At 44.8% G+C, this 72,089-nt stretch overlaps 2 protein-coding genes across 2 annotated transcripts; one reads left to right on the plus strand and one right to left on the minus strand.

The window, feature by feature from the left end:
• Nucleotides 1–9,447: 9,447 nt before the first annotated feature.
• LOC139532650 (putative methyltransferase DDB_G0268948) lies at nucleotides 9,448–12,776 on the plus strand. The gene is made up of 6 exons (XM_071330554.1): nucleotides 9,448–9,604; nucleotides 9,994–10,154; nucleotides 10,529–10,742; nucleotides 10,987–11,090; nucleotides 11,923–12,060; nucleotides 12,388–12,776. The coding sequence occupies exons 1-6, from the start codon at nucleotides 9,494–9,496 to the stop codon at nucleotides 12,482–12,484; spliced, it is 825 nt and encodes a 274-aa protein (XP_071186655.1). The 5' UTR covers nucleotides 9,448–9,493; the 3' UTR covers nucleotides 12,485–12,776.
• A 7,687-nt stretch (nucleotides 12,777–20,463) lies between these two features.
• On the minus strand, nucleotides 20,464–46,184 carry LOC139532651 (receptor activity-modifying protein 1-like). The gene is made up of 3 exons (XM_071330555.1): nucleotides 45,899–46,184; nucleotides 42,668–42,848; nucleotides 20,464–21,344 (listed from the first exon to the last, which is right to left on the minus strand). The coding sequence occupies exons 1-3, from the start codon at nucleotides 45,951–45,953 to the stop codon at nucleotides 21,089–21,091; spliced, it is 492 nt and encodes a 163-aa protein (XP_071186656.1). The 5' UTR covers nucleotides 45,954–46,184; the 3' UTR covers nucleotides 20,464–21,088.
• Nucleotides 46,185–72,089: the final 25,905 nt, after the last annotated feature.

The raw sequence follows: 72,089 nt of genomic DNA on the forward strand, positions 1-72,089 counted from the left end.
GTTATCTACCCAGGGTCTGTGTTGGCTGTCTACCCAGGGTCTGTGTTGGCTGTCTACCCAGGGTCTGTGTTGGCTGTCTACCCAGGGTCTGTGTTGGCTGTCTACCCAGGGTCTGTGTTGGTTATCTACCCAGGGTCTGTGTTGGCTGTCTACCCAGGGTCTGTGTTGGCTGTCTACCCAGGGTCTGTGTTGGCTGTCTACCCAGGGTCTGTGTTGGCTGTCTACCCAGGGTCTGTGTTGGCTATCCACCCAGGGTCTGTGTTGGCTATCTACCCAGGGTCTGTGTTGGTTATCTACCCAGGGTCTGTGTTGGCTGTCTACCCAGGGTCTGTGTTGGCTGTCTACCCAGGGTCTGTGTTGGCTGTCTACCCAGGGTCTGTGTTGGCTGTCTACCCAGGGTCTGTGTTGGCTGTCTACCCAGGGTCTGTGTTGGCTGTCTACCCAGGGTCTGTGTTGGTTATCTACCCAGGGTCTGTGTTGGCTGTCTACCCAGGGTCTGTGTTGGCTGTCTACCCAGGGTCTGTGTTGGCTGTCTACCCAGGGTCTGTGTTGGCTGTCTACCCAGGGTCTGTGTTGGCTATCTACCCAGGGTCTGTGTTGGCTATCCACCCAGAGTCTGTGTTGGCTGTCTACCCAGGGTCTGTGTTGGCTGTCTACCCAGGGTCTGTGTTGGCTGTCTACCCAGGGTCTGTGTTGGCTGTCTACCCAGGGTCTGTGTTGGCTATCTACCCAGGGTCTGTGTTGGCTGTCTACCCAGGGTCTGTGTTGGCTATCTACCCAGGGTCTGTGTTGGCTGTCTACCCAGGGTCTGTGTTGGCTGTCTACCCAGGGTCTGTGTTGGCTGTCTACCCAGGGTCTGTGTTGGCTGTCTACCCAGGGTCTGTGTTGGCTATCCACCCAGGGTCTGTGTTGGCTATCTACCCAGGGTCTGTGTTGGTTATCTACCCAGGGTCTGTGTTGGCTGTCTACCCAGGGTCTGTGTTGGTTATCTACCCAGGGTCTGTGTTGGCTGTCTACCCAGGGTGTGTGTTGGCTGTCTACCCAGGGTCTGTGTTGGCTGTCTACCCAGGGTCTGTGTTGGCTGTCTACCCAGGGTCTGTGTTGGTTGTCTACCCAGGGTCTGTGTTGGCTGTCTACCCAGGGTCTGTGTTGGCTGTCTACCCAGGGTCTGTGTTGGCTGTCTACCCAGGGTCTGTGTTGGTTATCTACCCAGGGTCTGTGTTGGCTGTCTACCCAGGGTCTGTGTTGGCTGTCTACCCAGGGTCTGTGTTGGCTGTCTACCCAGGGTCTGTGTTGGCTGTCTACCCAGGGTCTGTGTTGGCTGTCCACCCAGGGTCTGTGTTGGCTATCTACCCAGGGTCTGTGTTGGTTATCTACCCAGGGTCTGTGTTGGCTGTCTACCCAGGGTCTGTGTTGGCTGTCTACCCAGGGTCTGTGTTGGCTGTCTACCCAGGGTCTGTGTTGGCTGTCTACCCAGGGTCTGTGTTGGCTGTCTACCCAGGGTCTGTGTTGGCTGTCTACCCAGGGTCTGTGTTGGTTATCTACCCAGGGTCTGTGTTGGCTGTCTACCCAGGGTCTGTGTTGGCTGTCTACCCAGGGTCTGTGTTGGCTGTCTACCCAGGGTCTGTGTTGGCTGTCTACCCAGGGTCTGTGTTGGCTATCTACCCAGGGTCTGTGTTGGCTATCCACCCAGAGTCTGTGTTGGCTGTCTACCCAGGGTCTGTGTTGGCTGTCTACCCAGGGTCTGTGTTGGCTGTCTACCCAGGGTCTGTGTTGGCTGTCTACCCAGGGTCTGTGTTGGCTATCTACCCAGGGTCTGTGTTGGCTGTCTACCCAGGGTCTGTGTTGGCTATCTACCCAGGGTCTGTGTTGGCTGTCTACCCAGGGTCTGTGTTGGCTGTCTACCCAGGGTCTGTGTTGGCTGTCTACCCAGGGTCTGTGTTGGCTATCCACCCAGGGTCTGTGTTGGCTATCTACCCAGGGTCTGTGTTGGTTATCTACCCAGGGTCTGTGTTGGCTGTCTACCCAGGGTCTGTGTTGGTTATCTACCCAGGGTCTGTGTTGGCTGTCTACCCAGGGTCTGTGTTGGCTGTCTACCCAGGGTCTGTGTTGGCTGTCTACCCAGGGTCTGTGTTGGCTGTCTACCCAGGGTCTGTGTTGGTTATCTACCCAGGGTCTGTGTTGGCTGTCTACCCAGGGTCTGTGTTGGCTGTCTACCCAGGGTCTGTGTTGGCTGTCTACCCAGGGTCTGTGTTGGCTGTCTACCCAGGGTCTGTGTTGGCTATCCACCCAGGGTCTGTGTTGGCTATCTACCCAGGGTCTGTGTTGGTTATCTACCCAGGGTCTGTGTTGGCTGTCTACCCAGGGTCTGTGTTGGCTGTCTACCCAGGGTCTGTGTTGGCTGTCTACCCAGGGTCTGTGTTGGCTGTCTACCCAGGGTCTGTGTTGGCTGTCTACCCAGGGTCTGTGTTGGCTATCTACCCAGGGTCTGTGTTGGCTGTCTACCCAGGGTCTGTGTTGGCTATCTACCCAGGGTCTGTGTTGGCTGTCTACCCAGGGTCTGTGTTGGCTGTCTACCCAGGGTCTGTGTTGGCTGTCTACCCAGGGTCTGTGTTGGCTATCCACCCAGGGTCTGTGTTGGCTATCTACCCAGGGTCTGTGTTGGTTATCTACCCAGGGTCTGTGTTGGCTGTCTACCCAGGGTCTGTGTTGGTTATCTACCCAGGGTCTGTGTTGGCTGTCTACCCAGGGTCTGTGTTGGCTGTCTACCCAGGGTCTGTGTTGGCTGTCTACCCAGGGTCTGTGTTGGTTATCTACCCAGGGTCTGTGTTGGCTGTCTACCCAGGGTCTGTGTTGGCTGTCTACCCAGGGTCTGTGTTGGCTGTCTACCCAGGGTCTGTGTTGGCTGTCTACCCAGGGTCTGTGTTGGCTATCCACCCAGGGTCTGTGTTGGCTATCTACCCAGGGTCTGTGTTGGTTATCTACCCAGGGTCTGTGTTGGCTGTCTACCCAGGGTCTGTGTTGGCTGTCTACCCAGGGTCTGTGTTGGCTGTCTACCCAGGGTCTGTGTTGGCTGTCTACCCAGGGTCTGTGTTGGCTGTCTACCCAGGGTCTGTGTTGGCTGTCTACCCAGGGTCTGTGTTGGTTATCTACCCAGGGTCTGTGTTGGCTGTCTACCCAGGGTCTGTGTTGGCTGTCTACCCAGGGTCTGTGTTGGCTGTCTACCCAGGGTCTGTGTTGGCTGTCTACCCAGGGTCTGTGTTGGCTATCTACCCAGGGTCTGTGTTGGCTATCCACCCAGAGTCTGTGTTGGCTGTCTACCCAGGGTCTGTGTTGGCTGTCTACCCAGGGTCTGTGTTGGCTGTCTACCCAGGGTCTGTGTTGGCTGTCTACCCAGGGTCTGTGTTGGCTATCTACCCAGGGTCTGTGTTGGCTGTCTACCCAGGGTCTGTGTTGGCTATCTACCCAGGGTCTGTGTTGGTTATCTACCCAGGGTCTGTGTTGGCTATCTACCCAGGGTCTGTGTTGGCTATCTACCCAGGGTCTGTGTTGGCTATCTACCCAGGGTCTGTGTTGGCTATCTACCCAGGGTCTGTGTTGGCTATCTACCCAGGGTCTGTGTTGGCTATCTACCCAGGGTCTGTGTTGGCTGTCTGCCTGTCTCCCTGTGAAGCCTGTTGAGAGGTAGACTACCTGTACCAGGAGCTCTCAGAGAAGCTCTCTCCATCTCGCTTCACAGAACAGTCTGCCCTCACCGTTGCTGTGACTACCGGCAATCGTCATGGCAACCTGCGGTGGATGAGCGAGGAGGGAGAGGAATGTCTAAAAGCACCGGGTGAAAAGACTCTATTTAGTGATATTTAGTGGTACTTAATGGTATTTAGTGGTATTTAATGGTATTTATTGGTACTTAATGGTGTTTAGGGATACTTAATGGTATTTAGGGGTATTATTGGTCTTTTGTGGTTTTTAGTGGCTTTTTAATGCCAAATGAATGGTATAGACTACAGTCTATTATTTTTTGTTGAATACCTATTACCAAACTAGCTGTTTTGATGGAGGTCCCTGTCCCTGTCAGAGTGTATGAGCGAGGAGATGTGGGAATGTGGCTCTCTGTTTTGGATGCCTCTCCTTAAGATGTATAGCAAACAATGAAACAGAATGGATTTAACCAGGGACATTCCAGACGTTGAAAACACTAAGTGTTGTATTGTCTGGACATGAATATCTCAATATGACCTACAGGAGAATGGACAGATCAATGCTGTTGGAAAACATATTTCTGTCTAGGCCTACATAATACCTATTCATTGCATATGGTTTGAGAGTAACCCCTTGCTCCAACCTTGGCCTGAGGGTGGGTAGGAGTTGCTCCAACCTTGGTCTGAGGGTGGGTAGGAGTTGCTCCAACCTTGGTCTGAGGGTGGGTAGGAGTTGCTCCAACCTTGGCCTGAGGGTGAGTAGGAGTTGCTCCAACCTTGGCCTGAGGGTGGGTAGGAGTTGCTCCAACCTTGGCCTGAGGGTGGGTAGGAGTTGCTTCAACCTTGGCCTGAGGGTGGGTAGGAGTTGCTCCAACCTTGGCCTGAGGGTGGGTAGGAGTTGCTCCAACCTTGGCCTGAGGGTGGGTAGGAGTTGCTCCAACCTTGGCCTGAGGGTGGGTAGGAGTTGGAGTTGTTCCAACCTTAGCCTGAGAGTGGGTAGGAGTGGCTCCAACCTTGGCCTGAGGGTGGGTAGGAGTTGCTCCAACCTTGGCCTGAGGGTGGGTAGGAGTTGCTTATCCCCCCCTCTTGAATAAATAGATTGGAATTAGGGAAAATCAATACCTAATCAGTTCCTTACCTAATTCCAAGCAGTATGTGGCGTGTTAAAGAGGAACTCCTGTGAAAATGAGCCTCTTCCATTTGAATATCTGTTCTGAGGTTCTGGTTATAGTTCTGTAGATCTGTGTCAGTCCAAAAACACTTTCATCTAGATCTGATTCTGAACTATCAGAACAAGGCTGAAAGGGAATTTAAAAACAAAAATAGAACATGCATGAGTATTGTGTGTGCTAGTTCTTGAGTGTGTGTGTGTATGTGTGTTTGCATGTGAGCATGCAAGTGTGTATGTTTGTTCAGGTCCCATTTGACTCCCCCTGAACCCCCTCCCTAAAGGTAATTGATCCCCACCCCACCCCACCCAACCACAGACTCTAATTCCTCTCTGATTCCATTCCACCGCTGTGTCTGGTAATTAAACCTGGGAGGATAACAAGGTCACTTGCCAGGTCAGAGGGAAAGGTCACAGTATCAAACACACACACACACACGCACGCGCACGCACGCACGCACGCACACACGCACACACACACACACACACACACACACACACACACACACACACACACACACACACACACACACACGCATACACACACACACACACACACACACACACACACACACACACACACACACACACACACACACACACACACACACACACACACACACACACACACACACACACACACACACACACACACACACACACACACACACACACACACACACACACACACACACACACACACACACACACACACACACACACACACACACACACACACACACACACACACACACACACACACACACACACACACACACACACACACACACACACACACACACACACACACACACACACACACACGAACGCACAACCACACACACAAACATGCACACATGCAGGAGGTTCTCCTGTTTCTCATGGCACTTCACTATAGAAAAATACTTCTAAGTTCAAGATTAGCCTGCAAGTTTATGTTGTGGTGAACCTCAGAACCTCCGACCAAACCCACCCCTCTGACCAACTCTCTCTCCACCCCCAACCACCACCACCCTGACCAACTCTCTCTCCACCCCCAACCACCACCACTCTGACCAACTCTCTCTCCACCACCAACCACCACCACCCTGACCAACTCTCTCTCCACTCCCAACACCACCACCCTGACCATCTCTCTCTCCACCCCCAACCACCACCACTCTGACCAACTCTCTCTCCACTCCCAACCACCACCACCCTGACCAACTCTCTCTCCACCCCCAACCCCAACCACCCTGACCAACTCTCTCTCCACCCACAACCACCACCACCCTGACCAACTCTCTCTCCACTTCCATCCACCACCACCACCCTGACCAACTCTCTCTCCACTTCCATCCACCACCACCACCCTGACCAACTCTCTCTCCACCCCTAACCACAACCACCCTGACCAACTCTCTCTCCACTTACATCCACCACCACCACCACCCTGACCAACTCTCTCTCCACCCCCAACCCCAACCACTCTGACCAACTCTCTCTCTCTCCACTCCCAACCCCAACCACTCTGACCAACTCTCTCTCCACCCCCAAGCACCACCACCCTGACCAACTCTCTCTCCACTTCCATTCACCACCACCACCCTGACCAACTCTCTCTCTCTCCACCCCCAACCACAACCACCCTGACAAACTCTCTCTCCACTTACATTCACCACCACCACCACCCTGACCAACTCTCTCTCCACCCCCAACCCCAACCACTCTGACCAACTCTCTCTCCACCCCCAACCACTACCACCCTGACCAACTATCTCTCCACTTCCATTCACCACCACCACCCTGACCAACTCTCTCTCTCTCCACTCCCAACCCCAACCACCCTGACCAACTCTCTCTCTCTCCACTCCCAACCCCAACCACTCTGACCAACTCTCTCTCCACCCCCAACCACCACCACCCTGACCAACTCTCTCTCCACCCCCAACCACCACCACCCTGACCAACTCTCTCTCCACCCCCAACCACAACCACCCTGACCAACTCTCTCTCCACTCCCACTCCCAGCCCCAACCACCCTGACCAACTCTCTCTCCACTCCCAACCACCACAGGCCTCAACAAATCTAAAAGGAGACATCTGTCAGGTAATCAGATGTTGCAATAAATTAATAAAAAGACCATCTTCCTTCTTCTCCATGTCAGAATGAGGAATAGTGTCTGTTGTGTATTTCACTGGATCATCATTCTCAATGGGAAGACTCATTTAGAAATGGAACATTTCTACCTCTCTCAGCATACACTGTGAACACCAAGCCAGACAGGACAGACTATTTGCTTACCGCCCCAATAGGTCCACAGATGATGCAATCACCATCACAGTGCACACTGCCCTATCCCATCTGGACAAGAGGAATACCTATGTAAGAATACTGTTCATTGACTACAGCTCAGCATTCAACACCATAGTACCCTCCAAGCTCATCATTAAGCTTGAGGCACTGGGTCTCAACCCCGCCCTGTGCAATTGGGTCCTGGACTTCCTGACGGGCCACCCCCAGGTGGTGAAAGTAGGAAACAACATCTACAATTCGCTGATCCTCAACACTGGGGCCCCACAAGGGTGCATGCTCAGCCCCCTCCTGTACTCCCTGTTCACCCATGACTGCGTGGCCATGCACGCCTCCAACTCAATCATTAACAGTGGTAGGCTTGATTTTTAACAATGACGAGACAGCCTACAGGGAGGAGGTGAGGGCACTCGGAGTGTGGTGTCAGGAAAACAACCTCTCACTCAACATTAACAAAACAAAAGAGATGATCGTGGACTTCAGGAAACAGCAGAAGGAGCAACTCCCTATCCACATCAAAAAGACAGCAGTGGAGAAGGTGGAAAGTTTTAAGTTCCTTGGCGTACACATCAAGGACAAACTGAAATGGTCCACCCTCACAGACAGTGGGGTGAAGAAGGCGCAACAGCGCCTCTTCAACCTCAGGAGGCTGAAGAAATGTTGCTTGTCACCTTAAACCCTCACAAACTTCTACAGATTGAGGGTCAATTGAGAGCATCCGGTAGGGCTGTATCACCGCCTGGTACGGCAACTGCACCGCCCACAATCGTAAGGCTCTCCAGAGGGTAGTGCGGTCTGCAAAACGCATCACCGGGGGCAAACTACCTGCCTTCCAGGACACCTACAGCACCCGATGTCACAGGAAGACCAAAAAGACCATCAAGTACAACAACCACCCGAGCCACTGCCTGTTCCCCTCGCTATCATCTAGAAGGCGAGGTCAGTACAGGTGCATCAAAGCTGGGACCGAGAGACTGAAAAACAGATTCTATCTCAAGGCCATCAGAATGTTAAACAGCCATCACTAACACAGAGAGGCTGCTGCCTACATACAGACTTGAAATCATTGGCCACTTTAATAAATGTATCACTAATCACTTTAATAATGCCACTTTAATGTTTACATGTCCTGCATTACTCATCTCATATGTATATACTGTATTTTATACCATCTATTGCATCTTGCCTATGCCGCTCTGTCATTGCTCATCCATATATTTATATGTACTGCATATATTTTTATTTCATTCCTTTACTTAGATTTGTGTGTATTAGGTAGTTGTTGTGGCATTGTTAGATTACATGTTAGATATTGCTGCAGTGTCGGAACTAGAAGCACAAGCATTTTGCTACACTCGCATTAACATCTGCTAAACTTGTGTATGTGACCAATATATTTGGATTTATAGTATTTGGAACAGTATATGACTGGATTCAATCTGTGAAGGCTGTTGATCTCATATGTACCCATATGTCTCTGTCTCTGCTCTCTGTTCCTGTCCCTGCTCTCTGTCTCTGCTCTCTGTCCCTGTCCCTGCTCTCTGTCTCTGTCCCTGCTCTCTGTCTCTGTCTCTGTCCCTGCTCTCTGTCTCTGTCTCTGTCCCTGCTCTCTGTCTCTGTCTCTGTCCTTGCTCTCTGTCTCTGTCTCTGTCTCTGTCCTTGCTCTCTGTCTCTGTTTCTGTCCCTGCTCTCTGTCTCTGTCTCTGTCCCTGCTCTCTGTCTCTGTCTCTGTCCTTGCTCTCTGTCTCTGTCTCTGTCTCTGTCCTTGCTCTCTGTCTCTGTTTCTGTCCCTGCTCTCTGTCTCTGTCTCTGTCTCTGTCTCTATCCCTGCTCTCTGTCTCTGTCTCTGTCTCTCTCTGTCTCTGTCCCCAATCCCAGCCCCAGCCCCAGCCACAGCTCCAGCTCCTACGGGGCATACTCTGTCTAATACTGACCTCTTCTGTCCTCCGAAGGAAGTGTAGCAAAATAGTGTGGTTTCCTTTACCTGCATTGGATTGAATTGGGGAGTGCATCCCAATAATATCTCCTTTCTCCTGAAGTGTACACTCGTTCCCTGCACTCGTTCACTACCACAGATCTAAACGCATTGTATTGGTGGAAACATGGGCTTGAGGGGTTTTCCACAGTATTTCTTATACCAGTTATATTTCCTTTGAAATTAGCAAAGGGAAGTGAACAAGTGCACACTTTGGGAGGAAGGAGAGATCATTTGGGACGAAGCCCTGGTGGTTAATAAACAACCTCTGTGTCTGATGTTAGTGTCCCAGAGATAGTCAGTGTCCTCAGAACTCTCTCTCTCATTCTGACTCAGCACGGCAACAGCACGGTAACATGGCTCACCGCCGCTTTGAGGGCAAAGAACACGCAGCTTCCTACCTGAGGTACAGGGTGTCCCCCCCACAGGAACTGATCACAGAGATACTGGGATTTCTGGAGAATATGGTAGGGCGTGTGTGTGTGTGTGTGTGTGTGTGTGTGTGTGTGTGTGTGTGTGTGTGTGTGTGTGTGTGTGTGTGTGTGTGTGTGTGTGTGTGTGTGTGTGTGTGTGTGTGTGTGTGTGTGTGTGTGTGTGTGCGTACGAGCGTGTGCAGGGAATGTAGTTTGCCCCTAGACCCTTGCCCTGTTCGAATGATTTTTGTGAACAAAAATTGTTCACGATTGTGTAAGCCTAAACCGATCTAATCGTATGTATTTGGCTGCTATAATTGTGCCTATCTGGATTTAATAGCGTAATTTGTTTTTTCACAAACTGTATAACGCTGATATAACGCTGATATAACGCTGATGTAACGCTGATGTAACGCTGACTTCCGGTGTTATTGTCACTTCAGAAAGGAAGGCCGTTTGACCTTGCCGTGGACGTAGGCTGTGGCTCGGGACAGGGGACACTTCTACTGGCACCTCACTTTACCCAGGTGATCGGGACAGACATCAGCCCCGCCCAGCTGGAGGTGGCTCTGGCCAATAGCAGCGCCCCAAATATCTTCTACAGGTGAGAAGGGGGAGGGGCACGCAGTGGGCGGGAATTGCTTTGTTGTCCTATCAAGGATCAAGGTCAATCCAAGGTCATACTTTTATAAGTGAAGTGTAGTATGTATTGTGATGTGTTATATGTCTGTCAGGAATGTTGGTACTGTTGGCAGACAACAGTGTCTATTGGACAATGAAGTATTCATTCATTCCTTCTTCATATTTAGATGTAATTATCATGTTTTTGATACCCCATTGAAACATACCTGTAGTTTTAACTAGTAACATAATTAACTCAGACACTTTGAGGGCCAAACGTCACCAGTTAAACATCCAAAATGTGTAACCCTTTAACCAGCGTGCATACATTGTCTCACATCTCCCATAACCCCACAGGCAGTGTCCTGCAGAGGAGTTACCGTTTGCTGACGGCGGGGCAGACTTGGTGACGTCCATGACCGCGGCCCACTGGTTCGACCGTCCACGGTTCCTCCAGGAGGCAGACAGGCTGCTGAAGCCCAGAGGGTGTCTGGCCCTGATCAGTTACACCCTGGACATGGACCTGGAGTTCGGACAACACTCACACACTCTTACTGACATCTGTCATCAGGTCAGATAACAAACCACTGAGGAATTGATTGATTTAGTTTATAAGATAATTAAAAATAGTAGGCTGCTCCAGATGGAGACAACATCACATACATTAACACTCTCTGAGTTCAATGTACACTGAGATCTGGCCTTCTATGAAGTGTGCAAACTTTGTGACTTCAGAGTAAGGAAACATTGGGAAAGTAATTCAGAGTACGAAAACAACAGAAAAAAAATACTACCTTATTCATGTTCCCCTCCAGTTCTACAAGATCCTGCTGCCATTTCGCAGTGGCCACATAGGTACTACCACTGTCCCTCTCTACAAACAGATGTATGACTCATGCCCGTACCCAGACAAAGAGTGGTGAGTGCTGCTGAACAGCCAAGGTATCCAAACACTACTACTGTATATCTTGCTGGCTCTGTGTCTACTGTGTACACAGTGCCTTCAGAAAGTATTCAGACCCCTTGACGTTTTCCACATTTTGTTACGTTACAGCCTTATTCTAAAATGGATTAAATAAATAAAAATTCCTCAGCAATCTATGCACAATACCCCACAATGATGAAGCAAAAACATGTTTTTAGACATTTTTGCAAATCTTTACGTAAGTATTCACACCATTTGCTATGATATTGAGCTCAGGTGCATCCTGTTTAATTGATCATCCTTGAGATGTTTCTACAACTTGACTGGAATCCACCTGTGGTAATTTTTTGGGATTTTGACATGATTTGGAGAGGCACACACCTGTTTAAATAAAGGTTAAATATAAATATATATATATATGACAGCCCACTTGACATTTGCCAAAAGGCACCTAAAGACTCTCAAACCATGAGAAACAATATTCTTTGGTCTGATAAAACCAAGATTGAACTCTTTGGCCTGAATGCCAAGTGTCACGTCTGGAGGAAACCTGGCACCATCCCTACTGTGAAGCATGGTGGTGGCAGCATCTATTTTAGAATAAGGTTGTAACTTAATAAAATGTGGAGGGGTTAAGGGCTCGGAATACTTTACGATTGCCCTGAATATTAGTATACTAGCATACCATAGCCTAGCCTAGCATAGCATAGCCTGGTCTAGAGTATCATAGAATAGCATAGCTTAGCCTAGCATAGAATAGCCTGGCCTAGCTTAGCATAAAATAGTATTCTTATTTTGTTCAGTGTTTTTGTGTTTCTCTTTCCAGGCATGAGTGTCTGCGGATGAGGAGACCGATGCCTCTGAGTGGCTACATCGGCATGGTGGAGACCTTCTCTAGCTATCGGGCGTTGCTGAAGCAGGATCCAGTGGAAGCCCACAAGTTCTCCCAGGCCTTCAGGAACAGGTGAGCTTCAGCATACAGGTGCTCAAAATTATTTGCAGGCTGGAATTAGATTGACTAGCAATGTTTATGCCATGTTTATTTTTAAAAACTACTGTCTGCACACTTCTATTACAATTATGAACGCTGGAAGCAACTATCTATGAGGGGAGACTCTCATCTGCTTATAGGTTTATATATATAAACATTTGAACACAATTCCATAAATACTGCAGTGCAGGTTGGTTTGAAATTAGTTGAATTTCTCATCTCTAAGAAAATCTGAGTGAGCTGATGACCATCTTCTTTGACTGTCACTCACTCTGTTCCACCCCTCCTCTTCTGGCCTAGGTTGCTGTCTGTGATGGGGGAGTCGAATCCAGACACAGAGATCACAGTGGTGGTCAAGTATTTCTACTGGCTGGCCTGCAAACCTGCTGCAGCCTGATCTGGAGGCAAAGAAGCAGCAAACCCTACAGACCCTCATCTTCCCTTGATGTTTTCTGTTGCATCTAATGGCAAAATTAAATAACTAAAAGAGGGGTTACACATTCCAACAAACAAGACCACATGTTACATGCAACTTAAATCATTCGTCCATCAAAGTCAAAATGAGAAGTGAACCGACATGAGCTCCAATACCACCTAAAGAAGATGTTTACGATGTTTCAGAATAGTCTGGATACCCGAAGAGCTCAACCATTTCTTGTTTTATAAAGAAACAGCTTGTTAAAATACAATGGTCTTCTCTGGTTTACTGTAAAATTAACTGTAACTGGTCATTACAGTGGTTTGCGTTCTGAACACACAGTCTGATGTCTCCAGCCTCTTGCGTATGCGCTCACACATGCTCCCTCTGTGTCCCTCTGAGTGTTGAGGCTGATGTGTGTGTGTGCATGTGTTTTCAGAGGAGTAGCACTGAGATCCTGCCTGGCAGGAGTCAGTCTCTGACAGTAGTGAGGTCTCACCATCTGAAATGCCATATGGTGCCCCTAGTGGTAGAATAAAGTAATACTTTCCCTACCTCACCTCATAGCCCCATCTCATGGCCCAAAATCAACTCATAGTCCCAACTCATAGCCCCAACTCACAGTCCCACCTCATAGCCCCAACTCATAGCCCCACCTCATAGCCCCAACTCATAGCTCCAACTCATAGCTCCAACTCATAGCTCCAACTCATAGCCCCACCTCATAGCCCCAACTCATAGCCCCACCTCATAGCCCCACCTCATAGCCCCAACTCATAGCCCCAACTCATAGCCCCACCTCATAGCCCCACCTCATAGTCCCAACTCATAGCCCCACCTCATAGCCCCAACTCATAGCCCCACCTCATAGCCCCACCTCATAGCCCCAACTCATAGCCCCAACTCATAGACCCACCTCATAGTCCCACCTCATAGCCCCACCTTATGGCCCCAACTCATAGCCCCACCTCATAGCCCCACCTCATAGACCCAACTCATAGCTCCAACTCATAGCCACAACATAGACTCAACTCATAGCCCCAACTCATAGCCCCAACTCATAGCCCCAACTCATAGCCACAACATATAGCCACAACTCATAGCCACAACTCATAACCACAACATAGCCACAACTCATAGCCACAACTCATAGCCACAACATAGACCCAACTCATAGCTCCAACTCATAGCCACAACATAGACTCAACTCATAGACCCAACTCTTAGCCCCGACTCATAGCCCCAACTCATAGACCCAACTCTTAGCCCCGACTCATAGCCCCAACTCATAGACCCAACTCATAGACCCAACTCATAGCCCCAACTCCTAGCCACAACATAGCCCCAACTCATAGCCCCAACTCATAGACCCAACTCATAGCTCCAACTCATAGCCACAACATAGACTCAACTCATAGCCCCAATTCATAGACCCAACTCATAGACCCAACTCATAGCCCCAACTCATAGCCACAACATAGCCCCAACTCATAGCCACAACATAGACCCAACTCATAGCCACAACTCATAGCCACAACATAGACCCAACTCATGGCCACAACTCATAGCCACAACTCATAACCACAACATAGCCACAACTCATAGCCACAACTCATAGCCACCTGGGTATACCTGATCCACTAAACTCTGACTCCAGGCCTCAACATGGAAGCGTTCAACAAGCCTTCTCTGAGGTAGCTTCCCTGAGACTACAGGGGTGTATTCATTAGTGCACACCGTAGAAAAAACTTTAGTTCAGGTTTTCCCCTCCCTGTTTGGGCCTGTTTGCGTGTTCCTATTGAATACACCCCAGGTCCTTTATATCAGTTGTGTTTCTCCTCTTCAGATGTAATGTCAGATGCCTACCGTACCATCTTCCCCTCCTCTCTAAGGACTAGAGTTACTTTAACTTAGTGTTACCGGGTTATTAGTCTCTGCCTGTGGCTGAGGTTGGAGCCCCATGTCTGGGACTAGTGTCTGGAACCACCATAATGATCATATAGCCAAGCTGACAGCAGGACAGCTGAGACAGGGGTAATAGGGAGCCAGAGGGCTTTCTGGGTGATGGTGTGGGTTTGAGACAGTGGGTGGCTTAGTGTGGAAGATGAGAGGACTTATAAATAGCTATGAATAAGCTACGTGCGAGTGGTTCTCCTGATTCATTGGCATCAGGTCTCGGGATGTTTCCACTATCACTTTACAATTGTATTCACTTTCTTCCTCTCTCCCTAAGTCACCATGGTCTGCTTTCCATACCAATCTCAAAGTCATTATCTTACTAATGACAGCTAATACATAGAACGCTGATCCCCAGATGCTTAACAACAAGGTCGGTCAGTCACCATGACGATACTGATAAGGACCAATGCATGTGCACTCCACAGGTGGTCATCACACATCCATTACATTCCTAATGATTCAATCAAACAGTGCAAACTCACTGGCTAATGTTTTCTGATTGCATTCCTGTAACTCATTACAATCACTTACCGCTCTATTCGATTTGGCTCAATAGGTGACAGTGTTTGTAAGGTGTTATAAGGCTATTTTAGGCTGTACATTCATTTAGGCTTCATCTCTGTACATTCATTTAGGCTTCATCTCTGTACATTCATTTAGGCTTCATCTCTACATTCCTTTAGGCTTCATCTCTGTACATTCCTTTAGGCTTCATCTCTGTACATTCATTTAGGCTTCATCTCTGTACATTCATTTAGGCTTCATCTCTGTACATTCATTTAGGCTTCATCTCTGTACATTCATTTAGGCTTCATCTCTGTACATTCATTTAGCCTTCATCTCTGTACGTTCCTTTAGGCTTCATCTCTGTTTATTCCTATAGGCTTCATCTCTGTACGTTCCTTTAGGCTTCATCTCTGTACATTCCTTTAGGCTTCATCTCTACATTCCTTTAGGCTTCATCTCTGTTTATTCCTATAGGCTTCATCTCTGTACATTCCTTTAGGCTTCATCTCTGTACATTCCTTTAGGCTTCATCTCTGTACATTCCTTTAGGCTTCATCTCTGTATATTCCTTTAGACTTCATCTCTGTACATTCCTTTAGGCTTCATCTCTGTACATTCCTTTAGGCTTCATCTCTGTACATTCCTTTAGACTTCATCTCTGTACATTCCTTTAGGCTTCATCTCTGTATATTCCTTTAGGCTTCATCTCTGTACATTCCTTTAGGCTTCATCTCTGTACATTCCTTTAGGCTTCATCTCTGTATATTCCTTTAGGCTTCATCTCTGTACATTCCTTTAGGCTTCATCTCTGTACATTCCTTTAGGCTTCATCTCTGTATATTCCTTTAGGCTTCATCTCTGTACATTCCTTTAGGCTTCATCTCTGTATATTCCTTTAGGCTTCATCTCTGTACATTCCTTTAGACTTCATCTCTGTACATTCCTTTAGGCTTCATCTCTGTACATTCCTTTAGGCTTCATCTCTGTACATTCCTTTAGGCTTCATCTCTGTACATTCCTTTAGGCTTCATCTCTGTTTATTCCTATAGGCTTCATCTCTGTTTATTCCTATAGGCTTCATCTCTGTACATTCCTTTAGGCTTCATCTCTGTACATTCCTTTAGGCTTCATCTCTGTATATTCCTTTAGGCTTCATCTCTGTACATTCCTTTAGGCTTCATCTCTGTATATTCCTTTAGGCTTCATCTCTGTACATTCCTTTAGGCTTCATCTCTGTATATTCCTTTAGGCTTCATCTCTGTACATTCCTTTAGGCTTCATCTCTGTACATTTCTTTAGGCTTCATCTCTGTATATTCCTTTAGGCTTCATCTCTGTATATTCCTTTAGGCTTCATCTCTGTACATTCCTTTAGGCTTCATCTCTGTACATTCCTTTAGGCTTCATCTCTGTACATTCCTTTAGGCTTCATCTCTGTATATTCATTTAGGCTTCATCTCTGTACATTCCTTTAGGCTTCATCTGTATATTCCTTTAGGCTTCATCTCTGTATATTCCTTTAGGCTTCATCTCTGTATATTCCTTTAGGCTTCATCTCTGTACATTCCTTTAGGCTTCATCTCTGTACGTTCCTTTAGGCTTCATCTCTGTACATTCCTTTAGGCTTCATCTCTACATTCCTTTAGGCTTTATCTCTGTACATTCCTATAGGCTTCATCTCTGTACATTCCTTTAGGCTTCATCTCTGTACATTCCTTTAGCCTTCATCTCTGTACATTCCTTTAGGCTTCATCTCTGTATATTCCTTTAGACTTCATCTCTGTACATTCCTTTAGGCTTCATCTCTGTACATTCCTTTAGGCTTCATCTCTGTACATTCCTTTAGGCTTCATCTCTGTACATTCCTTTAGGCTTCATCTCTGTACATTCCTTTAGGCTTCATCTCTGTATATTCCTTTAGGCTTCATCTCTGTACATTCCTTTAGGCTTCATCTCTGTACATTCCTTTAGGCTTCATCTCTGTATATTCCTTTAGGCTTCATCTCTGTACATTCCTTTAGGCTTCATCTCTGTACATTCCTTTAGGCTTCATCTCTGTACATTCCTTTAGGCTTCATCTCTGTACATTCCTTTAGGCTTCATCTCTGTACATTCCTTTAGGCTTCATCTCTGTATATTCCTTTAGGCTTCATCTCTGTACATTCCTTTAGGCTTCATCTCTGTACATTCCTTTAGGCTTCATCTCTGTATATTCCTTTAGGCTTCATCTCTGTACATTCCTTTAGGCTTCATCTCTGTACATTCCTTTAGGCTTCATCTCTGTATATTCCTTTAGCCTTCATCTCTGTACATTCCTTTAGGCTTCATCTCTGTATATTCCTTTAGGCTTCATCTCTGTACATTCCTTTAGACTTCATCTCTGTACATTCCTTTAGGCTTCATCTCTGTACATTCCTTTAGGCTTCATCTCTGTACATTCCTTTAGGCTTCATCTCTGTTTATTCCTATAGGCTTCATCTCTGTTTATTCCTATAGGCTTCATCTCTGTACATTCCTTTAGGCTTCATCTCTGTACATTCCTTTAGGCTTCATCTCTGTATATTCCTTTAGGCTTCATCTCTGTACATTCCTTTAGGCTTCATCTCTGTACATTCCTTTAGGCTTCATCTCTGTACATTCCTTTAGGCTTCATCTCTGTATATTCCTTTAGGCTTCATCTCTGTACATTCCTTTAGGCTTCATCTCTGTACATTTCTTTAGGCTTCATCTCTGTATATTCCTTTAGGCTTCATCTCTGTATATTCCTTTAGGCTTCATCTCTGTACATTCCTTTAGGCTTCATCTCTGTACATTCCTTTAGGCTTCATCTCTGTATATTCCTTTGGGCTTCATCTCTGTAAATTCCTTTAGGCTTCATCTGTATATTCCTTTAGGCTTCATCTCTGTATATTCCTTTAGGCTTCATCTCTGTATATTCCTTTAGGCTTCATCTCTGTACATTCCTTTAGGCTTCATCTCTGTACATTCCTTTAGGCTTCATCTCTGTACATTCCTTTAGGCTTCATCTCTGTATATTCCTTTAGGCTTCATCTCTGTAGGTTCCTTTAGGCTTCATCTCTGTACCTTCCTTTAGGCTTCATCTCTGTACATTCCTTTAGGCTTCATCTCTGTACATTCCTTTAGGCTTCATCTCTGTACATTCCTTTAGGCTTCATCTCTGTACATTCCTTAGGCTTCATCTCTGTACATTCCTTTAGGCTTCATCTCTGTACATTCCTTTAGGCTTCATCTCTGTACATTCCTTTAGGCTTCATCTCTGTACATTCCTTTAGGCTTCATCTCTGTATATTTCTTTAGGCTTCATCTCTGTATATTCCTTTAGGCTTCATCTCTGTACAATCCTTTAGGCTTCACCTCTGTACATTCCTTTAGATTATATCACTGTAGGTAAGATGTTACTGTGAGGTTTCACTTATCAAGCCCATCTGGCCTGTTTTCTCTCTCTCTCTCTCTCTCTCTCTCTCTCTCTCTCTCTCTCTCTCTTCTCTCTCTCTCTCTCTCTCTCTCTCTCTCTCTCTCTCTCTCTCTCTCTCTCTCTCTCTCTCTCTCTCTCTCTCTCTCTCTCTCTCTCTCTCTCTCTCTCTCTCTCTCTCTCTCTCTCTCTCTCTCTCTCTCTCTCTCTCTCTCTCTCTCTCTCTCTCTCTCTCTCTCTCTCTCTCTCTCTCTCTCTCTCTACACACACACACACACACACACACACACACACACACACACACACACACACACACACACACACACACACACACACACACACGTGAACAGTTCAGCTGGGTACATAATAGATCACACCTTCTCCACAGGGAGTGGACAGCGGCCATATTGCTATAGCTCTGGGCCCAGGCTTTAATTCATGTCCATTTAAAAAAATATATTTTTTATTTAACTAGACAAGTCAGTTAAGAACACATTCTTATTTACAATGACGGCTTACCAAAAGGCAAAAGGCCTCCTGCGGGGACGGGGGCTGGGATAAAAAAATATACATAAATAAATATAGGACAAAACACACATCACGACAAGAGAGACAACACAACACTACATAAAGAGAGACCTAAGACAACAACATAGCAAGGCAGCAACACATGACAACACAGCATGGTAGCAACACAACATGACAACAACATGGTAGCAACACATCATGACAACAACATGGTAGCAACACCACATGACAACAACATGGTAGCAACACAACATGGCAGCTGCACAACATGGTAGCAGCACAAAACATGGTACAAACATTATTGTGCACAGACAACAGCACAAAGGGAAAGAAGATAGAGACAACAATACATAATGCGAACCAGCAACAACTGTCAGTAAGAGTGTCCATGATTGAGTCATTGAATGAAGAGATGGAGATAAAACTGTCCAGTTTGAGTGTTTGTTGCAGCTCGTTCCAGTCGCTAGCTGCAGCGAACTGAAAAGACGAGCAGCCCAGGGATGTGTGTGCTTTGGGGACATTTAACAGAATGTGACTGGCAGAACGCATGTTGTATGTGGAGGATGAAGGCGTGTGTGTGTGTGTGTGTGTGTGTGTGTGTGTGTGTGTGTGTGTGTGTGTGTGTGTGTGTGTGTGTGTGTGTGTGTGTGTGTGTGTGTGTGTGTGTGTGTGTGTGTGTGTGTGTGTGTGTGTGTGTGTGTGTGTGTGTGTGTGCGTGCGTGCGTGTGTGTGTGTGTGTGCGTGCGTACGTGTGCCTTCTTCTTCTGCCCACCACAGTATGAGAATAGCCGGTTGTTTTTGAATGGTTCATATTGTAATGTATTTTTGATACTTCTCCACACAGGTGTGTGTACTGGGATGTTGGAGTACTCTGACTCCTGAATCTGATAGATATGGTAGTAGGTGGATGGTAGCATGACACAGTGCTGGGCAGAGATGTATTGGTTCTGGCTGTGGGCTGAAGGGGCGTCTCTACACTCCTCAGGTGGGACTTCAATTCTGTTCTCATTCATGTTTGGATATCAAACAAATATCATATTGATATCAAAATAAATGGATAGCCAAAAACAATTTCTTATTTCACTTTTATCATATTAGTATTTGTTGTTCTTTATTTCTCTGTTTAGAATGCACATTAATAGATAATAATTGATACATAATCAGACACATGTATCTATAGGGACAGTACATGCAGTGGTAATGGCTCTGTAATCCATTGTGGAACGGTAGAATATAAGACAACATATTCTGATGAAGTATTTTCCTGTTTTGTTGGATTTAAAGGTGTGGCTACTGGGCATGGCTGTCTAGATCAAATACAGCCTTTTCTATGAAGCCCTTTATATACATCTATTCAGTCCATGTAAAGACTTGGCTGGTGCCCAAAGCTACATTACTGATGTTGTTGCATTGATGTTGACATACAAGCTATTTATTATCTGTCCTCCATGCCCTACACCACATTAGCCCTACACCACATTAGCCCTACACCACATTAGCCCTACACCACATTAGCCCTACACCACATTAGCCCTACACCACATTAGCCCTACACCACATTAGCCCTACACCACATTAGCCCTACACCACATTAGCCCTACACCACATTAGCCCTACACCACATTAGCCCTACACCACATTAGCCCTACACCACATTAGCCCTACACCACATTAGCCCTACACCACATTAGCCCTACACCACATTAGCCCTACACCACATTAGCCCTACACCACATTAGCCCTACACCACATTAGCCCTACACCACATTAGCCCTACACCACATTAGCCCTACACCACATTAGCCCTCTCTTGGTTGGCCACTTTGTGGTTTACAACAATACAATGCATGTTTTCAATTGGAATTTTAGGGTTATTGATGAGCCACCGTACAACAAACATCACAGAAAGATGACAGTCTTAGTATGCTGTTGGGTATCTCTGCTTGTCGTTGTCCCAGTTCAGTGTCCCCTCCATCATGTCTCCCCTATCAGATAAGCTGGAGTTCGTTCTCCAAGAGGTCAGGTTGATCCCAAGAAGCTGGCCTCGGGTCAGTTTTGCGTTTCCTCCGCTAATAATTCAGTTAGAATTTTGGCAGGGCAAACTGATCCTAGACCTGTATTCTGTACCCAGGGGCACCATCACCCAGGATGAGAGAGTTACACGATTCCCTGGCAGCATTTACCACTCCACACCACTAGGGCAGTCATGAGCAGAGTGACCAGCACAGGCACTCCAATGAAAGGCCCCAAAATACGTATAGGAGGGTCCCGCAGCAGCCTGCCGGTCAGAGCGCAGTCGTGAAAGTAGTCCCGGTGGAGGCGTATGAAGAGTTCGTCTATCAGCCTGTTGGGCCAGAAGCAGTGCATCTTGAGTGCCACGAAAAAAGTGCAGTTGGTCAGTTCCTCGTAAGGCCTGCAGGGGGGGATAAAACATTGAAACTAGGGGACAGCATGAGAAAACTAACTCTAACTTTTAAATACAGTGCATTTGGAAAGTATTCAGACCGCTTGATTTTTCCAAAATGTTGTTACATTTCAGTCTTATTCTAAAATTGATTAAAATAATAATAATCAGCATCAATCTACACACAATACCCCATAATGACAAAGAGAAAACTGTTTAAAAAAGAGAAATACCTTATTTACATAAGTATTCAGACCCTTTGCTATGAGACTCGAAATTGAGCTCAGGTGCATCCTGTTTCCATTGATCATCTTTGAGATGTTTCTACAACTTGATTGGAGTCCACCTGTGGTAAATTCAATTGATTGGAAAATATTTGGAAAGGCACACACCTGTCTATATAAGGTCCCACAGTTGACAGTGCATGTGAGTGCAAAAAACAAGCCATGAGGGTGAAGGAATTGCCGTAGAGCTCCGAGACAAGATTATGTCGAGGCATAGATCTGGTTAAGGGTACCAAAACCTTTCTGAAGCATTGAAGGTGCTCAAGAACACAGTGGCCTCCATCATTCTTAAATGGAAGAAGTTTGCAACCACCAAGACTCTTCCTAGAGCCGGCTGCCCAGCCAAACTGAGCAATCAGGGGAGAAGGGGCTTGGTCAGGGAGGTGACCAAGAACCCGATGGTCATTCTGACAGAGCTCCAGAGTTCCTCTGTGGAGATGGGAGAACTTTCCAGAAGGACAGCCATCTCTGCAGCACTCCAGCAATCAGGCCTTTATGGTAGAGTGGCCAGACGGAAGCTACTCGTCAGTAAAAGGCACATGACAGCCAGCTTGGTGTTTGCCAAAAGGCACCTAAAGACTCTCAGACCATGAGAAACAAGATTGTCTGGTCTGATGAAACCAATATTGAACTCTTTGGCCTGAATGCCAAGCGTCACGTCTGGAGGAAACCTGGCACCATCCCTACAGTGAAGCATGGTGGTGGCAGCATCATGCTGACTGGATGTTTTTCAGCGGCAGGGACTGGGAGACGAGTCAGGATTGAGGCAAAGATGAACGGAGCAAAGTACAGAGAGATCCTTGATGAAAACCTGCTCCAGAGCTCTCAGGACCTCAGACTAGACAATGACCCAAAGCACACAGCCAAGACAACGCAGGAGTGGCTTCAGGACAAGTCTCTGAATGTCCTTGAGTTGCCCAGCCAGAGCCCGGACTTGAACCCAGTTGAACATCTCTGGAGAGACCTGAAAATAGCTGTGCAGTGACGCTCCCCATCCAACCTGACAGAGCTTGAGAGGCTCTGCAGAGAGGAATGGTAGAAAATCCCCAAATACAGCTCGTAACGTCATACCGAAGAAGACGCAATGCTTTAATGTCAGCCAAAGTTGCTTCAAAAAAGTATTGAGTAAAGGGTATGAATACTTACATAAATGTGATATTTCCGTTATTCTTTTTTAATAAATTAGCAAACATTTCTACAAACCAGCTAGGTGGTTAGAGAGGAGTCATACAATACAGCTAAATATAACTACCATAGCTAGGTGGTAGGTGGTTAGAGAGGAGACATACCATACAGCTAAATATAACTACCATAGTTAGGTGGTTAGAGAGGAGACATACCATACAGCTAAATATAACTACCATAGCTAGGTGGTAGGGAGTTAGAGAGAAGACATACCATACAGCTAAATATAACTACCATTGCTAAGTGGTAGGTGATTAGAGAGGAGACATACCATACAGCTAAATATAACTACCATAGCTAGGTGGTAGGTGGTTAGAGAGGAGTCATACCATACAGCTAAATATAACTACCATAGCTAGGTGGTAGGTGGTTAGAGAGGAGACATACCATACAGCTAAATATAACTACCATAGCTAGGTGGTTAGAGAGGAGACATACCATACAGCTAAATATAACTACCATAGCTAGGTGGTTAGAGAGGGGACATACCATACAGCTAAATATAACTACCATAGCTAGGTGGTAGGTGGTTAGAGAGGGGACATACCATACAGCTAAATATAACTACCATAGCTAGGTGGTTAGAGAGGAGACATACCATACAGCTAAATATAACTACCATAGCTAGGTGGTAGGTGGTTAGAGAGGAGACATACCATACAGCTAAATATAACTACCATAGCTAGGTGGTTAGAGAGGAGTATACCATACAGCTAAATATAACTACCATAGCTAGGTGGTAGGGGGTTAGAGAGGAGACATACCATACAGCTAAATATAACTACCATAGCTAGGAGGTTAGAGAGGAGACATACCATACAGCTAAATATAACTACCATAGCTAGGTGGTTAGAGAGGAGATATACCATACAGCTAAATATAACTACCATAGCTAGGTGGTTAGAGAGGAGACATACCATACAGCTAAATATAACTACCATAGCTAGGTGGTAGGTGGTTAGAGAAGAGACATACCATACAGCTAAATATAACTACTATAGCTAGGTGGTAGGGAGTTAGAGAGGAGACATACCATACAGCTAAATATAACTACCATAGCTAGGTGGTAGGGGGTTAGAGAGGAGACATACCATACAGCTAAATATAACTACCATAGCTAGGTGGTTAGAGAGGAGACATACCATACAGCAAAATATAACTACCATAGCTCGGTGGTAGGGGGTTAGAGAGGAGACACACCATACAGCTAAATATAACTACCATAGCTAGGTGGTAGGGGGTTAGAGAGGGGACATACCATACAGCTAAATATAACTACCATAGCTAGGTGGTAGGTGGTTAGAGAGGAGACATACCATTCAGCTAAATATAACTACCATAGCTAGGTGGTAGGGAGTTAGAGAGGAGACATACCATACAGCTAAATATAACTACCATAGCTAGGTGGTAGGTGGTTAGAGAGGAGACATACCATACAGCTAAATATAACTACCATAGCTAGGTGGTAGGTGTTTAGAGAGGAGACATACCATACAGCTAAATATAACTACCATAGCTAGGTGGTAGGGGGTTAGAGAGGGGACATACCATACAGCTAAATATAACTACCATAGCTAGGTGGTAGGTGGTTAGAGAGGAGACATACCATACAGCTAAATATAACTACCATAGCTAGGTGGTTAGAGAGGAGACATACCATACAGCTAAATATAACTACCATAGCTAGGTGGTAGGTGATTAGAGAGGAGACATACCATACAGCTAAATATAACTACCATAGCTAGGTGGTAGGTGGTTAGAGAGGAGACATACCATACAGCTAAATATAACTACCATAGCTAGGTGGTAGGAGGTTAGAGAGGGGACATACCATACAGCTAAATATAACTACCATAGCTAGGTGGTTAGAGAGGAGACATACCATACAGCTAAATATAACTACCATAGCTAGGTGGTTAGGGAGGAGACATACCATACAGCTAAATATAACTACCATAGCTAGGTGGTAGGTGGTTAGAGAGGGGACATACCATACAGCTAAATATAACTACCATAGCTAGGTGGTAGGTGGTTAGAGAGGAGACATACCATACAGATAAATATAACTACCATAGCTAGGTGGTAGGTGTTTAGAGAGGAGACATACCATACAGCTAAATATAACTACCATAGCTAGGTGGTAGGGAGTTAGAGAGGAGACATACCATACAGCTAAATATAACTACCATAGCTAGGTGGTAGGGAGTTAGAGAGGAGACATACCATACAGCTAAATATAACTACCATAGCTAGGTGGTAGGTGGTTAGAGAGGGGACATACCATACAGCTAAATATAACTACCATAGCTAGGTGGTAGGTGGTTAGAGAGGAGACATACCATACAGCTAAATATAACTACCATAGCTAGGTGGTAGGTGGTTAGAGAGGGGACATACCATACAGCTAAATATAACTACCATAGCTAGGTGGTTAGAGAGGAGACATAACATACAGCTAAATATAACTACCATAGCTAGGTGGTTAGAGAGGAGACATACCATACAGCTAAATATAACTACCATAGCTAGGTGGTTAGAGAGGAGACATGCCATACAGCTAAATATAACTACCATAGCTAGGTGGTAGGTAGTTAGAGAGGAGACATACCATACAGCTAAATATAACTACCATAGCTAGGTGGTAGGGGGTTAGAGAGGGGACATACCATACAGCTAAATATAACTACCATAGCTAGGTGGTAGGTGGTTAGAGAGGGGACATACCATACAGCTAAATATAACTACCATAGCTAGGTGGTGAGAGAGGAGACATACCATACAGCTAAATATAACTACCATAGCTAGGTGGTTAGAGAGGGGACATACCATACAGCTAAATATAACTACCATAGCTAGGTGGTAGGTGGTTAGAGAGGGGACATACCATACAGCTAAATATAACTACCATAGCTAGGTGGTTAGAGAGGAGACATACCATACAGCTAAATATAACTACCATAGCTAGGTGGTTAGAGAGGAGACATACCATACAGCTAAATATAACTACCATAGCTAGGTGGTTAGAGAGGGGACATACCATACAGCTAAATATAACTACCATAGCTAGGTGGTAGGTGGTTAGAGAGGGGACATACCATACAGCTAAATATAACTACCATAGCTAGGTGGTTAGAGAGGAGACATACCATACAGCTAAATATAACTACCATAGCTAGGTGGTAGGTGGTTAGAGAGGAGACATACCATACAGCTAAATATAACTACCATAGCTAGGTGGTTAGAGAGGAGTATACCATACAGCTAAATATAACTACCATAGCTAGGTGGTAGGGGGTTAGAGAGGAGACATACCATACAGCTAAATATAACTACCATAGCTAGGAGGTTAGAGAGGAGACATACCATACAGCTAAATATAACTACCATAGCTAGGTGGTAGGTGGTTAGAGAAGAGACATACCATACAGCTAAATATAACTACTATAGATAGGTGGTAGGGAGTTAGAGAGGAGACATACCATACAGCTAAATATAACTACCATAGCTAGGTGGTAGGGGGTTAGAGAGGAGACATACCATACAGCTAAATATAACTACCATAGCTAGGTGGTTAGAGAGGAGACATACCATACAGCTAAATATAACTACCATAGCTCGGTGGTAGGGGGTTAGAGAGGAGACACACCATACAGCTAAATATAACTACCATAGCTAGGTGGTAGGGGGTTAGAGAGGGGACATACCATACAGCTAAATATAACTACCATAGCTAGGTGGTAGGTGGTTAGAGAGGAGACATACCATTCAGCTAAATATAACTACCATAGCTAGGTGGTAGGGAGTTAGAGAGGAGACATACCATACAGCTAAATATAACTACCATAGCTAGGTGGTAGGTGTTTAGAGAGGAGACATACCATACAGCTAAATATAACTACCATAGCTAGGTGGTAGGGGGTTAGAGAGGGGACATACCATACAGCTAAATATAACTACCATAGCTAGGTGGTTAGAGAGGAGACATACCATACAGCTAAATATAACTACCATAGCTAGGTGGTAGGTGATTAGAGAGGAGACATACCATACAGCTAAATATAACTACCATAGCTAGGTGATAGGTGGTTAGAGAGGAGACATACCATACAGCTAAATATAACTACCATAGCTAGGTGGTAGGAGGTTAGAGAGGGGACATACCATACAGCTAAATATAACTACCATAGCTAGGTGGTTAGAGAGGAGACATACCATACAGCTAAATATAACTACCATAGCTAGGTGGTTAGGGAGGAGACATACCATACAGCTAAATATAACTACCATAGCTAGGTGGTAGGTGGTTAGAGAGGGGACATACCATACAGCTAAATATAACTACCATAGCTAGGTGGTAGGTGGTTAGAGAGGAGACATACCATACAGATAAATATAACTACCATAGCTAGGTGGTAGGTGTTTAGAGAGGAGACATACCATACAGCTAAATATAACTACCATAGCTAGGTGGTAGGGAGTTAGAGAGGAGACATACCATACAGCTAAATATAACTACCATAGCTAGGTGGTAGGGAGTTAGAGAGGAGACATACCATACAGCTAAATATAACTACCATAGCTAGGTGGTAGGTGATTAGAGAGGAGACATACCATACAGCTAAATATAACTACCATAGCTAGGTGGTAGGTGGTTAGAGAGGGGACATACCATACAGCTAAATATAACTACCATAGCTAGGTGGTAGGTGGTTAGAGAGGAGACATACCATACAGATAAATATAACTACCATAGCTAGGTGGTAGGTGTTTAGAGAGGAGACATACCATACAGCTAAATATAACTACCATAGCTAGGTGGTAGGGAGTTAGAGAGGAGACATACCATACAGCTAAATATAACTACCATAGCTAGGTGGTAGGGAGTTAGAGAGGAGACATACCATACAGCTAAATATAACTACCATAGCTAGGTGGTAGGGAGTTAGAGAGGAGACATACCATACAGCTAAATATAACTACCATAGCTAGGTGGTAGGTGGTTAGAGAGGAGACATACCATACAGCTAAATATAACTACCATAGCTAGGTGGTAGGTGGTTAGAGAGGAGACATACCATACAGCTAAATATAACTACCATAGCTAGGTGGTTAGAGAGGAGACATGCCATACAGCTAAATATAACTACCATAGCTAGGTGGTAGGTGGTTAGAGAGGAGACATACCATACAGCTAAATATAACTACCATAGCTAGGTGGTAGGGGGTTAGAGAGGGGACATACCATACAGCTAAATATAACTACCATAGCTAGGTGGTAGGTGGTTAGAGAGGGGACATACCATACAGCTAAATATAACTACCATAGCTAGGTGGTAGGTGGTTAGAGAGGAGACATACCATACAGCTAAATATAACTACCATAGCTAGGTGGTAGGTGGTTAGAGAGGAGACATACCATACAGCTAAATATAACTACCATAGCTAGGTGGTAGGTGTTTAGAGAGGAGACATACCATACAGCTAAATATAACTACCATAGCTAGGTGGTAGGGAGTTAGAGAGGAGACATACCATACAGCTAAATATAACTACCATAGCTAGGTGGTAGGGAGTTAGATAGGAGACATACCATACAGCTAAATATAACTACCATAGCTAGGTGGTAGGGGGTTAGAGAGGAGACATACCATACAGCTAAATATAACTACCATAGCTAGGTGGTTAGAGAGGAAACATATCATACAGCTAAATATAACTACCATAGCTAGGTGGTAGGTGGTTAGAGAGGAGACATACCATACAGCTAAATATAACTACCATAGCTAGGTGGTTAGAGAGGAGACATACCATACAGCTAAATATAACTACCATAGCTAGGTGGTAGGTGGTTAGAGAGGAGACATACCTTACAGCTAAATATAACTACCATAGCTAGGTGGTAGGGGGTTAGAGAGGGGACATACCATACAGCTAAATATAACTACCATAGCTAGGTGGTAGGTGGTTAGAGAGGAGACATACCATACAGCTAAATATAACTACCATAGCTAGGTGGTAGGGGGTTAGAGAGGAGACATACCATACAGCTAAATATAACTACCATAGCTAGGTGGTTAGAGAGGGGACATAACATACAGCTAAATATAACTACCATAGCTAGGTGGTTAGAGAGGAGACATACCATACAGCTAAATATAACTACCATAGCTAGGTGATTAGAGAGGAGACATACCATACAGCTAAATATAACTACCATAGCTAGGTGGTAGGTTGTTAGTAAGGGGACATACCATACAGCTAAATATAACTACCATAGCTAGGTGGTAGGTGGTAAGAGAGGAGACATACCATACAGCTAAATATAACTACCATAGCTAGGTGGTTAGAGAGGAGACATACCATACAGCTAAATATAACGACCATAGCTAGGTGGTAGGGAGTTAGAGAAGAGACATACCATACAGCTAAATATAACTACCATAGCTAGGTGGTAGGGGGTTAGAGAGGAGACATACCATACAGCTAAATATAACTACCATAGCTAGGTGGTAGGTGGTTAGAGAGGAGACATACCATTCAGCTAAATATAACTAGCATAGCTAGGTGGTAGGGAGTTAGAGAGGAGACATACCATACAGCTAAATATAACTACCATAGCAAGGTGGTAGGTGGTTAGAGAGGAGACATACCATACAGCTAAATATAACTACCATAGCTAGGTGGTTAGAGAGGAGACATACCATACAGCTAAATATAACTACCATAGCTAGGTGGTTAGAGAGGAGACATACCATACAGCTAAATATAACGACCATAGCTAGGTGGTAGGGAGTTAGAGAAGAGACATACCATACAGCTAAATATAACTACCATAGCTAGGTGGTAGGGGGTTAGAGAGGAGACATACCATACAGCTAAATATAACTACCATAGCTAGGTGGTAGGTGGTTAGAGAGGAGACATACCATTCAGCTAAATATAACTAGCATAGCTAGGTGGTAGGGAGTTAGAGAGGAGACATACCATACAGCTAAATATAACTACCATAGCAAGGTGGTAGGTGGTTAGAGAGGAGACATACCATACAGCTAAATATAACTACCATAGCTAGGTGGTTAGAGAGGAGACATACCATACAGCTAAATATAACTACCATAGCTAGGTGGTAGGTGGTTAGAGAGGAGACATACCATACAGCTAAATATAACTACCATAGCTAGGTGGTAGGTGGTTAGAGAGGAGACATACCATACAGCTAAATATAACTACCATAGCTAGGTGGTAGGGAGTTAGAGAGGAGACATACCATACAGCTAAATATAACTACCATAGCTAGGTGGTAGGTGGTTAGAGAGGAGACATACCATACAGCTAAATATAACTACCATAGTTAGGTGGTTAGAGAGGAGACATACCATACAGCTAAATATAACTACCATAGCTAGGTGGTAGGTGGTTAGAGAGGAGACATACCATACAGCTAAATATAACTACCATAGCTAGGTGGTAGGGGGTTAGAGAGGAGACATACCATACAGCTAAATATAACTACCATAGCTAGGTGGTTAGAGAGGAGACATACCATACAGCTAAATATAATTACCATAGCTAGGTGGTTAGAGAGGAGACATACCATACAGCTAAATATAACTACCATAGCTAGGTGGTTAGAGAGGAGACATACCATACAGCGAAATATAACTACCATAGCTAGGTGGTTAGAGAGGAGACATACCATACAGCTAAATATAACTACCATAGCTAGGTGGTTAGAGAGGAGACATACCATACAGCTAAATATAACTACCATAGCTAGGTGGTAGGTGGATAGAGAGGGGACATACCATACAGCTAAATATAACTACCATAGCTAGGTGGTAGGTGGTTAGAGAGGAGCCATACCATACAGCTAAATATAACTACCATAGCTAGATGCTAGGTGGTTAGAGAGGAGACATACCATACAGCTAAATATAACTACCATAGCTAGGTGGTTAGAGAGGAGACATACCATACAGCTAAATATAACTACCATAGCTAGGTGGTAGGTGGTTAGAGAGGAGACATACCATACAGCTAAATATAACTACCATAGCTAGGTGGTAGGTGGTTAGAGAGGAGACATACCATACAGCTAAATATAACTACCATAGCTAGGTGGTTAGAGAGGAGACATACCATACAGCTAAATATAACTACCATAGCTAGGTGGTAGGTGGTTAGAGAGGGGACATACCATACAGCTAAATATAACTACCATAGCTAGGTGGTAGGTGGTTAGAGAGGGGACATACCATACAGCTAAATATAACTACCATAGCTAGGTGGTAGGTGGTTAGAGAGGGGACATACCATACAGCTAAATATAACTACCATAGCTAGGTGGTTACGGAGGAGACATACCATACAGCTAAATATAACTACCATAGCTAGGTGGTAGGTTGTTAGAGAGGGGACATACCATACAGCTAAATATAACTACCATAGCTAGGTGGTTAGAGAGGAGACATGCCATACAGCTAAACATAACTACCATAGCTAGGTGGTAGGTTGTTAGAGAGGAGACATACCATACATCTAAATATAACTACCATAGCTAGGTGGTTAGAGAGGGGACATACCATACAGCTAAATATAACTACCATAGCTAGGTGGTTAGAGAGGAGACATACCATACAGCTAAATATAACTACCATAGCTAGGTGCTTAGAGAGGAGACATAACATACAGCTAAATATAACTACCATAGCTAGGTGGTAGGTTGTTAGAGAGGAGACATACCATACATCTAAATATAACTACCATAGCTAGGTGGTTAGAGAGGGGACATACCATACAGCTAAATGTAACTACCATAGCTAGGTGGTAGGTTGTTAGAGAGGAGACATACCATACAGCTAAATATAACTACCATAGCTAGGTGGTAGGTTGTTAGAGAGGAGACATACCATACAGCTAAATATAACTACCATAGCTAGGTGGTAGGGGGTTAGAGAGGAGACATACCATACAGCTAAATATAACTACCATAGCTAGGTGGTAGGTGGTTAGAGAGGAGACATACCATTCAGCTAAATATAACTAGCATAGCTAGGTGGTAGGGAGTTAGAGAGGAGACATACCATACAGCTAAATATAACTACCATAGCAAGGTGGTAGGTGGTTAGAGAGGAGACATACCATACAGCTAAATATAACTACCATAGCTAGGTGGTTAGAGAGGAGACATACCATACAGCTAAATATAACTACCATAGTTGGGTGGTAGGTGGTTAGAGAGGAGACATACCATACAGCTAAATATAACTACCATAGCTAGGTGGTAGGTGGTTAGAGAGGAGACATACCATACAGCTAAATATAACTACCATAGCTAGGTGATAGGTGGTTAGAGAGGAGACATACCATACAGCTAAATATAACTACCATAGCTAGGTGGTAGGAGGTTAGAGAGGGGACATACCATACAGCTAAATATAACTACCATAGCTAGGTGGTTAGAGAGGAGACATACCATACAGCTAAATATAACTACCATAGCTAGGTGGTTAGGGAGGAGACATACCATACAGCTAAATATAACTACCATAGCTAGGTGGTAGGTGGTTAGAGAGGGGACATACCATACAGCTAAATATAACTACCATAGCTAGGTGGTAGGTGGTTAGAGAGGAGACATACCATACAGATAAATATAACTACCATAGCTAGGTGGTAGGTGTTTAGAGAGGAGACATACCATACAGCTAAATATAACTACCATAGCTAGGTGGTAGGGAGTTAGAGAGGAGACATACCATACAGCTAAATATAACTACCATAGCTAGGTGGTAGGGAGTTAGAGAGGAGACATACCATACAGCTAAATATAACTACCATAGCTAGGTGGTAGGTGATTAGAGAGGAGACATACCATACAGCTAAATATAACTACCATAGCTAGGTGGTAGGTGGTTAGAGAGGGGACATACCATACAGCTAAATATAACTACCATAGCTAGGTGGTAGGTGGTTAGAGAGGAGACATACCATACAGATAAATATAACTACCATAGCTAGGTGGTAGGTGTTTAGAGAGGAGACATACCATACAGCTAAATATAACTACCATAGCTAGGTGGTAGGGAGTTAGAGAGGAGACATACCATACAGCTAAATATAACTACCATAGCTAGGTGGTAGGGAGTTAGAGAGGAGACATACCATACAGCTAAATATAACTACCATAGCTAGGTGGTAGGGAGTTAGAGAGGAGACATACCATACAGCTAAATATAACTACCATAGCTAGGTGGTAGGTGGTTAGAGAGGAGACATACCATACAGCTAAATATAACTACCATAGCTAGGTGGTAGGTGGTTAGAGAGGAGACATACCATACAGCTAAATATAACTACCATAGCTAGGTGGTTAGAGAGGAGACATGCCATACAGCTAAATATAACTACCATAGCTAGGTGGTAGGTGGTTAGAGAGGAGACATACCATACAGCTAAATATAACTACCATAGCTAGGTGGTAGGGGGTTAGAGAGGGGACATACCATACAGCTAAATATAACTACCATAGCTAGGTGGTAGGTGGTTAGAGAGGGGACATACCATACAGCTAAATATAACTACCATAGCTAGGTGGTAGGTGGTTAGAGAGGAGACATACCATACAGCTAAATATAACTACCATAGCTAGGTGGTAGGTGGTTAGAGAGGAGACATACCATACAGCTAAATATAACTACCATAGCTAGGTGGTAGGTGTTTAGAGAGGAGACATACCATACAGCTAAATATAACTACCATAGCTAGGTGGTAGGGAGTTAGAGAGGAGACATACCATACAGCTAAATATAACTACCATAGCTAGGTGGTAGGGAGTTAGATAGGAGACATACCATACAGCTAAATATAACTACCATAGCTAGGTGGTAGGTGGTTAGAGAGGGGACATACCATACAGCTAAATATAACTACCATAGCTAGGTGGTTAGAGAGGAAACATACCATACAGCTAAATATAACTACCATAGCTAGGTGGTAGGTGGTTAGAGAGGAGACATACCATACAGCTAAATATAACTACCATAGCTAGGTGGTTAGAGAGGAGACATACCATACAGCTAAATATAACTACCATAGCTAGGTGGTAGGTGGTTAGAGAGGAGACATACCTTACAGCTAAATATAACTACCATAGCTAGGTGGTAGGGGGTTAGAGAGGGGACATACCATACAGCTAAATATAACTACCATAGCTAGGTGGTAGGTGGTTAGAGAGGAGACATACCATACAGCTAAATATAACTACCATAGCTAGGTGGTAGGGGGTTAGAGAGGAGACATACCATACAGCTAAATATAACTACCATAGCTAGGTGGTTAGAGAGGGGACATAACATACAGCTAAATATAACTACCATAGCTAGGTGGTTAGAGAGGAGACATACCATACAGCTAAATATAACTACCATAGCTAGGTGATTAGAGAGGAGACATACCATACAGCTAAATATAACTACCATAGCTAGGTGGTAGGTTGTTAGTAAGGGGACATACCATACAGCTAAATATAACGACCATAGCTAGGTGGTAGGGAGTTAGAGAAGAGACATACCATACAGCTAAATATAACTACCATAGCTAGGTGGTAGGGGGTTAGAGAGGAGACATACCATACAGCTAAATATAACTACCATAGCTAGGTGGTAGGTGGTTAGAGAGGAGACATACCATTCAGCTAAATATAACTAGCATAGCTAGGTGGTAGGGAGTTAGAGAGGAGACATACCATACAGCTAAATATAACTACCATAGCTAGGTGGTTAGAGAGGAGACATACCATACAGCTAAATATAACTACCATAGCTAGGTGGTAGGGTTAGAGAGGAGACATACCATACAGCTAAATATAACGACCATAGCTAGGTGGTAGGGGGTTAGAGAGGAGACATACCATACAGCTAAATATAACTACCATAGCTAGGTGGTAGGTGGTTAGAGAGGAGACATACCATTCAGCTAAATATAACTAGCATAGCTAGGTGGTAGGGAGTTAGAGAGGAGACATACCATACAGCTAAATATAACTACCATAGCAAGGTGGTAGGTGGTTAGAGAGGAGACATACCATACAGCTAAATATAACTACCATAGCTAGGTGGTTAGAGAGGAGACATACCATACAGCTAAATATAACTACCATAGCTAGGTGGTAGGTGGTTAGAGAGGAGACATACCATACAGCTAAATATAACTACCATAGCTAGGTGGTAGGTGGTTAGAGAGGAGACATACCATACAGCTAAATATAACTACCATAGCTAGGTGGTAGGGAGTTAGAGAGGAGACATACCATACAGCTAAATATAACTACCATAGCTAGGTGGTAGGTGGTTAGAGAGGAGACATACCATACAGCTAAATATAACTACCATAGCTAGGTGGTAGGGGGTTAGAGAGGAGACATACCATACAGCTAAATATAACTACCATAGCTAGGTGGTTAGAGAGGAGACATACCATACAGCTAAATATAATTACCATAGCTAGGTGGTTAGAGAGGAGACATACCATACAGCTAAATATAACTACCATAGCTAGGTGGTTAGAGAGGAGACATACCATACAGCGAAATATAACTACCATAGCTAGGTGGTTAGAGAGGAGACATACCATACAGCTAAATATAACTACCATAGCTAGGTGGTTAGAGAGGAGACATACCATACAGCTAAATATAACTACCATAGCTAGGTGGTAGGTGGATAGAGAGGGGACATACCATACAGCTAAATATAACTACCATAGCTAGGTGGTAGGTGGTTAGAGAGGAGCCATACCATACAGCTAAATATAACTACCATAGCTAGATGCTAGGTGGTTAGAGAGGAGACATACCATACAGCTAAATATAACTACCATAGCTAGGTGGTTAGAGAGGAGACATACCATACAGCTAAATATAACTACCATAGCTAGGTGGTAGGTGGTTAGAGAGGAGACATACCATACAGCTAAATATAACTACCATAGCTAGGTGGTAGGTGGTTAGAGAGGAGACATACCATACAGCTAAATATAACTACCATAGCTAGGTGGTTAGAGAGGAGACATACCATACAGCTAAATATAACTACCATAGCTAGGTGGTAGGTGGTTAGAGAGGGGACATACCATACAGCTAAATATAACTACCATAGCTAGGTGGTAGGTGGTTAGAGAGGGGACATACCATACAGCTAAATATAACTACCATAGCTAGGTGGTAGGTGGTTAGAGAGGGGACATACCATACAGCTAAATATAACTACCATAGCTAGGTGGTTACGGAGGAGACATACCATACAGCTAAATATAACTACCATAGCTAGGTGGTAGGTTGTTAGAGAGGGGACATACCATACAGCTAAACATAACTACCATAGCTAGGTGGTAGGTTGTTAGAGAGGAGACATACCATACATCTAAATATAACTACCATAGCTAGGTGGTTAGAGAGGGGACATACCATACAGCTAAATATAACTACCATAGCTAGGTGGTTAGAGAGGGGACATACCATACAGCTAAATATAACTACCATAGCTAGGTGGTTAGAGAGGGGACATACCATACAGCTAAATATAACTACCATAGCTAGGTGGTTAGAGAGGGGACATACCATACAGCTAAATATAACTACCATAGCTAGGTGGTAGGTGGTTAGAGAGGAGACATACCATTCAGCTAAATATAACTAGCATAGCTAGGTGGTAGGGAGTTAGAGAGGAGACATACCATACAGCTAAATATAACTACCATAGCAAGGTGGTAGGTGGTTAGAGAGGAGACATACCATACAGCTAAATATAACTACCATAGCTAGGTGGTTAGAGAGGAGACATACCATACAGCTAAATATAACTACCATAGCTAGGTGGTAGGTGGTTAGAGAGGAGACATACCATACAGCTAAATATAACTACCATAGCTAGGTGGTAGGTGGTTAGAGAGGAGACATACCATACAGCTAAATATAACTACCATAGCTAGGTGGTAGGGAGTTAGAGAGGAGACATACCATACAGCTAAATATAACTACCATAGCTAGGTGGTAGGTGGTTAGAGAGGAGACATACCATACAGCTAAATATAACTACCATAGCTAGGTGGTAGGGGGTTAGAGAGGAGACATACCATACAGCTAAATATAACTACCATAGCTAGGTGGTTAGAGAGGAGACATACCATACAGCTAAATATAATTACCATAGCTAGGTGGTTAGAGAGGAGACATACCATACAGCTAAATATAACTACCATAGCTAGGTGGTTAGAGAGGAGACATACCATACAGCGAAATATAACTACCATAGCTAGGTGGTTAGAGAGGAGACATACCATACAGCTAAATATAACTACCATAGCTAGGTGGTTAGAGAGGAGACATACCATACAGCTAAATATAACTACCATAGCTAGGTGGTAGGTGGATAGAGAGGGGACATACCATACAGCTAAATATAACTACCATAGCTAGGTGGTAGGTGGTTAGAGGGAGACATACCATACAGCTAAATATAACTACCATAGCTAGGTGGTTAGAGAGAGTAGGTAGAGTTGATATATTAACTACCATAGCTAGGTGGTAGGTGGATAGAGAGGGGACATACCATACAGCTAAATATAACTACCATAGCTAGGTGGTAGGTGGTTAGAGAGGAGCCATACCATACAGCTAAATATAACTACCATAGCTAGATGCTAGGTGGTTAGAGAGGAGACATACCATACAGCTAAATATAACTACCATAGCTAGGTGGTTAGAGAGGAGACATACCATACAGCTAAATATAACTACCATAGCTAGGTGGTAGGTGGTTAGAGAGGAGACATACCATACAGCTAAATATAACTACCATAGCTAGGTGGTAGGTGGTTAGAGAGGAGACATACCATACAGCTAAATATAACTACCATAGCTAGGTGGTTAGAGAGGAGACATACCATACAGCTAAATATAACTACCATAGCTAGGTGGTAGGTGGTTAGAGAGGGGACATACCATACAGCTAAATATAACTACCATAGCTAGGTGGTAGGTGGTTAGAGAGGGGACATACCATACAGCTAAATATAACTACCATAGCTAGGTGGTAGGTGGTTAGAGAGGGGACATACCATACAGCTAAATATAACTACCATAGCTAGGTGGTAGGTGGTTACGAGAGGAGACATACCATACAGCTAAATATAACTACCATAGCTAGGTGGTAGGTGGTTAGAGAGGGGACATACCATACAGCTAAATATAACTACCATAGCTAGGTGGTAGGTGGTTAGAGAGGAGACATACCATACAGCTAAATATAACTACCATAGCTAGGTGGTTACGGAGGAGACATACCATACAGCTAAATATAACTACCATAGCTAGGTGGTAGGTTGTTAGAGAGGGGACATACCATACAGCTAAACATAACTACCATAGCTAGGTGGTAGGTTGTTAGAGAGGAGACATACCATACATCTAAATATAACTACCATAGCTAGGTGGTTAGAGAGGGGACATACCATACAGCTAAATATAACTACCATAGCTAGGTGGTTAGAGAGGGGACATACCATACAGCTAAATATAACTACCATAGCTAGGTGGTTAGAGAGGGGACATACCATACAGCTAAATATAACTACCATAGCTAGGTGGTTACGGAGGAGACATACCATACAGCTAAATATAACTACCATAGCTAGGTGGTAGGTGGTTAGAGAGGGGACATACCATACATCTAAATATAACTACCATAGCTAGGTGGTAGGGAGTTAGAGAGGAGACATACCATACAGCTAAATATAACTACCATAGCTAGGTGGTTAGAGAGGGGACATACCATACAGCTAAATATAACTACCATAGCTAGGTGGTAGGTGGTTAGAGAGGGGACATACCATACAGCTAAACATAACTACCATAGCTAGGTGGTTAGAGAGGGGACATACCATACAGCTAAATATAACTACCATAGCTAGGTGGTTAGAGAGGGGACATACCATACAGCTAAATATAACTACCATAGCTAGGTGGTAGGTGGTTAGAGAGGAGACATACCATACAGCTAAATATAACTACCATAGCTAGGTGGTTAGAGAGGGGACATACCATACAGCTAAATATAACTACCATAGCTAGGTGGTAGGTGGTTAGAGAGGAGACATACCATACAGCTAAATATAACTACCATAGCTAGGTGCTTAGAGAGGAGACATAACATACAGCTAAATATAACTACCATAGCTAGGTGGTTAGAGAGGAGACATACCATACAGCTAAATATAACTACCATAGCTAGGTGGTTAGAGAGGGGACATACCATACAGCTAAATGTAACTACCATAGCTAGGTGGTAGGTTGTTAGAGAGGAGACATACCATACAGCTAAATATAACTACCATAGCTAGGTGGTAGGTTGTTAGAGAGGAGACATACCATACAGCTAAATATAACTACCATAGCTAGGTGGTAGGTTGTTAGAGAGGAGACATATCAGCAGTGGAACTCCCAATATCATACCAGGGGAGCTAGAGACCAGCATGACTGAGTGAATATAATTAGAGCTAAGACACACTGAAGTGCCTTTGGTCTCCTGATAATATCAGAGGTGTTTGGACTGAATAGAGGTGATTCAATGAATTATTCATTGGAGACTTTGTTCTGAAAGAGCATACATGAATTCAGTGTAATTTCAGACTCTCTTTGACGCTGGAAACCCCAAAGGTGACTACTGTTCAACTTCTAATAGGGCATGCTGTTCTGATCTGGCCATGAACGCACGTAGGCACACACACACGCACGCAGGCAGGCAGGGAGGCACGCACGCACACACACACACACACACACACACACACACACACACACACACACACACACACACACACACACACACACACACACACACACACACACACACACACACACACACACACACACACACACACACACACACACACACACACTTAGTACCCTGTGTCCCCATGGCAGACAGCCATCCAGAACCTATGTACAGGTGTCACCTTACACAACATCAGTGTGCCCTAAACCCGGGACCAAGACCAGAGGGGCTGGTTGGGCAAATATTTGTTTATGCAAAGTTCTGTCTCTTTCTCAATCCCTCTCTTCCTCTTCACTTTTTCTTTCCACACGCAAAACAGAGTTGACCTGCTCACTAAATCGCTCTTTCTATCTCTCCGTCTCCCACCTCTCTCTCCCTCTCCCTCTCCGTCTCCCACCTCTCTCTCCCTCTCCCTCTCCCACCTCTCTCTCCCGCCCTCTCCCTCCTTCACTCTCTCTTCTTCCCTCCCTACCCAGCTAACAATTCTAGGGAGAGAGAAAGAGAAATTTTTTGTAATGTTACCCGTAATGTTCTCCTGATGTTTGAGTGTCTAGTTTTCCGTTAGTCAGGGGAACATTCTATCTACGCTAACACAAAACCTTCTGAGAACCTTTTCAGCATGTTTTGGTGATAGCATTAGGGGAGCATTCCCTTCATATCAGGCAGAATTATCTAGAACATGGTTACACTGTTTTTAGAACACGCAACATTCATGTTCTAGACACGTTTCATGGGAACGCTGCAAGAACAAATTCATGTGTAAAGTTTTCTGAGGGTTAGGAGAATGTTCCTTCAACGTCCCACCAAACGTTCACAGAATATGGTCGCCATGTTCTCAGAATGTAAGATATTAATGTTCTAGATACGTTTCATGGGAACGCTGCAAGAACATTTCTGTGTATCAGTTGTCAGGACGTTGCCTGATGGTCCCAAAGAAACGTTTTCCCAAAATATATATTTTTTTATTACACATCACACCTTGTTACTTTTGCCAAGCCCATCAAGGCCCTGATTGGCTAACCACAGATCCATTCACAGCTCGTTCTGTCTGTTGGCAAGGTTACACACAGACAGTGCTTTTAACATAGTGTTTTCAACTTACATATTTGACACACATGATTACATTGTGCATGTTCATTTATACAGCAATTATTATTCAATATGTTCACACCTTTGATTTGAGCTCACAACCTCGTGGTTAACGACATTTAGATTGTGCTGCTAAACCACCTCTGTGTCAGTTGTCAGTTACTTTGACTATTATCTCATCAGTGATTTGATAGTTATCAGTTAATTTGACTATTATCTCATCAGTGATTTGATAGTTGTCAGTTACTTTGACTATTCTCTCATCAGTGATTTGATAGTTATCAGTTCATTTGACTATTCTCTCATCAGTGATTTGATAGTTACCAGTTCATTTTACTATTCTCTCATCAGTGATTTGATAGTTATCAGTTCATTTGACTATTCTCTCATCAGTGATTTGATAGTTGTCTAATGATGGTGGAACATATTAAAATGTTTGAATGAAAACTGGACACAGGACTGTTCTTGCATGTGCTTATTGAGCCAGTATAGTTAGGCCCTGTCCAGAAGAAACACTAAACACTTCTTCCTAGGCACTTGTTTAGATCTGAGACAACTTGATAGGTGTAAGCAATAGGGTGAATGCACTTTGAAGTAAATCTCAGCTCTGTTAAAAGTACACTCAAGACAAACTACTATTGATCCTAGTGATTCAGGAGGATCATTAAACCAGGTTGATACGTCCCACCAACATTACACAACTATACTGAAAGTCCTTCAATAGCTGAAATAAGTCAACCAAATCACTGATTAAAGAACAGTCAGGTTTCCTGAAAGATGGGGGTGTAGCAGGAAGATCTGAGTACTGAGAACCTAAAGGTTGTCAGTTCAAATCCCAGTTGAGGACATGTTGAATAATAACTACTCTATAAATCAACAGGCATAATTTAATCACGTATGTCAAAGTGTGTCAAATATGTAAGTTGAAAACATTCTATGTGGGAGCATCCTTAACTTTGCCAACAGACAAAGAACTATGAACGGATCAGTGGTTCACCAATCAGGGCCTTGATTGGCTCTGCAATAGTAATACATGTTTTGGGGGACACATGTTCTTCCAACTCTCCCAGGAAACACGTCTAAAACATTCACATCTTAAGTTCTGAGAACATACTAACCACTTTCTGGCTCAATTGGATTTGACATTAAGGGAACGGTCTCTTGGAGACATTCCTTGCACATCACAGGAACATTCCTATGAGGAATCGGTCTGTGTGTCTGTTATGGTGATAGAATCCTTCTGTGTGTGTGTTATGGTGATAGAATCCTTCTGTGTGTCTGTTATGGTGATAGAATCCTTCTGTGTGTCTGTTATGGTGATAGAATCCTTCTGTGTGTCTGTTATGGTGATAGAATCCTTCTGTGTGTCTGTTATGGTGATAGAATCCTTCTGTGTGTCTGTTATGGTGATAGAATCCTTCTGTGTGTCTGTTATGGTGATAGAATCCTTCTGTGTGTCTGTTATGGTGATAGAATCCTTCTGTGTGTCTGTTATGGTGATAGAATCCTTCTGTGTGTCTGTTATGGTGATAGAATCCTTCTGTGTGTCTGTTATGGTGATAGAATCCTTCTGTGTGTCTGTTATGGTGATAGAATCCTTCTGTGTGTCTGTTATGGTGATAGAATCCTTCTGTGTGTCTGTTATGGTGATAGAATCCTTCTGTGTGTCTGTTATGGTGATAGAATCCTTCTGTGTGTCTGTTATGGTGATAGAATCCTTCTGTGTGTCTGTTATGGTGATAGACATGTAAACTTGGCTCCAGATGGAACGGTCTTGTAAAGACAAGGGCCTCTGCTAAACTGATAGAACGTCATTTGCAAGTAATACTGACAAATAATACAGTGACATAATTCCAGTAAATGTAATTGAACTCAACTCTATTTTTTGTTTTAGGATGAATAAAATGTAGGATGGATTTAGGTGAATAATATAGATGATACTGACTGAAAAGTGTCGGACCAGCTGCACCACAGGCTCTGGTCCAGGGCCTCCATGTCCTGAGTGAACTTGGTCACACAGAAGTCAGAGATGGCCCTCCCGTAGGCACCGCTGCAGCTGCTAAGTGGTGGAATGGCCCTCCCGTAGGCACCGCTGGAGCCGCTCACTGGGGGAAAGCCACGGGCTGCTTCAGAGGGAAGGAACATGTCATCAGATTGTATTGTAGTTGTTGGAAGCGATCAGGGAGGCAGCAAGTTTATGAAACAGGGGCTAAATGTATCAAGCGTCTAAAAGCAGGAGTGATGATTTAGGATCAGTTTTGCCTTTAAGATCATAAACAATAAGATTATATGGACAGGGGGCACCAGATCCTAGATCAGCAGTCTCACTCTGAGACGCGTGATGCATACAGCCGAAGATCTTGATTCAAATACCCTTCGTTAATAAGCGTTTGATTGAGCCTGCCTGGAGTACCGGATAGGCCAGGTTTGCACTTTTGGGACCATTCCGTTGCACTAGGCAAGCTCAATCTAATGCAGTTTAAAGTATTTTAAAGACAAGTACTATTTGAACCCATGTCTGGAATGAAACCTCCTAACGTGACCAGTACGGACCAGCAGAATAGACTGTCCCAGTCTGTCATCAACACATGCAGCAGAATAGACTGTCCCAGTCTGTCATCAACACATGCTTCCAGATGTCCACCATTGTCCCTGTACTCAGGCAAACAAAGGTAACCTGCCTAAATGACTATCGCTCTGCCTATAGCACTCAGTTCTTTCATCATGAAGTGTTTGGAGAGGCTGGTCAAGGACCACATCAGCTCCACCTTACCTGAAACCCTGGACCCATTAGGATGTGCATACCGACCTAACAGATCCACGGATTACGCAATCGCCAGTGTTCTGAACACGCCCCTATCCCACTTGGACGTGCTGTGAGAATGCTGTTCATCGACTACAGTTCACCACCTATTGACATTGATGGGGCTGCAGTGGAGAGGGTCAAACGTTCCACTCTGCCAGGACTCCAACCTCCACCCTGTAGAAGGTCTCGTCGCTGTCTGTAAATGAGCACTAAGCCACTCAATGTCCACTTACAAGGTCATCTACGCACTAACACAAGGTCAGGCAGTCCAAGGTGGATACATGTCCAGCTGGTGAGTTGGTGTGGAGCCCCAGGGGTCTACAGAGGTGTTCTCAACCAGAACTCTGGAATGCACCAAACGGTTCAGATAGGGGTGCCGGGTCTGTAACCCTACCAGCTATGGCCTGTGATTGGGTACCCTGACAACCTGGTCCCTAACACAGTGGTGTGAAGTGCCCTCTGCCTGGAGGAAAAGGTCAGGCTAAGGTCGGGGGTCAGTACTTGGTAGCCTACCTCAGCTGTAAGAAGTCCCAAATGTTGTCTCTTCAGTACCAGAGCCACGGAGAGGGTTCGAATGGTTGATGTCTGAGAGTTTAATGGTTCCAGTTAGATGTTTTTGTACCGACAGCACAAAGCACTTTATGGGAAACTCAGTGTCCCAGATCTGTTTTTGCTCTTTCCTTCTCCATTGCTGTCCTTGTCAAGTCAAACATGTTCGGCATGGCAATGAGCACCAAGTTGGCATGATAGCACAACCAGACTGACGCTCAGGCGATTGTATGGGTTCTCCTGACTTCCTCTAGCTAATAGTTCACACTTCTTTTGACACTGAGAATGAGACCAGCTCCCACACACGGCAAGATGGCCAGGGGACAGAACAGTGGAACAGCAAAGTGCCCAAAGGCAGTTAAATGACCATTGAACAGTAGCAAAAAACAGACTGTGCCTTTAAAATCACACGGTTCACCAAGCAATAACCTTTGATTTGAGTACTCCGACTAATGTAACTCGAGAGCCATCTATAATTAGGCTACTATTAGTAATGATATCCTCCTGTGGGTGAATTGGGGACAACCCACTGGGCACAGATGTCAATTATCAAATCACATTTTATGTCACATGCGCTGAAAACAACAGGTGTAGTAGACCTTACAGTGAAAAGCCCTTAACCAACAACGCAGTTTTAAGAAAAATAAGTGTAAAGAAAGTATTTACTAAAATAAACTGAAGTAAAAAATATAAAATAAAATAAATAAATAAAAAAGAGAAGAAAATTGAAAAATAACAAGTAATTAAAGAGCAGTGAAATAACAGTAGTGAGGCTATATACTTGGGTACCAGCACAGAGTCAATGTGCGGGGCACCGGTTAGTCGAGGTAATTGAGGTCATATGTACATGTAGGTAGAAAATGGGGGTCAATGCAAATAGTCCGGGTAGCCATTTGATTGGCTGTTCAGGAGTCTTATCCGGCAGAAGCTGTTAAGAAGCCTTTTTGACCTAGACTTGGCGCACCGGTACCGTTGCCGTGCGGTAGCAGAGAGAACAATCTAGGGTGCAATTTAACGTCTATTCCACCTTGGTTCAACGTAATTTCATTGAAATGAATTGAAATGACGTTGATTCAACCAGTGTGTGCCCAGTGGGAAGCGGAATAAATAAGCTTTGTGTGAAATGTATAGAGAGACCAGTTCATAGAACGCTTTGTGTTAAATGTAGAGAGAGACCAGATCATAGAACGCTTTGTGTTAAATGTATAGAGAGACCAGTTCATAGAAAGCTTTGCATTGCCTTTGACAGCATCGTCATTCATTTGATGCAGCTGATTCATTCAGGTTGGCCCAGATATCCTTCACCTTGGTCAGCTGTTTTGTCCAGTATTGTGCGAACATGTTTTCATATTCATCATGATCACCTGTACACTCCCAATGAGAAAATAATTCGAAAGAAAAAAGCTGATGACCAAAGCTTAGAGACCAGATGCTCTATGTGAATACTGTACAACATCATAATACTGGACACTTCACTTTTATAACGTCAATAATCGATGAAGTTGAAAATTGTTTAATGTCAAAATATGACATTTTCATTCTTAGCTTCATTCTACAGCACACATTTAAAATGTTATTTATGTTTCGCGTAATGGTCAAACGTTTGGATTACGCAATAAGCTTTATAGGCTAAATCAAACGAAAAATGTCAATGTAAGTCATTTGTAGACGCCTTGGTACGGTTCGGCTATCTGGTAAGAACAGAACGTGCGCCAGGGAGGCATATTGCATAAAATTACAAAACTAAAAAACAACCAGCAAACAAAAGCAAAACAACAAATAGCATTAGCTATTATATATAATTGATCAAATCACACGTACCTGCCACACATAAAACAAGGGTTAGTTTTGTCAGCGATGTACAGTCTAGTGCCATAGCTTCTTATTATGGATTGCACCGAAGAGACGCGGCAGTAACCTAACTTCTCACTCGTGGTCTCTTCTTCAGTGTATTGATGCGCTAATTCTTACAACTCCTTGTCCTTTGCAATAACTGATTCATCAAATGAATATGCATGCTCCAACTGAAGCCATTGTTCACGCCAGTTGTCTATTTTAACTGGCGACAGGAGCGACACCCAAGTCGTGGAGCCATCCATAAATCAGTGGTAAATCGTTGGTTAACTTCCATACATAGCCGCGGAAAGTAGGGGTGTTGAGGAAAATCTGAAGAAAAAGTATTCATAAAAATTTGCACAACACCAGCGAACCCCCCCCCCCCCCAAACTACTTCCTGCGGCTATGCTTCTGTATATAATACATTTTATTTGTTCATAGTTTTTAAACAAGAAATGTCTGGTTCAAGTTATTCTGTTGCTGTTGAGGTGGACAGTCTACCACTGTACTGTAGGTAGCCTATAGTGCCCAAAATATCACAGACACCGCGCAGGACTGTTGAGGTAGCACAACGGACATCATAGGCTACCACAGTCAGGTTTGGCTGTATGATTTAGATTTTGTATTGTCCTAGTGCCAAGTTCTGAGATTTACAATTATATATATTTTTTTACCATATTTGACATGTAATTGCCTTGTATACAATGTCCTGTGCTCTCTCCCACAGGTGGTGCAACCTCCCTAATTTATCCATCGGTTGGTTTATTCCATTATGCGTATTAAAGCTTTATTCCATTGTTCATTTCATAAAGTGGGCAGTGGGCACACTATCAATCATTCTCATGTAATGCATTAGAGTCTGGCTTTGTTTATAGTATACAGTGTCTGCTGCAGCTCTGATATTGGCCTTGAGAAACTCCTGTTTATTATAAGTCCTGCTGGAGATCAATATGATTGAGGGTTTGTGATGGAGGACTGGCCAACCCTCGGGGCCTGGTTCCTCTCTAGGTTTCTTCCTAGGTTCCTGGCTTTTCTAGGGAGTTTTTCCTAGCCACAGTGCTTCTACATCTGCATTGCTTGCTGTTTGGGGTTTTAGGTTGGGATTCTGTATAAGCACTTGGTGACATCTGCTGATGTAAAGGGCGTTATAAATACATTACATTTGATTTGATATGTGAATGGATCTTGTGTTTCTCCAATAAAAGTAGAGGTATCTTATTTAGATCCCCTAGATGGCAGCAGATAATAGCCAATGACCAGTATGAGGGGCTCCTGTCATATAAGTTAGACCTGTTGGTGTATAGTGGGTCTCTCTTAGGAAAACAAGTGCTTTCTAGAACCTAAAAGGGTTATTTGGCTGTCCCCTAGGGGAACCCTTTAAATAACCCTTTTGGGTTCCAGGTAGAACACATTCCACAAAGGGCTCTAAATTGAACCCAAAAGGGTTCTACCTGAAACCAAAAAGGTTGTACCTGGAACCAAAAAGGGTTCTCCTATGGGGACCGCTAAATAACCCTTTTGGATCCTTTTTTTCTAAGAGTGTAGTGGGTTAGAAGACATACATATTTACCATCACTAGGGCATCAACTACCATACATATAAATATATGCAAATTATCTACTTTAGCAGATTAGCCTAACTTGTATCATAATTATATCTTTTTTTTTTTTATAACCACAGACCTACCTTTAATAAGATGTTGACCTACATGCTTTCCCCCTGTAAGACACAGGAGTAGACCTACATCTTACTGGTTATAAGCATAACCAGTTATTCAATTCACTGTGTGGACTACAGGGGATGCTACTGTATTACAGTTGGACCCATGTTGAAATGCATAGTAAGCCTATATAGTTTGGCCCTCTTGTGGTTATTGGCAATATGCTGTTAGAATCCCACAGAGACGGTAACTGTAAAAGTATCATAGTCCATATAATATCTATATGCCACATAGCACTTTGACAGACACAGAGAGACCCAGAGGCATATACATCATTAATTCATTAGAGTGTTTTGGTCATTTATCTCACAGCAATGTGTTGACTTTGAGAAAAGATTGTATTCTGATTGACATCGATATAAAAAAATTACGAGGCCTAATTGTTTTCACAAAATGATATGAATCGTTTTGCTCTAGACGGCCTATCTGGGTTCTGTGGTTAACCTACTTTGGTTTGGGCACGTCATGCTCTCAATGGATGCAGTACGCACAACTCTTCTCCTCTATCTAAGGTTACGTGTACTGTAGGCTCAAGGCCTATTCAAATACGTCCAGTCAATGTCAACACCTATTCTGTCAACAAATACAATTTCTGAAGAGAAAGTAAAATAGAAACGCACAATACTTTTCGCATACAAACAGTTATTCCGATGCAATTGTTGGCTATGCGCATTTTACGCACAGTTAGGGAAGCGTATAGGCCAGGGTCTGAGACAGGTGTACACTGTGCATCAAGAGAGCAACTGTATATCAATCCTAATGAGCCAAAGAGAGAAGGCGATAAGTGATATGGGCGTGTTTATTAAGCTCAGAGCCTTTCCCTCGACCAATCAGTGGACTGTAGGAGGTGTTAGCCGCACTGAAGGGGTGTGTCAAAACACCCCAGCCGTCTGCTGGATCGTAGTGTGAGGAGTAATGGCATGGAGTAACAGTGGTCAAAACATTGGTCACTATAAGAACTACAAACGAACCTCCTGTTTTCGTCGCGTTTAACTTGTGCATTGAACTATTTGGGCAAACGGAGGACGCCATGACGCGCGCGTGGGGACCCAGTTTCTGAAACTGTCAAGAGCCGATATTTCCTTTTAAATAACCGGATACCTTATTGGACATGTGAGTTACCGGAGTTATCGTCAGCAACCGTGCAAAATGAAGTTTCCCCTGTGTCTTCGATGTCTCCTCATCTCCTTCGTGGTGTTCAGGCCGAGCACAGCACAGTCAGGTGAGTGAGAGCAACAGACAGCGCGCTCATGCGCAAGGTCTTCGGCTATGGTATTTGCCGTTGTAAACTGCCCGTAATAATTGCTCTAAAATATAAATAACTGATCACGCTGCTGCTGATATGAAATGTTGTTGTGAAGTGGAACAGTGTGTAAATTGACACAGTTCAAGCTGGCATGTTGTAATAGTCCATGACATTACTGCAGTCGTCTTCGTAAACAAATCTGAAGTTCACAAACACGCATGTCATTCAGCAAAGTGCATCACCGGATGTCAATAAAGCCCACTCACTCAAGATTGTCACTATTAATGAATCCTATCCGATGGCATCCTTTCCCTTGGGGAATAGTCTTGAATTAATATTGTCATTCAACTCGAATAGGCTGCCCCACACACAGAGAGTCATGGATTTGATAAAAAAATCGTAGTTTCTAACGATAAGCTCCAGGCATTGATTATTTATTGCTTATCAGGTGCGTCGTATCTGGATGAAACGACTTTTCCCCTTATTTGAGACGGTTGGGCTAGTCATTTTAATTATATAGCCTGAAGTGTTAGAGGCAATTATTCGTTTGCTGGTTGTTATTGCCATTATTATGTAGTTACACAGTGATTACACAGGCTACTTGTAATTATTAATATTGTGTAGTCTATATTGATTATATAGCTGTGCTTTAGCCTATACATTTGGTTTGCAAACAAACTTGACTGCGTCAACAGTTGTCGTTTAAGTGTCCTGCAGACTATTGTCTCATCAGATCATAATGTACCCGAGGCTATTTATTTCAGCAAATCACCTACATGAATAGTAGATTTTGGTCTTATGCTTTCGGCTGAATATCGTTGAGGGGTTCCTTTCCTCTATATTAACAGCAAAATACATTTTATAATGTTACACTATTAAACATATGTAGCAAATCAAATCGAATAATTCCCCCTTGATTTTCACCTCCCTCCGTGGTTTCCCTGCCAGCTGAAAATAATTGAAGCGACAGGTGAAACAGTCTCGCAGCCGCCACTTGTTTGGTCAAATGCGCATGGTAGAGAGACATTCACATCGGCAGGCACTCGCTGAGGCAAGCAAATGGCTCACGCTCCCTCTCCCTCCCTCCCAGCGCGCCGTCCAGAGCGGGTCCCACGCTCGTCCCTCGGTGTTCTCATACCGTAACCTACGAGCCTGTTTGTACATTATGCATTTTGGCCTGCTACTGAAATGGAGCCCGTTTATGAATCGGGTTTGTTGTCGTCTCATTTATGTGTGGGGGTTGGCTGTGTCAGCGATCCAAATGAATGTCAAATCCATGGCTAAAATCATTGTTTTCAGAGAATGTGACTTAGCTGGCTACCGTCCATTTTCATTGTCATATCCATTCAACCGTTGATAAAGAGGGGGCCATTTTAATGACCAAATGATGGTGGCTTTTGAACTTTTCTACTGTACCTTCTACTTTTCATGTTGATTAATTGAACTCCCGCGTCTCACCTCAACCCCTCCTCTCCTTTTTATGGGCTTTTATGAGTTCATTTTAGCAGTGCAAAATATGAGGACCTGAACCATCAGCACAGCCGTGGGAAGTCAGGTGCTGCAGCACTCCCTGAAAAATGACAATAATAACAAAAATAAAAATTTTCTTTTTTTAAGTGTTATTTTTCACAAAAGTAGTTCACTGGGCCTTTACTAGTCCTTTAATAGCGGAAGAAAATTCAGACGTTTCATTCCCTTATAGAACAGTACTTCAGTGTTGTATTCAAACACAATAACAATATCCTGCGTTTATCTCAGATCCATTTGTAGGATCCTATCTGGCTTGTCTGAATGCTGCTGTTACATATCTTAGCAGATTTGCCACAACTGAAGATCACCCTGGGAAATCAACATTATTCTATTCTCTACAATTCTATTCTGTTCTATTCTATATTAGTCTAGTCTATACTATTCTATTATATTCTGTACTATTCTACAGTGAGGGAAAAAAGTATTTGATCCCCTGCTGATTTTGTACGTTTGCCCACTGACAAAGAAATGTTCAGTCTATAATTTTAATGGTAGGTTTATTTGAACAGTGAGAGACAGAATAACAACAAAAATATCCAGAAAAACGCATGTCAAAAATGTTATAAATTGATTTGCATTTTAATGAGGGAAATAAGTATTTGACCCCCTCTCAATCAGAAAGATTTCTGGCTCCCAGGTGTCTTTCATACAGGTAACGAGCTGAGATTAGGAGCACACTCTTAAAGGGAGTGCTCCTAATCTCAGTTTCTTACCTGTATAAAAGACACCTGTCCACAGAAGCAATCAATCAATCAGATTCCAAACTCTCCACCATGGCCAAGACCAAAGAGCTCTCCAAGGATGTCAGGGACAAGATTGTAGATCTACACAAGGCTGGAATGGGCTACAAGACCATTGCCAAGCAGCTTGGTGAGAAGGTGACAACAGTTGGTGCGATTATTAGCAAATGGAAGAAACACAAAAGAACTGTCAATCTCCCTTGGCCTAGGGCTCCATGCAAGATCTCACCTCGTGGAGTTGCAATGATCATGAGAATGGTGAGGAATCAGCCCAGAACTACACAGGAGGATCTTGTCAATGATATCAAGGCAGCTGGGACCATAGTCACCAAGAAAACAATTGGTAACACACTACGCCGTGAAGGACTGAAATCCTGCAGCGCCCGCAAGGTCCCCCTGCTCAAGAAAGCACATATACATGCCCGTCTGAAGTTTGCCAATGAACATCTGAATGATTCAGAGGACAACTGGGTGAACGTGTTGTGGTCAGACGAGACCAAAATGGAGTTCTTTGGCATCAACTCAACTTGTCGTGTTTGGAGGAGGAGGAATGCTGCCTATGACCCCAAGAAACCATCCCCACTGTCAAACATGGAGGTGGAAACATTATGCTTTGGGGGTGTTTTTCTGCTAAGGGGACAGGACAACTTCACCGCATCAAAGGGACGATGGACGGGGCCATGTACCGTCAAATCTTGGGTGAAAACCTCCTTCCCTCAGCCAGGGTATTGAAAATGGGTCGTGGATGGGTATTCCAGCATGACAATGACCCAAAACACACGGCCAAGGCAACAAAGGAGTGGCTCAAGAAAAAGCACATTAAGGTCCTGGAGTGGCCTAGCCAGTCTCCAGACCTTAATCTCATAGAAAATCTGTGGAGGGAGCTGAAGGTTCGAGTTGCCAAACGTCAGCCTCGAAACCTTAATGACTTGAAGAAGATCTGCAAAGAGGAGTGGGACAAAATCCCTCCTGAGATGTGTGCAAACCTGGTGGCCAACTACAAGAAACATCTGACCTCTGTGATTGCCAACAAGGGTTTTGCCACCAAGTACTAAGTCATGTTTTGCAGAGGGGTCAAATACTTATTTCCCTCATTAAAATGCAAATCAATTTATAAAATTTTTGACATGCGTTTTTCTGGATTTTTTTGTTGATATTCTGTCTCTCACTGTTCAAATAAACCTACCATTAAAATTACAGACTGATCATTTCAATGTCAGTGGGCAAACGAACAAAATCAGCAGGGGATCAAATACTTTTTTCCCTCACTGTATACAATTCTAATTCTGTTCTATGCCATTCTATTCTATACTACTCTAGTCTATACTATTCTATTATATTCTGTACTATTCTATACAATTCTAATTCTGTTCTATGCCATTCTATTCTATACTACTCTAGTCTATTCAATTATATTCTATTATATACTATTCTATTCTGTTCTACACTATACTATTCGATACTATATTATTCTATTCTATTCTATAATATTCTATTCTATACTATTCTATAATATTCTGTTCTATACTATTCTATACTATGCTATTCTATACTATTTTATACCATTCTATTCTATACCATTCTATTCTATAATATTCTATACTATTCTATTCTATACAATTCTATTTTATACTATTCTATTCTATACTATTCTATAATATTCTGTTCTATACTATTCTATACTATGCTATTCTATACTATTTTATACCATTCTATTCTATACCATTCTATTCTATAATATTCTATACTATTCTATTCTATACCATTCTATTCTATACTATTCTATTTTACACTATTTGATATTATTCTATTTTATACTATTATATTCTATACTATTTTATTATATATTCTATACTATTATGTTCTATTTTATACCATTCTATTCTATACTATTATTTACTATTCTATTCTATAACATTCTATTATATACTATTATATTCTAGACTATTTTATTTATTATATACCATTCCATTCTAGACTATTCTATATTATTCTATTCTATACCGTTCTATTATATTCTATTCTGTTCTATTCTATGCTATTCTATTCTAGACTATTCTATACTATTATATTCAATACTAGTCTATTCTATACTATTCTATACCATTCTATTATACTCTATTCTATTCTATACCATTCTATTCTAGACTATTCTATATTATTATTTTCTATACCATTCCATTCTAGATTATTCTATATTATTCTATTCTATTCTATACCATTCTATTATATTCTATTCTATACTATTCTATTCTAGACTATTCTGTACTATTATATTCAATACTATTCTATTCTATACCATTGTATTATATACTATTCTATTGTATACCATTCGATTCTAGACTATTATATACTATTTTATTGTATTCCATTCTAGACTATTCTATATTATTCTATACCATTATATTATATTCTATTCATTCTATTCTATTTTTTTCTATTCTATACTATTCTATTCTATACTATTCTATTCTATTCTATTCTATACTATTATATTCAATACTATTCTATTCTATACTATACCATTCTATTATATACTATTGTATTCTATACCCTTCTATTCTATACTACTCTATTCTAGACTAGTCTATACTATTCTATTTTAGGACTTGACTTAGGTGCTAATGTAGTGTATAAGGCAGTAGCAACATTGTGGAGGTGCACATTGGTGTCACCATGTTTGACATCATAACGTTGGTCTCTCGGTGTTGAGGTGAGGAGACGACCTGCTGGTCCTGATTTGGTGGATGTGCAATATATCTGTCTGAAGGCAATATCACTGATATACACGTGTCATGAGGACTGGGACACTCCCCAGCACACCCTGCTGTGTCTTGGTTCTCTGACTGAGGTAGAGGTGGTGCATGAGGACTGGGACACTCCCCAGCACACCCTGCTGTGTCTTGGTTCTCTGACTGAGGTAGAGGTGGTGCATGAGGACTGGGACACTCCCCAGCACACCCCTGCTGTGTCTTGGTTCTCTGGACTGAGGTAGAGGTGGTGCATGAGGACTGGGACACTCCCCAGCACACCCCTGCTGTGTCTTGGTTCTCTGGACTGAGGTAGAGGTGGTGCATGAGGACTGGGACACTCCCCAGCACACCCTGCTGTGTCTTGGTTCTCTGACTGAGGTAGAGGTGGTGCATGAGGACTGGGACACTCCCCAGCACACCCTGCTGTGTCTTGGTTCTCTGACTGAGGAAGAGGTGGTGCTGGTGGTGCACAGATAGATCTATACACTGACCACCTCAAAGGTTGCGTCCCAAACGACATCCTATTCACTAAGCAGTGCACTACTTCTGAGCACAGCCCTATGGGACCTAGGGACCCTGGTCAGAAGTAGTGCACTATATAGGGAACAGGGTGCCATTTGGGACGTGGACATAATCTGAAATAAGTGTGGCCACAGTAGTGGGACTATATTAGACGTAACACACATTAATAGGAAATGGGGAGGACCCTAGAAGGAGAGGAGATGGGGATGGGGGGATTGAGTGGGGAGAAAAGCAGCCTCCAGACAGATGGACGGGGTTATTTGGCATGTCGTCTTCCAGCCAAGAGCCATGTTTGTAATGCAAATTTCCCCTAAGAATCTTAGCTATGTCTCCCGCCTGTGTGCGTGTGTGCGTGCGAGCGTGCGTGGTTTTGTGTGTGTGTGTGTGTGTGTGTGAGATATAAATGTGGTGTTGACTCCCACCACCTCCCCAGACATAGCTCTGCATCCCCTCCACACGTCCCCCATCTCAGCCTTCATCTCATCTGCCTCAGTCACTTCCCCAACTTCTGATCTAGGATTATATCATGATTTATATGCTGCTACCTGAAATCCTTGTTTATGCTCTTATGAGCATTTTCCCCATTGTACGTTTTATGAGGGCAATGTTTAGTCTGCATGCGTGGAGATCTCTGTTTATCTCTTTCTGGTGTTATACGCTGGTGTTCCTCAAGGGCTATGTTTGGGTACTGTCTGTCTGTCTGTCTGTCTGTGTCTGTCTGTCTGTCTGTCTGTCTGTCTGTCTGTCTGTCTGTCTGTCTGTCTGTCTGTCTGTCTGTCTGTCTGTCTGTCTGTCTGCGAGAGTCTGTCTGTCTGTCTGCCTGTGTCTGTGTGTCTGCGAGAGTCTGTCTGTCTACCTCTGTGTGTCTGCGAGAGTCTGTCTGTCTACCTCTGTCTGTCTGTCTGTCTGTCCGTCCGTCCGTCCGTCCGTCCGTCCGTCCGTCCGTCCGTCCGTCCGTCCGTCCGTCCGTCCGTCCGTCCGTCCGTCTGTCCGTCTGTCTACCTCTGTCTGTCTGTCTGTGTCTATCTGACTGTGTCTATCTGTCTGTCTGTCTGCCTGTGCCTATCTGTCTCTCTCTGTCTAGGCAGATGGCACTATGTCCTAATCAGACTGCTGTCAGTTGGTGTGACATTTTGGGGGGTTCTCATGGCAATTGTCTGGAGGAGGACCAAGTGAATACCAATATCAAATTACTCATTGGTGGGAGAGGGGGGTTCTTCTCCAAAGCTGAGGTTTGAGGAAATGAGAATTTATTGCAGGGTAATTATACTCTTTAGAAAGAACTGGAGAGCTTGGGACATGGACCTAGTTCTTCTGACACAATGAGTTGATATCAGATGGCCCGGTGCCAAACATTTATGCTTTACCACAAAGACCTTTGTCTGTTCTGTTGTTATGCTGTCATCATCATGATTAGTGTTAATTATCCTTCTGGAAATAAGTGTGATCCTGTGTGTTTACATTATTAGATAGAGAGACACGTATTGTTTGTGTGTGTGTCAGAGAGAGATGCAGAGAGGGAGAGGGAGAGGGAGAGAGGAGAGAGAAAGATAGAGTGTGTGTGAGAGTGAGAGTGAGAGTGAGAGAGTGATTGAGATGAGTTCAATCAGGGTGACATTGGGGCGGTGAGTGGTGGCTCGTTCATTGGCCTTTTAATCAAAACCAGCGATGGCTGCCCAATACAGCCCACTATAAGCAGAGCCTTATAATAAACGAGTTTATGATGCTTCACATGACAAAGCACACTGTCAAGGGAAGAGAGAGACACAGTCCTCTAGTCTTCTCAAAATCAGGGTCATATTCACTAGGCACCAAACAGAAGAAAACACACTGGAACATGGAGGGACTACCTGAACTTGTCCAACAAGAAGCGCTCATTTCCATTTTCGGTTGCAAAACATTTCCAAACGTGCCCTGAATGAACACGGCGCCGTACTGTGCTTTGTATTACGGCAGCACATGCTTAGATTTCTCAAGCCTTGAATGTGATATAATGGCAGACGGTTGTTGGTTTGACATTTGTTTGCCTGGCTCCACTACAGAGAGGCTTCTGTCTCATGAGTTCGTGAACCACCCAAAATATTTACATGAGCTAGAACAACTGCACAGCATGTGAGAGGAAAACATCCAAGATTGTGTCTTTCAGAGGGAGGAAACAGTAGTTTCAACAGCCTGAGTAGGAATCATCCCCTTCAACCAGCCTTCTCTCTCTCTCTCTCTCTCTCTCTCTCTCTCTCTCTCTCTCTCTCTCTCTCTCTCTCTCTCTCTCTCTCTCTCTCTCTCTCTCTCTCTCTCTCTCTCTCTCTCTCTCTCTCTCTCTCTCTCTCTCTCTCTCTCTCTCTCTCTCTGGCAGGACAGGAGAAGCATTAACCCGCATCTCTCTGTGCTTAATGACAAGAGTAATGTCTTTAATTGGGCTGAACCATCTCCTGCCAACTCCTGGTGGGCATTTTGATTGGCCAGTTGAAGCCTTGCCTGGCACAGCTTTCTATAGTTTAAAATGCCAGAGCTCCAAAACAGAATCTCAGACCCTTGTCCTCTGTAGGCGATGGAGAACACAGAGAGAGAGATAGAGGGGGGGGGGGGGGGAGTACAGTGGGCTAGAATCCACGGGGTCTGCCATTGAGGGAGGGGAGCACTTTGGTTTTGGGGCGACTGGAGAGTTTGTTTTCTCCACCACTTGTAATTCCACTCAGAAACAAACGTCCCCCTTTATGTTGCGGAGAGGGGGTGACCCCGTCCACCCACTCCCTCTCTTCTTCCCCCTCTCCTCCTTACAGTGCTACCAGCAACACCACCCTGCAGAACCTCATGCTGGGTTCCCTGTACCCTTTTCTCTCTGTTCTGTCCTCTTGCCTCTCTTTCTGTGGCGGCCAAGATGTCTGTGTCTCCTGGGACTCTTATCTGCGTATAACTTGTTTTGGAAGGTTTTCCAATATGCTGGGCTACTTCATATGCTCAAGCAAGTGTGCCTGTGTGCAGCAGTGGTGCCCCCACCTTCTTTGTCTCCCCCCCCCCCCTCTCTCTCTCTCTCTCTCTCTCTGTTTCTCTCTCTGTTTCTCTCTCTCTCTCCCTTCCTCTCTCTCTTCCTCTCTCTCTCTCCCTTACTCTCTCTCTCGCTCTCTCTTCCTCTCTCTCTCTCTTCCTCTCTCTCTCTTCCTCTTCCTCTCTCTCTCGCTCTCTCTTCCTCTCTCTCTCTCTTCCTCTCTCTCTCTTCCTCTTCCTCTCTCTCTCTTCCTCTCTCTCTCTTCCCCTCTCTCTCTTCCTTATCCTCTTCCTCTCTCTGCCTACTCTCTCTGCCTATCATCAGTGTCTGTAACTGTGTCTGTAGAGAGTGATAGAAGAGAGGGATCTGGCCGTCAGCCTGGTTGGGCAGTATGTGCTCCTTTGTGTCTCTTAAATTATGACATCCAATTGGTCACGCGGACAATACGCTGTCAGTGGCCACTCTGAGAAATGGGTCTGCCTCTCATCCTATAGTGTGTGTGTGTATATTGTCGTTTATGGCGAGTGGCGTGCGTGTGCATGTGTATGTATGTGTGTGTGTGTGCATCCATGCACGCATGTGTGTCTGTGTATGTGTGCATTTGTGTTCTTGGGAATCTGAAGAAAAACTCCTCTTAAAAGCATTCTAAGCTCTTTGATTGACAGTGTTGCTCGGGCAACCCAACGCTCAGTCGCTTTGTCACCACTGACTCAGAGTCCCCTTTGCTTTCTCCATTTTTTATTCGTTCAACTCTCGCTTTTTCCTCTCCTCTCAGAGCAGCACAATGGGAGACATTTGAATAACAATACAATTAGTCTAATCTCCACAAAGTCTCTCTCATTACCTCAATGGAGGAAATAGAGATCATTGTGGCCCCTGTAACTCCCTGTAACTCCCTGTAACTCTCAGTAACTCCCAGTAACTCCCTGTAACTCCAAGTAAATCCCTGTAACTCCCTGTAACTCCCAGTAACTCCCTGTAACTCCCTGTGACTCCCTGTAACTCCCTGTGACTCCCTGTGACTCCCTGTAACTCCCAGTAACTCCCTGTGACTCCTTGTAACTCCCAGTGACTCCCAGTGACTCCCTGTGACTTCCTGTGACTCCCTGTAACTACCTGTGACTTCCTGTAACTCCCTGTGACTCCCTGTAACTCCATGTGACCCACTGTAACTCCCTGTGAGTCCCTGTAACTCACTGTAACTCCCTGTGAGTCCTTGTGAGTCCCTGTGACTCACTGTAACTCCTTGTGACTCCCTGTAACTCCCAGTCACAGGGGGCTTGTGTGTTTGTCTCCCAAGATAATTCCAAGTAGTTTGTTTCTCTCTCTCTTTCTCTCAATTCAATTCAATTCAATTCAATTCAAGGGGCTTTATTGGCATGGGAAACATGTGTTAACATTGCCAAAGCAAGTGAGGTAGATAATATACAAAAGTGAAATAAACAATAAAAATTAACAGTAAACATTACACATACAGAAGTTTCAAAGCAATAAAGACATTACAAATGTCATATTATATATATACAGTGTTGTAGCATGTAGCTCTCTCTCTCTCTCTCTCTCTCTCTCTCTCGGTGCATGCTGGGTGTTTTTGGAGTCTGAGTGTTTGGTGTGGAAAGCTCTATCCTAACTAACTTTCTTGATTCTTTTCTTTACATGTTATTTTCTATGGTGGAGGGTTAATGCAATATTTGTTTTTGGCGGTATCCAAAGTTTTTTTTTCAAAGTTAGGGTGGAAGAGGACAGAGTAACTTTCCTGGGGGTTGGAAGGTGTAGTGTGCGCAATGGCTTCTCAGCCTAGCGCGGAGGAGACGCTGTCTATACAGCATGGATTCAGGTGTGTTCCTGAGAACGGAGTTAAGGTGGAGGAGGTTCTGCTCGCGGTCGGTGAACAGGTAGGAGCTGAGTTTATACATTCTGCTTCTAGAATGAACAAAGCTGTGGTTGTGTTCATGAAAAGGGCTAATTTGGTCGGTAGGCTAATTGCTAGCGGAATATTTGTAAGGGATGTGTTGGTGTCAATTTCACCTCTCTCTACCCCTTCAACAAGAGTTGTAGTGGCAAATTTGCCTCCGTTTATCACGGATGATCAAATTAGGAAAGAGCTGAGTCGTTTTGGTAAGTTTGCTAGCGGTTTCCGTGTACTGTCAGCAGGGTTTCAGGCAGATGCCGTTAAACACGTTGTTTCGTTCCGGAGGCAAGTGTTTATGTTTCTGAACAACAACGAGCAACAGCTAAATGTGCATTTTAAAGTGAGGCATGGGGAGGGTCTCTATGCAGGTTTTGCCAGCACAGATAGTCTACGGTGTTTTGAATGTGGGGATTTGGGGCACAAGAGCTTTGCGTGCCCACATAAAGGCCGTAGACAAGGTGAGGATACAAGCGCAAATGGGGGAAATCGAGGTCAAAATGCAGGGGGTAAGGAGATGCAGACAGCAGAGGCTGGGCCTAGTCAGTCTAGAGATGGTAGGGTAGTGGAGGCTGGGTCTAGTCAGGCTAGAGATGGTGGAGAAGCAGAGGCTGGGTCTAGTCAGGCTAGAGATGGTGGGGAAGCACAGGCTGGGTCTAGTCAGGCTAGAGATGGTGGGGTAGCTGAGGCTGGGCCTAGTTATGCTATGGAGGGTGGTGTAGAGGGTGCTGGGTCTAGGCAGGCTATGGATGGTGGTATAGCAGAGGCTGAGTCTAGTCAAGCTATGGATGGTGGGGTAGCTGAGGCTGGCCCAAGTCATGCTATGGAGGGTGGTGTAGATGATGCTGGGCCGAGTCATGCTATGGAGGGTGGTGCAGATGATGCTGGGCCGAGTCATGCTATGGAGGGTGGTGTAGATGATACTGGGTCTAGTCAGGTTATTCTAGTGGATGAGGAGAGTATAGTGGGGAAGTGTAAGAGATTAGGGGGGGAGGAGGAGGGTGTCAAGCGGAAAAGGAAAAAGGGTGTGGACAAAGGCACCATGGAAATGTAGCCTGTTGCTGTGGGTGAGGCCCTAACCAGAGAGAAAGGGCAGGTGGCCCGGGTGGGAGATAGAGAAGAGGAGGAAAGTGAGTCTGAGGAAGAGGATGAGGAGTTATTTTTTTCAGACTCCTCTTCAATTGGCCCGGAGCTGACAGCCAGTCAACCAGAGGGGTCTAAGTACACGTTGAGAGAACTGACAAGGTTCCTGAATGAGACTAAGGGGAAAAAAGTTAATCTTGAGGCTTTTTTTCCTGATTCTAGAAAGTTTGTAAGATCAGTACAACATGCTATGAGAAATGAGGGGCATGGTGTCCTCTCACCCAAGAAACGGTTTAGGTTGAGGAAGTGGGTCACAACAGTGCGTAAAGGTTTACCTTCAGACACTGTTTAAATGTTTAATTTCTTACTGACACTGGGGCTTTTTGAGCTTTCCTATTGGTCTATTTCTCTGCTGGCTTTTCTCCCACTTCTTATGGAGACTCTTTGGGTAGGCTCGCTTAATATAAATGGTGCCAGAGATGCGGGAAAGAGGAGTGTGTTGGGTGAATATGTAAAACAAAAGAAAGTACAGGTGTTGTTTCTGCAGGAGACGCATAGTGATGTGGTGAATGAAGTTGATTGGGGGCTCTGGTGGAAAGGGGCAAGTGTGTTGAGCCATGGGACAAATCTTAGTGCAGGGGTGGCAGTCCTTTTTGCACCGGGTCTGGCTGTAAAAATTTGCTCCTCAAAGGAGGTGTGTAGGGGCAGGTTGCTTGTTGTTAAAGCAGAGATTAACAACATGGGTTTTGTCTTTATAAATGTGTATGCGCCTAACACAGGGAGAGAAAGAGGGGTTCTATTTGGGAGTCTTAGACAGGAACTCTCACAAGTAGCGCCTGAGGAGACGCTGGTGATCGGAGGTGACTGGAACTGTACAATGGATTTTACAAAAGACAGAAATGGGGAAGAGCCTCATTCAGTGTCAGTGGGAGTGTTAAGGGACATCTTTAATCAGTTTGACCTAGTGGATGTTTGGAGAACTAAACATCCAAACACAAGACAGTATACGTGGGTGAAGGTTTTTGGGGCTAGGGTGAGTGCAGCTCGACTTGATCGTTTTTACATGTCCAGGAATCAGAGCAATAGGCTGCTGGGTGCTACCATTCTCCCAGTGGGGTTTTCGGATCACCACATAACCATGGCTCGGCTGTCTATTTCACCAGGGCCCCGGCAGGCATCTTATTGGAAGTTCAATGTAAAGCTCTTACAAGATGCCACTTTTTGCTCAGGTTTCCAGACTTTTTGGGAAAGATGGGGGCAGCGAAGAGAGGAGTATGAGTCTCTGAGTCAATGGTGGGATGTGGGGAAAGTGCAAATTCGGCTTTTCTGTCAACAGTACACAGCTCTCTCATCCTCAGAGGCTAGGAGAGTATTGGGGGAACTAGAGCGGTGTATTAGTGAGATGGAGGTAGAGATGGTGGGGCAAGGCAATGTAGGCCTCCAGGCTAACTTAGCCGAATTACGTAGAGACCTGGGTAGTTTTTTCCAGGTTAAAGCAAAGGGAGCACTTGTAAGAGCTAGGTTCTCCATGCTAAAGGAGATGGATGCTCCCAGCTCCTTCTTCTTTGGTTTGGAAAGACAGAGCAGTGAAGCCAAGGGTATGCATTGTCTACGGCTGTCTGATGGGCGGGTGACCTCTGTGGTGGGGGAGATGCGGGAGCGGACTGTGGAGTTTTATACTGAATTGTATAGGGCAGAAATGTGTGATCCTATGTGTGCTCAGGTCTTGTTCGCAGGACTCCCTAAGCTCTCTCGGGCACAGAGGGATGAAATGGACATTCCTCTGTTGTCACATGAGCTGGCAGAGGCCGTAACCCAGATGTCCCCCGGTCGTGCACCCGGGGTCGATGGACTTCCAGTGGAGTTTTACAAAAAATTCTGGGGAACTATTGGACAGGATTTCTTTTGCGTGTTGCGTGAATGCGTCGAGGTAGGAGAGTTGCCGATGAGCTGCCGTCGGGCGGCACTGACTCTCCTGCCCAAAAAAGGGGACTTGTGTGAACTTAAGAACTGGAGGCCTGTGGCATTACTCTGTGCGGACTATAAGATATTTGCCAAGGTCCTCTCTAACAGACTGAAGTCCCATCTGGACTCTATAATACACAAGGACCAGACATATTGTGTACCGGGACGCTCAATCACGGACAACTTGTTCTTGATTAGGGACATGTTGGACTTGTCGAGAGGTTCTAATGTGAACTTTGGACTGGTCTCTTTAGATCAAGAGAAGGCTTTTGATAGAGTGGATCATGAGTATCTGTTTAATGTGATGTCTGTGTTTGGGTTTGGGAAGAGCTTTGTGAACTGTGTGAAGCTGTTGTATGCTGGGGCGTCATGTATGGTTAAGGTGGGAGGGGCGCTCAGTAGGCCTGTCTGGGTGAGACGGGGCATTAGACAAGGATGCCCTCTATCTGGGCAGCTGTACACACTAGCCATTGAGCCTTTTTTAGGACTGCTACGCAGGAGACTGCGGGGAGTGTGCTGGACAGGCATGGAGGTGGTGACAGGAATAGCAGTCTCAGCATATGCAGATGATGTTTCTGTGATGGTCAGGGATGGGCAAGATATGCAGGAGCTAGAGACCAGTCTGAAGGTGTACGAGGGAGCTTCATCAGCTAAGGTAAACTGGGGAAAGAGCAAAGCTCTGTTATGTGGGGCATGGGGGGATAGGGCTCCTCCTCTGCTTCCAGGGGGTTTGCAGTGGGGTTGTGAAGGGCTTAAAGTGTTGGGGGTGTACCTGGGCTCGGAGAGGTGGGTCAGCAAGAACTGGGAGGGGCTGTCACAGGCAGTGGTGTCAAGACTGGCCAGGTGGAGGTGGCTCCTGTCCCAAGTGTCATATAGAGGGAGGGTGCTGATAATCAACAACCTGGTGGCATCTTCCTTGTGGCATAAACTGGCTGTCCTCAACCCCCCCGCCGGTCTGCTTGCAGACCTGCAACGCAAGCTGGTGGACTTCTTTTGGTCGGGCCATCACTGGCTGAAGGCAGCAGTGTTGTACATGACCGTCCACGAAGGAGGACAGGGCCTGGTGGAACTGGAGAGCAGGATGGCTGCTTTCCGGCTAAAGGCGGTACAGAGACTGCTGTACCATACTGATGTTGGCTGGAGGGAACCAGCATGCGCGCTGCTGAGGAGAGCTGGCGGATTAGGGTTGGACCGGCAGCTGTTCCTCATGAAGCTGGAGAGGCTGAGTACAGCAGGTCTCTCAGAGTTTTACTCTGCGGTGCTGAGGGCCTGGCAGCTGCTAAGGCCCACACGAGAAGGGGGTGTGGAGCCTGGGCAGTGGGTGTGGGAGGAGCCTATTTTCCACAACCCAGCCATCCCTTTGAGATCGGTTCAGTCGGCCACCCTGCAGAGGCAACTGATGGCAGGGGGTTTACAAAGGCTAGGTGACCTGAGACTGCTGGGAGAGGAGGGGTGGAAAACCCCGGAGGTCTTGGCGCAACAAACAGGAATAACGTCTCTTAGGCTGCTGGAGAGATTCCTGGAGGAGGTCCAGGAGGCACTGTCTGAGCCGGTAAGGGGGGTGTTTGAGAGGCCAAAGGGAGAGGGGCCACCAATGTTTCCGCCACTGCAGGTGACGGCAGAGACTGGAGACTGGCAAGGGGGTCTGGAGGACTTGTTAGATTTTAACACTCCGAGCCTGGGGGAGTTTGAGGGGGTGGGAGGTAAAGCCCTCTACAACCTCTGCGTTAAGGTTAGGAACATTAGAAGCCTAACAGGAGTGAAGGCACATCAGTGGCAGGGGGTATGTGGGGCGGAGAGTATGGTGGGTTTTAGATGGAGGGCGCTCTACAAACCCCCAGTACCAAAGAGGTCAGGGGACCTCCAGTGGAGGGTTCTTCATGGAGCCCTGGCCACTAACAGCTGGTTGGCACGGGTTGATCCGGGAATTGGGCAGGGGTGTCCTTTCTGTCAAATGAATGAAACTGTGATTCATGTGTTTTCTGTGTGCACCAGGTTAATGCCATTAATGTCTCTGTTGGAATGTCTGTGTGACAGGTTGGGGGTGGTTTTTGCTGTTGGGATGTTTATAATGGGATACAGGTATTCGAGTAAGGAGAAAGAAAAATGTGTTTTGTTGAATTTTCTGTTTGCTCAGGCAAAATTAGCTATTTGGCTAACAAGGAGAAACAGGGTCAAAGGTGGGGGGATAACAGACCCTTTACTACTGTTTAATGGGATGGTCTCTGCGCGCCTTAGGGTTGAGTTTGAGTTCTATAAACTGATCAAATGTGTGGAGATGTTTGAGGAGATATGGTGTGTTGGGGGGGCTGTCTGTATTGCTGGGGAAGATGTTTTGGATATACGGTTGTAGGAGAGGGTATTGTTTTTGTGTATGGTGATGGTGGTTTGTATCATGTGGTAGATGGAAAGGTGAGTATGGTACATGTATGCAGTACAGGATATATTTTAGTTTTTTTATTTTAGGGGGGGGTGAGTTTTAAATGAAATGAGAATGTTTCAATAAAGAAAGACAAAAAGTCAAAAGTCTCTCTCTCTCTCTCTCTCTCTCTCTCCTCTCCCATGTTATTATCTGCCTGCTAATCCCTTTTCAGATATTCACAGCAGCTAATCTGTTTAATTACTAACTACTTTAGTAGGACAGTGAGTCCAAACAGTAATGGTAGGTAGGTAGGTAGGTAGGTAGGTAGGTAGGTAGGTAGGTAGGTAGGTAGGTAGGTAGGTAGGTAGGTAGGTAGGTAGGTAGGTAGGTAGGTAGGTAGGTAGGTAGGTAGGTAGGTAGAGAGAGAGAGAGAGAGAGAGAGAGAGAGAGAGAGAGAGAGAGAGAGAGAGAGAGAGAGAGAGAGAGAGAGAGAGAGAGAGAGAGAGAGAGAGAGAGAGAGAGAGAGAGAGAGAGAGAGAGAGAGAGAGAGAGAGAGAGAGAGAGAGAGAGAGAGAGAGAGAGAGAGAGAGAGAGAGAGAGAGAGACCTTTTAAACGGCACCTCCCTGTAACTCCCTGGTGACCTGTAATAAATGAGTGTGTGAGGGGAAGTGGCAGCTGTGACAAGGGAGTGGGGAGTGTGGGAATTTAGAGAGGGGGGTACAGCGAGATGTGTGATAGCCCCCACGCAGGAGGGTGCAGGGAGAGATAGAGAGTAGGACAAAAAATAGATTTGTGTAATGTGGGGGTTAGAGATAATAACAAGCAGAGGAAAAGAGGCAGGGGAGATAAAATAACCATGTATAGTGTGTATGATAGTACCACACCACAACACACCATACCATACCATACCATAACACACCACACCATACCACGCCACAACACACCATACCATACCATAACACACCACACCATACCACGCCACAACCCAACACACCATACCATACCATAACACACCACACCATACCACGCCACAACCCAACACACCATACCATACCATAACACACCACACCATACCACGCCACAACCCAACACACCATACCATACCATAACACACCACACCATACCACACCACACCACAACCCAACACACCATACCACACCACACCACGCCACAACCCAACACCCAACATACCATACCACACCACGCCACAACCCAACATACCATACCATACCATACCATACCACACCATACCATACCATAACACACCACACCACGCCACAACCCAACCCAACACACCATACCATACCATACCATACCACGCCACAACCCAACCCAACACACCATACCACACCACACCACGCCACAACCCAACATACCATACCATACCATACCATACCATAACACACACCACGCCACAACCCAACCCAACACACCACACCACACCACACCATACCATACCACACCACGCCACAACCCAACACACCATACCACACCACACCACGCCACAACCCAACATACCATACCATACCACACCATACCATAACACACCACACCACACCACAACCCAACACACCACACCACACCACACCACACCACGCCACAACCCAACACACCATACCACACCACACCACGCCACAACCCAACATACCATACCACACCATACCATAACACACCACGCCACAACCCAACCCACCATACCATACCACACCATACCATAACACACCACACCACGCCACAACCCAACCCAACACACCATACCACACCACACCACGCCACAACCCAACATACCATACCACACCATACCATAACACACCACACCACGCCACAACCCAACCCAACACACCATACCATACCACACCATACCATACCATAACACACCACACCACGCCACAACCCAACCCAACACACCATACCATACCACACCATACCATAACACACCACACCACGCCACAACCCAACCCAACACACCATACCATACCACACCATACCATACCACACCACACCACGCCACAACCCAACACACCACACCACGCCACAACCCAACATACCATACCACACCACACCATGCCACAACCAAACCCAACACACCATACCATACCACACCACACCACGCCACAACCCAACACACCATACCATACCATACCACACCATACCATACCATAACACACCACGCCACAACCCAACCCAACACACCATACCACACCACACCATACCATACCATACCACACCACACCACGCCCCAACCCAACCCAACACACCATACCATACCACACCACACCACGCCACAACCCAACACACCATACCACACCACACCACGCCACAACCCAACACACCATACCACACCACACCACACACCATGGTGTGGTATGGTATGGTGGGCAAAAAAGTATTTAGTCAGCCACCAATTGTGCAAGTTCTCCCACTTAAAAAGATGAGAGAGGCCTGTCATTTTCATCATAGGTACACTTCAACTATGACAGACAAAATGAGGAAAAAAAATCCAGAAAATCACATTGTAGGATTTTTTATGAATTTATTTGCAAATTATGGTGGAAAATAAGTATTTGGTCACCTACAAACAAGCAAGATTTCTGGCTCTCACAGACCTGTAACTTCTTCTTTAAGAGGCTCCTCTGTCCTCCACTCGTTACCTGTATTAATGGCACCTGTTTGAACTTGTTATCAGTATAAAAGACACCTGTCCACAACCTCAAACAGTCACACTCCAAACTCCACTATGGCCAAGACCAAAGAGCTGTCAAAGGACACCAGAAACAAGATTGTAGACCTGCACCAGGCTGGGAAGACTGAATCTGCAATAGGTAAGCAGCTTGGTTTGAAGAAATCAACTGTGGGAGCAATTATTAGGAAATGGAAGACATACAAGACCACTGATAATCTCCCTCGATCTGGGGCTCCACGCAAGATCTCACCCCGTGAGGTCAAAATGATCACAAGAACGGTGAGCAAAAATCCCAGAACCACACGGGGGGACCTAGTGAATGACCTGCAGAGAGCTGGGACCAAAGTAACAAAGCCTACCATCAGTAACACACTACGCCGCCAGGGACTCAAATCCTGCAGTGCCAGACGTGTCCCCCTGCTTAAGCCAGTACATGTCCAGGCCCATCTGAAGTTTGCTAGAGAGCATTTGGATGATCCAGAAGAAGATTGGGAGAATGTCATATGGTCAGATGAAACCAAAATATAACTTTTTGGTAAAAACTCAACTCGTCGTGTTTGGAGGACAAAGAATGCTGAGTTGCATCCAAAGAACACCATACCTACTGTGAAGCATGGGGGTGGAAACATCATGCTTTGGGGCTGTTTTTCTGCAAAGGGACCAGGACGACTGATCCGTGTAAAGGAAAGAATGAATGGGGCCATGTATCGTGAGATTTTGAGTGAAAACCTCCTTCCATCAGCAAGGGCATTGAAGATGAAACGTGGCTGGGTCTTTCAGCATGACAATGATCCCAAACACACCGCCCGGGCAACGAAGGAGTGGCTTCCTAAGAAGCATTTCAAGGTCCTGGAGTGGCCTAGCCAGTCTCCAGATCTCAACCCCATAGAAAATCTTTGGAGGGAGTTGAAAGTCCGTGTTGCCCAGCAACAGCCCCAAAACATCACTGCTCTAGAGGAGATCTGCATGGAGGAATGGGCCAAAATACCAGCAACAGTGTGTGAAAACCTTGTGAAGACTTACAGACTTACGTTTGACCTCTGTCATTGCCAACAAAGGGTATATAACAAAGTATTGAGATAAACTTTTGTTATTGACCAAATACTTATTTTCCACCATAATTTGCAAATAAATTCATAAAAAATCCTACAATGTGATTTTCTGGATTGTTTCCCCTCATTTTGTCTGTCATAGTTGAAGTGTACCTATGATGAAAATGACAGGCCTCTCTCATCTTTTTAAGTGGGAGAACTTGCACAATTGGTGGCTGACTAAATACTTTTTTTGCCCCACGGTACCTTTAAACCCTGAAAAGGAGCAGCCATATTTCTACTGGACTGCAAGGTGACTGTCTGCTACGTTGTGTGTGTGTGTCTAGGTGTGTAGGTGTGTATTTGAGTATGTGTCTAGATGTGTCTAGATGTGTGTAGGTGTGTGTGTGTGTGTGTGTGTGTGTGTGTGTGTGTGTGTGTGTGTGTGTGTGTGTGTGTGTGTGTGTGTGTGTGTGTGTGTGTGTGTGTGAGCACTCTAAGGAGCAATTACCAGCGGTGGTCTGCTGCAGAGTACTTAGTGAGTTAGAAATGGAGAGGTGGATCTGAACATAGGACTTTCTGATGTTGAGAGAGATGAGAGAGGGAAAGAGACTGAGAGATGGAGCGAGACTGAGGGAGGGCAAGAGAGAGAGGGAAAGAGGGGGAGAGAGAGAGATGGAGCGAGAGGGGGAGGGGGAGAGAGAGAGGGAAAGAGAAAGAGGGATAGCTAGAGGGTGAGAGAGAGAGGGAAAGAGCGAGAGGGTGAGAGAGAGAGAGAGAACGAGAGAGAGGGAAAAAGAGATAGGGAAAGAGGGAGAGGGGGAGGGGAAGAGAAAGAGGGAGAGCGAGAGGGTGAGAGAGAGAGAGGGAAAGAGAAAGAGGGATAGCGAGAGGGTGAGAGAGAGAGAGGGAAAGAGAGAGAGGGAAAGAGCGAGAGGGTGAGAGAGAGAGAGGGAAAGAGAGAGAGGGAAAAAGAGAGAGGGAAAGAGGGAGAGGGGGAGGGGAAGAGAAAGAGGGAGAGCGAGAGGGTGAGAAAGCGAGAGGGTGAGAGAGAGAGAGGGAAAGAGAGAGAGGGAAAGAGAGAGAGAGGGAAAGAGAGAGAGAGGGAAAGAGAGAGAGGGAGAGAGAGAGAGGGGGAGAGAGAGAGGGAGAGAGAGAGGGAGAGAGAGAAAGAGGGAGAGAGAAAGAGGGAGAGCGAGAGGGTGAGAGAGAGAGAGGGAAAGAGAGAGAGGGAAAGAGAGAGGGAAATAGAGAGAGGGAAAGAGAGAGAGAGGGAAAGAGAGAGAGAGGGAAAGAGAGAGAGGGAGAGAGAGAGAGGGGGAGAGAGAGAGGGAGAGAGAGAGAGAGGGAGAGAGAGAGAGGGAAAGAGAGAGAGGGAAAGAGAAAGAGGGAAAGCGAGAGGGAAAGAGAGAGAGAGAAAGACCGGTATAGAGACAGAGAGAGAAAAGCTTTTATGGTGCTCCTATTGTTAGCAGTGTGTTCCATATATATCCTTTAGGCAGCTGTGGTGTATAAATGGCCACACTGGTTCCATGTACAGTACCACTGGCCCAGTGGCTGTGTTGGCCTGAGGACACATCACCCACATTGTCAACTACTGTGGAACTGATTTATGTCTGGTCATAGACGGTTAGGAGAATAGGGGACCTACTGGTTACACACACACACACACACACACACACACACACACACACACACACACACACACACACACACACACACACACACACACACACACACACACACACACACACACACACACACACACACACACACACACCTCATCCCTCCTGGCAAGGTGAAACTAGGCTGCTGATGTTGGATCATTTGTAAGGAGAGAGAGATGGATAGAGGGAGAGATAGGGGGGAGAGAGAGAGAGCGGGAGAGCAAGAGAGAGAGCCAGATGAGGGAGAGCGAGAGACAGAGAGAGAGAGGGATAGATGTAGAGTGTGTGTGTTTACAGAGGGAGGACGGGGTCAGCCTGTTCGGAGTGTGACTACAGTAGAACTATTACCAGCCATCAGCACCCAATTAATCACACCAGCCCCCCACGGGGTGTGTGTCAACTCATGTCTGTGACTGTCCTACACGGTAATATAGGACACGTATGTTACTATTTCCCTCTCACACTATAACTGTGCCAGATGATGGGCATGCCATGTGTTTGGAGTTGACTGATGTCTGGTAGGTGTTCTCTGGTGTGCTGTTGTGGTCCTAGACAGTTAAACAGCCCTCATCCATCCAGCTCATTCTACACAGGTGATGATATGAACACCAATGAAGTAATGCTGGCATGACGAGGAAAAGACAGGAGCTAATAGTAATGCTGGCATGATGAGGAAAAGACAGGAGCTAATAGTAATGATGGCATGATGAGGAAAAGACAGGAGCTAATAGTAATGATGGCATGATGAGGAAAAGACAGGAGCTAATAGTAATGATGGCATGATGAGGAAAAGACAGGAGCTAATAGTAATGCTGGCATGATGAGGAAAAGACAGGAGCTAATAGTAATGCTGGCATGATGAGGAAAAGACAGGAGCTAATAGTAATGCTGGCATGATGAGGAAAAGACAGGAGCTAATAGTAATGCTGGCATGATGAGGAAAAGACAGGAGCTAATAGTAATGCTGGCATGATGAGGAAAAGACAGGAGCTAATAGTAATGCTGGCATGATGAGGAAAAGACAGGAGCTAATAGTAATGCTGGCATGATGAGGAAAAGACAGGAGCTAATAGTAATGCTGGCATGATGAGGAAAAGACAGGAGCTAATAGTAATGCTGGCATGATGAGGAAAAGACAGGAGCTAATAGTAATGCTGGCATGATGAGGAAAAGACAGGAGCTAATAGTAATGCTGGCATGATGAGGAAAAGACAGGAGCTAAAAGTAATGCTGGCATGATGAGGAAAAGACAGGAGCTAATAGTAATGCTGGCATGATGAGGAAAAGACAGGAGCTAATAGTTCAACTGCTTCTCTCATCTCTCTGTCTCTCTGTCTCATCACCTCCTCACCACGGTCCCCCCTCTCTCCCTTCTCTCACTCTCTCTCTGTCTCTCTACCTCACCCCCCCTCTCTCATCTCTCTGTCTCTCTGTCTCATCACCTCCTCACCACGGTCCCCCCTCTCTCCCTTCTCTCACTCTCTGTCTCTCTGTCTCATCACCTCCTCACCACGGTCCCCCCTCTCTCCCTTCTCTCACTCTCTGTCTCTATGTCTCATCACCTCCTCACCACGGTCCCCCCTCTCTCCCTTCTCTCACTCTCTCTGTCTCTCTCTCTCTCTCTCTCTCTCTACCTCACCCCCCCCCCCCCTCTCTGTCTCTTGGTCTCTATCTATGTCACCCCCCCCCCTTGTCTCTCGGTCCCTTTCTCTGTCACACACCCCCTCTCGGTCCCTATCTCTGTCACACCCCCCCTCTCTCCCCCCCTCTCTCCCTTCTCTCACTCTCTCTGTCTCTCTCTCTCTGTCTCTCTACCTCACCCCCCCTCTCTCTGTCTCTTGGTCTCTATCTATGTCACCCCCCCCCCCCCCCCCTCTGTCTCTCGTCCCTATCTCTGTCACCCCCCCCCCTCTCTGACTCTATCTCTGTCACCCCCCCCCCCCTCCCCTCTCTGCATTCGTCTTCAATCATCCCTCCT

This window comes from Salvelinus alpinus, chromosome 10, assembly GCF_045679555.1.
Source record: "Salvelinus alpinus chromosome 10, SLU_Salpinus.1, whole genome shotgun sequence".
Taxonomy (NCBI): Eukaryota; Metazoa; Chordata; class Actinopteri; order Salmoniformes; family Salmonidae; genus Salvelinus; species Salvelinus alpinus.

What these genes read in the sequence shown, in the direction of transcription:
- LOC139532650 (XM_071330554.1), top strand. Translation starts at nt 9,494, where the DNA reads ATGGCTCACCGCCGCTTTGAGGGCAAAGAACACGCAGCTTCCTACCTG. An exon ending in CCGTACCCAGACAAAGAGTG is followed by an intron (nt 11,091 to 11,922) that starts GTGAGTGCTGCT and finishes TTCTCTTTCCAG; the next exon opens with GCATGAGTGTCTGCGGATGA. An exon ending in TCCCAGGCCTTCAGGAACAG is followed by an intron (nt 12,061 to 12,387) that starts GTGAGCTTCAGC and finishes CTTCTGGCCTAG; the next exon opens with GTTGCTGTCTGTGATGGGGG.
- LOC139532651 (XM_071330555.1), bottom strand. Translation starts at nt 45,953, where the DNA reads ATGGCACTAGACTGTACATCGCTGACAAAACTAACCCTTGTTTTATGT. An exon ending in CCTTGTTTTATGTGTGGCAG is followed by an intron (nt 42,849 to 45,898) that starts GTACGTGTGATT and finishes TTCCCTCTGAAG; the next exon opens with CAGCCCGTGGCTTTCCCCCA. An exon ending in AGCTGGTCCGACACTTTTCA is followed by an intron (nt 21,345 to 42,667) that starts GTCAGTATCATC and finishes CCCCCCCTGCAG; the next exon opens with GCCTTACGAGGAACTGACCA.